Source organism: Xenopus laevis, chromosome 2S (assembly GCF_017654675.1).
Source record: "Xenopus laevis strain J_2021 chromosome 2S, Xenopus_laevis_v10.1, whole genome shotgun sequence".
In the NCBI taxonomy this organism is placed as follows: domain Eukaryota; kingdom Metazoa; phylum Chordata; class Amphibia; order Anura; family Pipidae; genus Xenopus; species Xenopus laevis.
The window spans coordinates 105,644,062-105,716,150 of record NC_054374.1 but is presented as its reverse complement, the minus strand read 5'-3'; the positions used below and the strand labels follow the sequence as shown (position 1 = coordinate 105,716,150).

The following is a 72,089-nucleotide window of genomic DNA, read 5'->3' as shown; positions in this document are numbered from 1 at the left end:
GAATATATATATTTAGTAAATATTGCCCTTTTACATCTCTTGCCTTGAACCCCCAATTTGTGATGGTCTGTGTGCTGCCTCAGGGATCACCTGACCAGAAATACTACAACTCTAACTGTAACAGGGAGAAATGTGGAAGCAAAAGACAGAACTCTGTCTATTAATTGGCTCATGTGACCTAAGAAGTATAGTTTGTTTGGCATGTTTGTGTGCACAGTGAATCATATGATCCCAGTAGGCGGCCCTTATTTTTTAAAATAGCAATTTTCTTTTTATGATTACCTATTGGCACATACTACTAGAAAAGTATATTATTATGAAAATGGTTTATTTACATGAAGCAGGGTTTTACATATGCGCTGTTTTATGCAATATCTTTTTATAGAAACCTACATTGTTTGGGGGTTATAGTTTTCCTTTAAGGTGGCCCTGGAGCTGCAGTTTCCTTCTTTTTAATTGATTGTGAAACTGTGTTAGAATGTCTACCAGAGTAACACGCAAGACCCCAGGAGCACATGCTGCTTGAATGAACTCTAAGGGGTCTCTTTGCACCCCTAGTGATCTAGCAGTAGCATCCAGGGTCATGGTTTAATTATTTATTGTCTATTAAAGTTATTATATTGCTCAATATAATAAGGGAAAACATCATGTATTCAAAGAATGAAAGCATATTTGCCTCTTTTTAATCCCTGATAAGACCTCACCTTGAGTGTTCAGCACATAGGAAGGATATTAATGAGCTGGAAAAAGAGCTGAGACATGCAACTAAATTGGGGAATGGAATACAACTATGATGAAAAACTGTCAAGTTTGCTTTTTCTGGATAAGAGGGACTTGCAAGGGGACATGATCACTCTTTATGAACATGTATTAGGGCAGGGGTGCCCAAAAGGTAGATCGGGATATACAAGACACTGTCTAGTTCTGAGATCTACAACTTGTCTAAATCACCCTTCTGTTTAATTCAGATATTTTTTCTGTTAAGGTTACATAAGGAATATTTAATAATAATAAATGATTATTATAATAATAATGATACAATAATAACATAATAATATAGCAATATAACTTTACCCATAAATCAATATAATATTTAAGCAATAACAAATGCTAACAATGCTATTATGGATGTAGATCATAATGGGACAACATCGCTAAAAGTAGACTCCACATTAGTAAAGTGTGTGTACGCCTGTATTAGGGCATCTTCTTGTCATCAGGACAAGAGGTCAGTTCTTCAGAACGTTGGGAAGTTAAACCAAACTCTCTGCCTTTCTGATTGCAGTTACTATAGCAGCAAGACACACACTTATTTTCACCTACTCAGTACACTTTTTTTGCTAACTCCTAGGCTTTACAGATTTGAAATATCGGTAATAGGTAATAATACTGGAATTCAGGGCTGGAACTATGGCAGAACTATGGGTAGGCAGAAGAGGCATGTGCCTAAAGAGCAACAATATCAGGGTGATAAGCACTTAACTTTTCTGTCGCCTAACCATATTCTGGGCCCTTGTCCCCCCCCCACCCGCTCATTGTTTACCACTCACTTATTTTTACCTGCTCAGTACACATTTATCTTTGCTAACTCCTGGGGATGCACCATATCCACTATTTTGGATTTGGCCCAACCCCCGAATCCTTTGCTAAAGATTCGGCCGAATACCAAACCGAATCCGAACCCTAATTTGCATGAGCAAATTAGGGATGGGAAGGGGAAAACATTTTTTACTTCCTTGTTTTGTGACAAAAAGTCACGTGATTTCCCTCCCCACCAATAATTTGCATATGCAAATTATGATTCAGATCCGAATCCAAATGCTGCTGAAAAAGGCCGAATCCTGGCGGAATCCCAAACCGAATCCTGGATTCGGTGCATCCCTACTAACTCCTAGGTTTAACAGATTTGAAATATCAGTAAAAAATAATGATACTGGTGTTCAGGACTGTAACTAGGGGCAGTGACTGGCCCACCGGGATACCAGGAAAACTCCCGGTGGGCCAAAGTGTCAGTGGGCCCTCATGCTGCTAAACTTTTGGCCTATTTTATGGCCATTCCCTATTATATGAGAACAAAGAGGCTAAATAGATGGAATAATAGATTACAGTATGTAAAGAAAACAAACTAGGAGAATAGAGGTTGATTGAGGAGATGAAGAATATTAGTACTGAGAGTGGGCCCCTGGTCTAAGGCTTTATGGTGGGCCCCTGGTCTAAGGTTTTTGGGTGGGCCCCTGGTGTCCCAGTCCGACATTGACTAGGGGTATGAAGAAGAGGCATGTGCCTAGGGCATAATGGTGCTCTACTGTTGCCTGTCCCTAGTCAGGCCCTTGTCCTCCCCCCACTAGTTTACCTACACCCGCCAGTCATCAACACATGCTTGTTCATACATATGCATGGGGGCACAAGGTAGCCAGCCAGGTTGCCTAGGGCTTGGTTCGGCACTGTTAGTGTTTGGAAAAAATTGAATGATTTTTTTATATGTTCTCTAATGAAAAGGTCACATACAGATAAAGTGAAATACAATATATTTCCCCATTTAATCGACTCAAAATAGAGGTAGCAGGAGCCTACTACAAATTGTAGCATTTTGTGGGCACAAATTACAGCAACAATAATTGCAGTCCAACTGTTTTAACTACCTCTGCTGCAAATGAGGACTTTTAGCAGTGGGTTTAATTTTGTATTTTTAGCCATTTTTCTAAAAATGATGTTTATATTTTAATTACAGTTTAATTTAACAAAGCTCGGGGAACTGAGCTCTGTAGGTGCCAAAGCTGCTTATCAACTCATGTATCATATTTAAACAATTTAGAGTCAGTGACAAACCCTCCCTTACTGAGCTGCCACAAGGAAATGTAAGAATAAAAGGCCACTATACCCCTTCCCCTTTTTGTTTCTGTTTTGCTCTCCTCTTCCCAATAGATTGTTAGCTCCTTGGGGCAGGGACCTCATCCAAACTGTGTATTGAAAGCTCTTAAGCATTGATATATCTGTTGTTACTGTATAACTTAATTACTATACCCCTGTGTGTGCTCACAACTTGTAGAGCACTGAGTACAATTGTGGTGCTATATATATAAATACAGTAAATACATCCATACATACATATAGAAGCAGCTTTGGCCCTAATTGAGCATGTTAACAAAACTTATAATTACAAATAGTTCTCTTTCAATTGCCTTAAGAATTAGGCACATTCATTCTGATATTTTTTAAAAATGCAGCTATAAGAATACTTTTAAATTTATCAGTCAGGGCTCCCCTTTGCTCATAGCAAGGGGATAGATGTGTGAAAATAGTGACACATTACTTCCAAGATGTAGATTATCAAATAAATGTTAATCTAAAACTCTGCTACTCTAGAGAACCCCCTTTTACTTCATCCTAACTGGCATGTGCTCCCCTGCCAGTATACCTGGGGTGAGTGCCACAGTTTGGGAACCACTAAATGACATTTAATTATTGCTTTCTTTTGCCAAAATGTGCCACATGTTCTTCTACTGTAGTTATAATTCTTTATCATGTCTTTATTCATTCATTTCAAATTGCCTAATAGGAAAATAATGGATTATCGCTGAAATAGTAAATACAATTATTTAGCTAGTTGTTGCCTTAAAAAACAGGTATATTAATTTTGAATTTCTTTAATAAAAATATGTGCAGCTACAGTATACGATTTGTCATCCCTAATGCTTGGAAACTGGGGTTTTCCAGATAAGGAATCTTTCCATAATTTGGCTTACCTATACCTTAAGTCATCTAAAAAGCATTTATACATTAAATAAACCCAATAGGATTGTTTTGCCATCAATATGGCTTCATGCAGGGTACTGTTTTATTATTACTCAGAAGGTAATCATTTAGAAAGATATGAATTATTTGCTTATAATGGATTGTATGGGAGGCAGCCTTCCCATAATTCAGAGCTTTTGGGATAACCAGTTTCCGGATGAAGGATTCCATAACAGGATACTTATACAGTACACCCATTTTATGTTTTATAGAAAAAATGGTGTAAAATCTTCTTTCATTATAACCTGGTGGGACTACAAAAAAAACAGTGGGAAAACGTAAATATAGAATATGTAATATTGAGGTTTAATTGTATGTTGAGATTAGAACATAAAAGCAATGCATTTATGTAAATATGCTGTAGGTGGCATTGCAGAGACTATAATTAAAGAATGTAACAAAATGAAGGGTGCGTTTGGCACTCCTTATTCATTTCACGTTGAATGACTGAAGAAAAATATTTTGATAACTGGCAACTCAGTTGTGGCAAAAATCAAATAGGTAATATGTAAGTGGATAGTAGATGTTTATATTCACAAAGAAACCACATCAAATCATTCAGAATAAAATTATTGGAGTACAAATATATAATCTGCAACCTTCATCGTCAATTTGCCTTGAAACTCCTTTTTTTAAAGTATTTTGGTATACAGTGCTGTTTCTTTAGGAATAATGGGGAAAGCCCTTTAAAGGAAAACTATACCCCTCAAACAATGTAGGTCTCTATTAAAATATATTACAGAAAACAGCTCATGTTAAACCCTGCTTTTTGTAATAAACCATTTTCATAATAGTATCCTTTTTAGTAGTATGTGCCATTGGGTAATCATAAATAGAAAATTGCCATTTTAAGAAATAAGGGCTGCCCCCTGAGATCATATGACCACTGATCTTCTGCTGTAACCGACCCACATCCAAGCTTGTGCATATTTATCTCCCCACTAAGTAAAAGATTGATCAGTTTGTTGTAATTGTGTGTATATATAAATCCCCTACATACATATATGCAATTAGTAGTCCTTTTCTTTAATATATAACAAATGTAAAAATGTTAGAGCATTAGCATTTATTAGCAAAGCAAGATGGCAACTAAAGGTAATGATTAGTATGATCGGTCTAGCCAGTCCCTTAACACCTAAAATAAAACTATGACTTTTTTTTTTTATTTTAAACACAGTAAACACATAGGTAAAGTAAGCATAACATTGCAGGTGTGTTTTCCTTCTGCTGGAGAAGGTCGGTTTTTTTCATTGGTGGACAAATAGAGGAAAAATATATCCCCAGCATCTCAGTGCTGAAATATGCTCCATATGCCTGGGCCAACACATAAGAGGGATGATGCCAACAGAGCGGCTGATTCTCAGTCCAGTGTAGGGTTGCTACTTCACCCCTTTAAAACTGAACACATATGGAATACACAGCCTGCATGGCTAATTAGCAATTCATTTAGATGCATGCTGCAGACTGAACTGATTTATGTGCAGCCATGCATTGTGCATCTAAATGAATTGCTAATTAGCCATGCAGGCTGTGTATTCCATATGTGTTCAGTTTTAATGGGGTGAGGTGGCAACCCTAGTCCAGTGTGGCATTAGCCTTATACCATTAATTTTAAGACACGCTTTTAACCCACCATAACAATTCCGTTTTTTAAAACTGCAGGGTGTAATCACAGATACGTAGAAAAGAATACATAAGGCCATCAGGTTTCCGCCTCAAATCTCTAGAAACAGATCCAGGCACAGGCAAACAGGCCAGCTGTCAACTTACCGTCACAGCAGGTTTTTAAATGATTTCTTTCCTAACATCAATCAGGGATAGTTCCAAGACAAATGCGGCCGTGGTACTGTACTTTAAAATTCACTTTGTCGTGTAAAATATTCAGAAGCTATTCTGACCTGCAATTGGTCTGAATTAAAGGGGTGGTTCTAAGCAACTTTTCAATTGGTCTTCATTATTTATTTTCTATGGTTTTTTAATTGTTTGCCTTGTTTTTCTAAATCTTGCCAACTTTTAAATAGGGGGTCACTGACATTATCTAAAAAACAAATGCTCTGTAAGGCTACAAATTTATTGTTATTCCTACTTTGCATTGATTGTCTTTCTATTCATACCCTCCCCTATTCATATTCCAATCTCTTATTCAAATCATTGCATGGTTGCTAGGGTAATTTGGGCCCTAGCTACCAGATTGTCAAAACTGCTGGCAAAAGAGCTGCTGAATAAAAAGCTAAAAAACTCAATTGCAAATTGTCTCTGAATATCACTCTCTACATCATTCTAAAAGTTAACTCAAAGGTGAACAACCCCTTTAATCACATATAAAATGAGTACTGACTGGCTTAGTTGTTTAATATTTACCTCTTCAAACCAGTTTTGCTGTAAGGCTTTTTTTTTTTTTTTTCAAAAAGTTGAAACAGAAAAGAGACACTGACTTTGATCCCTGCAACTTTGTACTGCATACAGAACATTTAAAGGAATATGTTCTAAATTAATTGTAACCTTGGTTTCAATTATTGAAGGTGGTTGGATGTGGGGCTAGAGCCTGGGGATGTAGCAGAAGACCAGTTTTAGCCAAAGACAGGACTATATTCATATTTGAAGTACTCTACCCATACATGCTAGAGAGGCTTATGTAGACTTGTGTGAAACTTTATGCAAAATATTCATAAAAACTATAAGGGATCTGAAGTATAATATGCTCTGCTGGTGATATATATGTGGGCCAAAATAGCATTACAACGTAATTTAATTAAAGGAGTAGACTTTTCCTATATCTTCACAGTGTTCTCAGAGAAAGTTAGCATAACTTATTATTTAAATATTTTTTAAATAATAAATTATTATTATTTTAAAGAATTAAGATACGCATTATTCCAAACAATGAGGGACTAATTGTGTCGAGCTTTCTTTACAAGGTCAGCAACACGAATGACCATGGGAAATGCTTAAGTAGCTTGAATAGTCCTATTCCCGGCTCCTTTAACATTTAACATGCAAGGTCAGCACAAGCAAAACCAGTGAAGCTGCCAGAAAGGAACACTGGCCTCTTTTACTGCTTCACTACAGACTAATGAACTGCATTCACACTTCTCCCCATCAGTTCCATAGTTTGCAGATGTTTGAATACACTGGTTGCACAGACCATGCCTATGCCTTCCCACTTCCTCTTCTTAGGTTGCAAGCATCTCTTTGGAAGGGACCTTTATTTCTGCCACAGAACAGTTATAATGAAATGCTAGGGACCTGTTTGTTTTAATAGGCAGCAATGTGTGTGCTTTTAACAATTGCACAGATTTATAATGATGAATAATTTATTCACTTGCTGTCCATGATTTAAGTCTTAAAAAAGAGCTCTGCATAGAGGGTGTATAAAAGATGCCTAAGTGCAAATTTCTTGCAAAGTTCTTGAATTTGTTTCAGTCTGCAAAACCTGAAATTTGGGTAAAGTTCTTTTTTTAACAGCCTGGTGATCCGCAAAAACAAAGCCAAAGTAACAACAGTGTGACTTAAGAACAAAAAACTTGTTCAATAATAGACCAGCCCAACACCTTGTGGTATGGATGCATTTTGGAGTAGGCTTTATCCCTCTGAGCTGGCACTTCAAATGATGTTGTGGTGCAGATTGTGGTGCAGATTGTGGTGCAGAGTGTGGGTAAAAAAATGGGAGCAAACAGTTTTACAGTCAAATTACAGTTCATACCTCATCTCTTTAAACTGGTACATAGCCTGAAAAACGTATAGGTATTATTGCTGAAAATGGTGTGTCTTCAAAATATTAAGCCATGGGCTGGCTATATATATGGCTTGTCAGACTGGTCTATTTTAACCATCGTTCTCAACCAGCTGGGCATGTATGCTAGGTGATGGGTGGGTTTTTAGGAACTGACAAGCAATCCTATGTGATCACGAAGATGATCTGTTTTGTTTGAATATTTCATCAGCTGATGTACCAGGTTGTACCATGTATGTTTGTGGTATTTTGCACATTGTTAGTCTATTCAGCCCACACTCCAATTGGTGCCACAAAGGCAAACCCTCATGAACACAACGGATCTGCAGGAAAGTTTGGCTAATGCAAGAGTGTTTTTGTCTCATTTCTTGGTTCATTGTTGCTTGCACAAATATGATCTGTATGAAAGTGTCATCAGGCGGAAGCCTTACTGGTGACCTTGTCACAAACATCAGTGTCTGTGGTATGCAAAACAGCATCTAGACAAGCCAAAAAGTAAAATGAAGTAAAAATTTAACTTATTGGCCACGATTATGCTTGGCCGAATTTGACCAGTTTAGTTTTGCCTAAAATTGGGGGTTGTTCCATTATGCTTTGGGGATTGTGTGACAGTCAGTGGCACAGGAAACATTGTACAATGTGTAGAGGGAAGCATGGATTTCAATTAGCAAATTTTGGATACCAATGTGAAACAGTCATGGAAAAAATCAGCAGCACACTGTTAAATTTGCAAAAGTGCTCAAATGCAGAATTTATTTAGCCCATAGCATACAAAAGGCAACGTTTTGAGCCAACAAGGCCCTTTATCAAGCCCTTGTTGGCTCGAAACATTGCCTTTTGTATGCTATGGGCTAAATAAATTCTGCATTTGAGCACTTTTGCAAATTTAACAGTGTGCTGCTGATTTTTTCCATGTATTGATGCGACCCAAGGACAGGATTGGGTCTTCTAGTTCAGCACCTGGCACATCAACAGTGTTTGTTTGGGAGGTGAGCGCTCCATTTTTTGTGACAATGTGAAACAGTCAGTCAAGAAGTTGAAAATAGGATGGCTCCTTCAACAATGATTCAGAACATACATAAAAATCCACCAGTTGCTGCTTGAAATAAAACAAACTGAATGTTTGGAGTTCCAAATTTCCAGCTTTTGAAAAGCTGTGGGTAGAACTTCAACATGTAAGACACTGACCCAAGAAGATCTCGGAATTAGAAGTGATCTGCAAGGAAGAGTGGGCAAAAATCCTTACAAGGGATACCGAGCATTTAAGCTGGGGTAGTACTGAATACTGACGTTTGTGTCCAAACTTTTGCACATGCCAAAATTAATATTTTTCAGTTACAAACTTTACTAGATATGTTATTTTGGCTATTGTGGTAAAAGAAATAATGCTATAAAACACGGCATAAAAACACTATACTAAATATGTTTTTGTCTTCTGTACCAGCCCAAGGCAACCACAGCCGTTAGCAGGGAAGATCTGTGTCTCTGAAGATGCCCCTAGTAGCCCCCCATTGTATTTTCTGCTGATTCACTAAACATGCACTGTGCTGCTTCAGTTACTGAACTTAGGGACCAACTCAAAATATACAGTACGCATAGAATATAAATGTCACAATATAAGGCTGATTAGTGGTTAATACAGATACTGAACATTTAGGGGTATATTTATCAAAGAGTGAAGTTAATAGTGAAGTTCCGCCACTAGAGTGAAATTCCGCCACTTCCCATTCATTTCTATGGGGTTTTTAAAGGCGTATTTATCAAAGGGTGAAATTTCACTTTCACCAATTGATAAATACGCCTTTCAAAATCCCATAGAAATGAATGGAGAGCTGCGGAATTTCACTCTTGTGGCGGAACTTCACTCTTTGATAAATTTACCCCAAAAAGTGGGACCTGTACTTTGTCTTGTTTGTCACAGTTTTCCTTGCACTCCCCGTCAGTATGCTTTCGTATTCAAGTATAATAGATGAAAAACTACTGACAATGTGCGGTAAACAACCTGCAGAACACCTTTATTGTGTGAATCATTGCATGTGGATAACCATGATCCACTCAATAAGGGTGATGTGCAGGTTGATTACTGTGCATTGTCAGCAATTTTTCATCTATTATACTTTAACACAGATACTGTAATTACTACATGGCAGCACAGAAACCAGTGCAACTACCATCAGAATTTAATGCTTAGCCTTGTAATATCAGCTTATATTACAGACCAACCTCATTTTCTGCTTGATAATTTGCGATGACCCCTAAACTTAGCTTCTTCAATTCAGCCCCTCAGAGCCCAACGCAGAGCCCTCACAGACACTTTCCAAGATGGTGACCCCCTGTGACAAGTTTGAAGTCCTGGATCATTGCTGCTATTGACAAGCTGAAACTTTAGGCCGCGGCAATACGTTTTGTATATAAAATATGGCATTTTTAGCCATATTTATTTTTAGGGTTTTCTTCTCTTTTAAACACATTCTCTCCATTTGAGGTAAAAGTTAGGGTGTTTGTGTTTTGCTCTGTTTAACGCTGGTGCTTTAGTGACTATATTGAATGGGTGAGGATGATTCGGCCTAAGATAGCTTGTTTGAGCGCAGATTTTGTTATGTAAGAGGATTTGCAATAACACTGATCCAGATTAACAAAAAGCACTTGCTATGAACTGTATAGGTGTGTCATCATATCCCCACAAACATGTTGTCAAAGATGTCTATTTTTTTAATAATCCGTAACAAGAACCACCACCATAGGACCACCATAGGCTGATTGGTCTACTGTCTCTGCTAATCAGGAATCCAGTGAATCCAACTATCCTCTATTTGCAAGTCTGTGCCCACATGGTCCAACACATATGCCTGCTGATGTGACCAATGGACCTCTGAACTCTCAGATCAGTGGCATTTTGCCTGCATTCACCCAATATTAGATACGTGTGATACACAAGAACCAGGCCAGTTACAGGCTTTAAGCAAAGCAGGATTTGTATATGCAGGTATGGAATCTGTTGTCCAGAAACTAATTATTCAGAAAGCTCCGAATTAGAGGAAGGTCATCTCCAATAGAGTCCATTTTATCAAATAATTCATTTTGTTTTAAATGATTACCCTTTTCTCTGTAATAATAAAACAGTACCTTGCACTTTATCCCAATATATAATTATACAGTATATCAAGATATAATGAATCTTTATTAGAGGCAGGACAGTTTAATTAATTGTAACCCTATTTTGGCTTAAAACAAGCTTAACCGACTAGTAGAGTAGAGCACGGGATACATTAGGCCCTCATGCATGATGAAGGGCCCTTGCTATGTGAAAGAAATGCGTGAGGGTGTTGTTAAACTACACATCAACACTGTCAAAATTTTTAAATAATAGAAAAAGCATACCAGGGATATTTGCAAATAAAATAACACCAGGCTGTATTCAGTATTAAGCACCACAGGGTTGCAATACTCACAGCACATGAGGTAGTTGAAAATAAATACCAGGTACAATCACAGGTGTAGCAGATGGCACTGAAGATATAGCCAGGGGAGTTGAAAGTATTTAACTTACAAGTTGTCAGTACCTCATGCAGTCCCCTACAATAGATGTAGAGCAGGGGGAAAGTATAGCTTGTTTCCTTTGTCAGTACTGCGGTCCCTTCACTACAGGCAAGCAGAGCTTGGGGGAGAGCTACACCATTCTATCCTCCTTGATGAAGCACAGAACTACTCCTGCTAACTAATGCTCTATTACTATAACAGAGGCTACTAGCCACTGCGTATTAGTTAACCTCATTCGTGGGGTCCTTTCTCCACGACGTCTCTAAAGGGGTTGTCCCGTTAGGCCTTGTTTATCCCAGGCTCAATGGACAGCCTCTCCCTTTTCGGTTCCATTTTTGTTTCATAGGTGATGCCTTGCTAGACTAGAAACTTTATAAAATAAATACAGAAAAGTCAGTATCCCTCAGAGCTGTAAACTTTTGTTTTATATATATATAAATGGCACTAATTGTTGTAAACAGTCATAATTTGTATTTAAAATGTCCCCTGTGTCACATAATTCATTGAGACTTTATTGAGATAAAAAAAATAGGTACCCCTGTTGTTATATATCTAAAACCAGCCTGTGTTCTTTACAGTCATGGAGCTCTTCATATTTTACAATGTACTAGTTAAAGGGCAACCCTTTTGAAATAAAAAAATAAAAGTGGTATAAAGGTGATACCTTAATTGGCTAACTAATATAATCATAGCAAGCTTTCAGAACATTTTAGTTCCATTTTCAAGCCGATTACAATGAAGCTGTGGTGTTCTCTGGTATATATACAACATTCAGCTAATGACCAACAAAAAGGAATATCAATCTATGTGTAAAGTGTCAAAGTCATTTACGAGGGGATCTGCAAGAGACAAGCAGATAAGGTACAAGATAATGTGGGTCAAAGAGGCTAAATATAAATTATGGCTGAATTACATATAACCACATAATTAGCCATAAATCCAAGGCCCAGGTTTAGTCCATTCTCCAGAGAATTGAAAGTTTCCATTAATTTGTATTCCCACACTTTTCTTTCATTATCTGTTTTAAAATTGCCCTTAAGAACCAAAATTCTTAAATCCTTTATGGAGTGATGAGGGCTATTGAAATGATTTCCTATTGGTGTTCATCTGTGCGTTAACTTATAGTATGAGTGACATTCTATCCATCTGTGAGAGGGTAGGAGAGAATCCTTAGAAATAATGTTTATTGTGTAATTGATCTTTGTGTCGGCAACCAGAGCCCCAGTCTATAACCTGCCTCTGCAATAAGCTGTCCATTAAAAGTTTGCCCTGGTTCATAGCAATGCTGTGTACCATGATTACTTCTAGCAGTAAAGGTGATTCATATGCTTCTCATTGTAATGGGTGTCTACCAGCCTTGAGTAGCAAGTTTAATGTTGATTCCCATTGCTGAGAATCACAAGCTAGTGAGACATCAGCTATACGAGTGGTAGCAGGGGCGCTGCACCAATTGGTTGAGTTAAGAAACTCACCTCAGGTGGAAGCACCCCACCAGGCCCGGACAGGCAATCTGTGGGTTCTGCCAAATGCTAGAGGGGCTGCTGCAAGTTCCAATAGTCACTATTTTTTTTTTTTTGGGCTGTTTGAGCCTCTGTGTACTTGAAATGCCAGGCCTATTTTGATTCTCAGTCCAGGCCTCACCCCCACTGGTTACCAGGAGTTTGCTACTGATGTGAAAACCAGAAATGTGGATCTTCTAGCTCAGATAGTGCCTCTCTGGGCTAGCATCCCAACCTCCTCCAGCGCCAAAAAGTTGAGGGGGGGGATCTCAGGATCACCAGAGTGGCAGAGCTCTCTGTCAGGTATCACCTAGTATCGCTTGAAGTTCAAAGCATCCTGGCAGCTCCAGTGATTTACCTACTCCACGTAAGTTAAGCACCTAGCACTAGCCACAGCCTACATAAACAGCAGTACAGTAAGCTTGCCCGGGCCATTATAATGGGGTATATATATGGAGCAGTGAATGTTACGGTGGCCATACACAGCCAGATTAAAGCTGCCGATATTGGTCCTTTAGACTGATTCGGCGGCTTATCTGCCCATGTGTGGAGGCTCCCGACGGGTCCAACCGATCATAATCAGGCCAGATATCGATTGGTCAAGTTTGATTTTTTTGTACGATCCTGCGACCCGTCGGAGCCCATTCGTAGTATCGTAATCCGATCGTTCGGCCCCAGGGCGGAACATTCGGATTCATCCGATATCGCCCAGCTGTTAGTGAGCATATCAGGTCAAGATCTGCTCCTTTGTGGACCTTGCCAAACGAGCGGATCTTATAGTGTATCATATGACCACCTTTACTCACAATAACATGTGCGGTGCGCAATTTGCATCTAATTAGTTTCAGGGATTTTACGATCAGCGATAGATCACTCAACCTACAGCTGTGCAATTAGGAGCTCACGACAGCCTCATTTTTCCCTGTAGCACAAATCCCCTGATATTTATCTTATTATGACACGTTCTGCTCAGCACCTTGAGTGACTGGCAGGAACGCTACTGCAATAGAGCGCTTTATACTGCACACACCTGTCTTCCTGCAGCCTCTGTATGAAACAGCGCGCATTCTTATTCCCGCCATAAGCCCCGCCTCCGTTTCACTCTGTACTGCCCACATCTGCCTTTTCGTCGGCTCCCAGGGGCGTGCGCAGAGAGAATGCAGCGGGAGAGGGCGTGGAAGTGAGAGGCAGGATAGCCCGTCTGCTGAGCGACTGTGTTGCTTGTGCCATGGGGATTGTGCGCATTGGACTTATCGCTCGCTTTACCGGCTGGAGGAAGTGCGGGGGACCTTTGGGTTGGCAGCAGTGACAGACAGTTGTGCCGCAGGATAGTTGGCGGAGGGAGGGCACTGACAAGCCACATTGTGCCCTTACCATGTACAGGCTGGCGTGGCTGCTGCTGCTTCCTTGGATTCCTTGGGCATATGCCGAGGACAGCGCGATGGAGGAGATTGCCACAGAGAAAGAGGCAGAGGAGAGCCACCGGCAGGACAGCGTTAGTCTCCTCACCTTCATCCTGTTACTCACCCTCACTATCCTCACCATCTGGCTCTTCAAGCACCGGCGGGCACGATTCCTACATGAGACAGGCCTGGCCATGATCTATGGTGAGTGACAATGACAAGTGGCTCAGACCCATTGTGCCCCTCCTGTGCTGATAAGGCTGGAATGTGTGCCAGTGAGTGTGACATTGCGTTTAGCCAAAGCCGCATGCCCATGTGCCACTGGGGGGTTCCTCATCCCTAAATGTGTAAGTGCTGCTGCGGTTTGTAGTTGTTCAACTGGGGGGATATAGGATGAGAATGATCTCAACTGTGCTCTAATGAACATCACTCCACATCAGCTCTCCCTAATGGCCACTGCTCTCACTGCCAAACTGGGCCTTGGGGAAATAACCCTTGATTTGCAGCTACTTGGTCATTGATCATGGGATGCATATTCTATGCTTATCCAACCTACAGATCTGTGTCGAGGGAGGAGGTTGCTGGGCTATCTGGTTAATCATTCTGCCTGTACAGTTTGCCCTGTGGTTTAATAATACATTGTTAGCTATGTAAGGTTAAGGCTGGACCAAATTAGCATTTTGTTTGGTCACTTTATCCTTGTGAGCTTTATTGGCAAAGCTCTGCACTGTCATTCATTGGAGTTCCACCTCCAAACATCACCCTTCTTCTCACCCAGGCCCGGACTGGCAATCTGTGGCTTTTGGCAAATGCCAGAGGGGTTGCTGTAAAATGCCTTAGATTAGAAAGTGACTATTTAGTGGGCTGTTTGGGCCTCTGTGTACTTTAAATGCCAGGGCCTATTTTGATTCCCAGTCCAGACCTGTTATGCCAGGCAGGTACCCCTTGCATGCTGTCTGATTGGAAAGAACTTGCACTATTTCTATTTTGGTCAATGTACAGATACAGTTTTATTGCAAATAAAGAACCATCAACCGACCATATACTGCAGCTGTGTCTATTGTAGTTGGGATGTACCAAGTGTTATATGTATTTTAATTCAAAGGATTGCTCATTCCACTGTAAGAGGAGGCGTTCGAAGAACATGAGACCACTAAGCGCTGGTGACGTTAAGTATTCATGATAGTGTCTTATTTCAGTCTGCATTTTCCCATAAAAGTGGTTTGCCTTGAACAGCACACTCAGGGTCACAGTACACTCTGGAACCTGATCTGAAGTGCAGTGGTCTAGCCTTGTGCAGATGTAATTAGCTACATATGGTACCAGTAGTATAAATGCATCACTGAACATTTAGTTATATAGTAAGTGTGTTCTGAGAGGCCTGTACGTTCAAGTAAGTGAATGAAAATGGTGTGTTAACAGTAAGCAGGAATATGCACTGTGCCTATTGGGCTGGAAGCCTTTGTTCAAATTGTGCAGATATTCTGATTGGCCTACATGCATCGAAATAGAAAATGTCTCGCCCACTGACCTGCCAAATGTAATCTCGCTCCAAATGTATCCGTTTGTGACGGACTGCATGCGACTGCATTTTTTGCTCCATTCATATCTGACTACAGAGTTCTGCTCAGTGGTTCAACTAGATATTACTGGGCCCCACAGCAAATAATTTTTCAGGCCCCCAAAATGTCTAGAGGTTGACCAGTTTTACCAATAGATCTTGAAATTGCTCATTATTTGGGCCTCATGGGGCCCTTATACCTCCTGCAGTCGCAGGGTCTGCTTCCTCTGTAGTTATGTCCCTGGTTCTGCTGTTCCAGTCAGTTCCAGTTCCATTTCTGATTGACTGCAGAATAAAAGTATAGTTCTGCTGCATTCATTCATTATTGTTCTTGCTGCTGACTTTAAAACTAATCACTGATTGGTTGCTATAGGTAACTGCCCATGGACACATTTATCCATTTGTTGATAAATGAGTCCCATGTGTTTTTGTATGTAAGGGGATGGTTAGTGCCTATCTTTTCTCAGGAGATACTGTGGAGATCTATGGATAGAGCTCCACGGGCGTTTTTAAGTGCGATACCATCCGCTCTATCGCGCTGAGATGAATTGCAGGCGTCACGTTGGATGCGCCGACTCTAAGGTAACTAATAGGAATGACGGACGTTATCGGATCCGAACGCTGCATGTTGCATCTTCATCCGACAACTGTGTTGTGATGGATGCACTCAGCAATGACATTCGTATTACAACTCCAATCGCCCGTGGAGTTTTACCCTAAAAGTCACTTGTGTCAGGAGCTTTAGGTCTATAGCTGACTGGAAAAGACAGGACAGAGTCTGAATGGTGCACATGCAGCAGAGAACTGTGTTATGCAAAATGATAGTTAAATAATTGGTACTTACCCCAATGGCATCATAGTATCATTCTCCTTCACAGGCTTCAAGTGCCTCTTTGCACCATAGTTTCAGTGTAACCCGTAAACATATAACAGGCCTGCTTATTGTTATTGTTTCTTAGCTTTTAGTAGCTATAATCTTTTTATACCAGCCTGTTTATAGTGTGCAGTTTGTTTTTTATGACCTACTTACATTCAACAGCAAATTTTAAAAGAATTGTCCTTTGACTGCTCTAAAAGCTATTTACAGACATAAGCTTGAGAGTGCAGCTTTCAGCAAAAGAAAAATCAAATAAATGAAGGGGCAGATTTATCAAAGTGTAAATTTAGAACCCGCCAAAGAAAAACTCACTCACTTTCTATTCATTCCTATGGAATTTTTAAAAGCATATTTATCAAATGGTGAACGCCATTGATAAATACAATTCTAAAAAATCCCTTAGGAATGAATAGAACATGGGTGAGTTTTTCTGTGGTGAGTTCTAAATTGACACTGTTAACTGACACTGCCCACAAAAGTTTGACTTTTAGTAGACCAAAGTCAGATTAGCCTGTAATTATTAGTCACATGGTAGAGGACTGCTGTGCCACTTCCAGTGGACGGTAGTGTTCTAGTAGAACCCTCATGCAAGCCCCTCTCATTTAAAGTTCCTCTTGCAATCCTCTCCTACTCTATACGGCTTATTTATCAGTCTTCAAATTCAAGTTTTTACAGTGTTTTGGGTTTTTTTTGTTTGATTTTAAAGGACATGTCAACCCAAAAAAACATTTTTTTTGGCGTAATAATAGAGATCACAATTATAAGCAAGTTTCCAATGATAATTTATTAAAAATTGTTAGTGTTTTAAAAGTTATTTGTAAATGTAATTGCTAATGAAAGCATTATTTGCTTAACTCCTGCTTGTTACTTTTTAAACAATGTTGCAAAAGCCAGTCTCCTTCAGCAAGACAGGTCTGTTAATCGGTTGGCTTGTGTTACATTGGTGGCCAGAGAATAGAAAGGGACAGACAGACAAACACTGCTTTCAATAGCAATACAAATACAGGTGTGGGACCTGTTATCCAGAATGCTTGGGACCTGGGGTTTTCCGGCTAACGGATCTTTCTGTAATTTGGATCTTAATACCTTGTCTACTAGAAAATCATGTAAACATTAAATAAACCTAACAGGCTGGTTCTACTTCCAATAAGGATTAATTATATCTTAGTTCAGATCAAGTACAAGGTACTGTTTTATTATTACAGAGAAAAAGGAAATCATTTTTAAAAATTTGGTTTATTGAATTTATTATAATGGAGTCTATGGGAGATGGGCTTTCTGGATAACGGGCTTCTGGATAACTGATTCCATACCTGTACAAATAGCTTAAAAACCATAGAATATGTATATTGCAAGTTGCTTAGAATGATGTTTTCTTTTATTAGGCAAACAAATATTTTTTGGTGTGACGTGTTTTTTAAGTTAAAAAAAGAAACTTGTAAAACTTTGGCTTCTAAAAGTCACGTAGAAGTTTGTCCTATGCAACATTTTATTGGGGTTTTCCTTTAAATTCATGGTTTTCGAGTTTTTCAACATTTTTCCAGTATCTACATCAGTCGTCCGCAAGCAACATGTTGCTCACCAACCCCTTGGATATTGCTCAGGTGCAGCAACCCATAGCAACAAATAAATAAAATGATTGTTTTTAGAAGTTACCATTCCTCTTTAGTCATTTTACATCTAGGTGCCATTTTTTAGACAAAACTTAAAATGCACATACATTTGCAGTAGGGCTCAAGTCACAAGTCTTATATATGCAATATTTTAGCCCAGTTTAACACATGGGTTTTAAGACACCTTCAGCGAGCCAGAAGATAAGCTGGTGTAAGAAAGGAAACAACCAAAGAGTCTTGGATAAGGTGGCGGAGTGTGTGCTTCATTATGCTGCTTTATTTTTAATTATTTCTAGCTGAGACTGTCTGACCTAGATAAGGTACAAATGCTGCACGCATAAGCAACTTTGCAAATGTGGGCTTTTATTCTTTGTACTGCTGTATGATTGCTACATTTGTTTGGTACGATCAAAAACAGTGTTGTTATGTGTTACACAGGTGTGGTTACAGAAATACTCTGTCAAGACTTAGGACAGAGACACACGCTCAGATTTGGGGAGATTAGTCGCCCAGGGACAAATCTCCTCTTCTTCGGCGCGACTAATCTCCCCAAACTGCCCCTCCGCGGGCTAGAATGGAAATCGCCGGCGGGATGGAAATCTGTGCATTTCGTTTTCCGACATTGCCCGAAATTGCCTCACGAGGAAACTTTGGGCGACTTCGGAAAATGAAGCGATCAGAGTGCCATCCCGCCGGTGATTGCGATTCTAGTAGGCGGGAGGCAATTCGGGGAGATTAATTGCCCCGAAGAAGTGGTGATTTATTGCTGGGCGACTAAATCTCCCCGAATCTGAGCGTTTTTCTCTGCCCTTAGTCAATGGCATTATACACATGACACTGCAGAGACTGTCATCATCTACTGTCTACTAACAACCTTGCTTCCTGAAGGCTGCTTAATCCGTCTTTTCTCTGGCCCCCCCACATGATTTGTGACCATATCTCTGACATACTGTGAATATATATGCACTGTAATCAATTATTTTGTTCCAGGATGGAATAGGATCGATGCTTGCAAGGATGCATAAATAATCTAGGATCAATTGATGTGTGCAATTATAGGCCCATATCAGTGCCTATTTAGGTACCAGATTGAATGCAGATAAACTTTTTTATGTGCTGGGAATAGTTGTGGATTTTTTTCATGCATAAACCACCATAAAAGAGAACTAAAGCCTAACCTAAAGAAGTAGGCTAGAAATATTGAACATTATGTTTTGGGCTTCTATACCAGCCCAATGCAACCACGGCCCTTTAGCAGGGAAGATCTGTGTCTCCAAAAATGCCCCAGTAGCTCCCCATCTTCTTTTCTGCTGATTCACTGCACAAGCTCTGTGTGTCTGTCAGTTACTGAGCTTAGGGACCAAAAAATATACTGTATACAGTATAGAAATGTGACCATATACGTCTGGTTAGTACTTTATACAGATAATTACTACATGGCAGCTCAGAAACCAGTGCAATTAGAACCAGAACTTTATAATCGCCTTGTAACATCAGCTTATATTACAGGCCAACCTCATTTTCTGCTTGATAATTTGTGACAACCCCTAAGCTTAGCTTTTCAACAACTGCTCAGAGCACACTGAGCATGTGAGTGTCACAGACACTTTCCAAGATGGTGACCCCCTGTGACAAGTTTGAAGTCCTGGATCATTCTGCTATTGAGAAGCTGGAACTTTAGATTGGTACAATAAGTGCTGTATATAAAACATGGCATTTTTAATAGTATTCATTATTAGGGGTTAGTTTTCCTTTAAGATACTATGGTGATACATGTTTGCTTTTATAAAGGGTTAATTATAAAGTAATGTGCATAATGCAAAAGCATGCACACCAGTCTATGCTTGTGTGCTGTTTTGTGGCATGCATGTAAATAAAGTACATGTATAGGAAGGATCTCATCCGAAATGCTTTGGACCTGGGTTTTTACTGAAAAGTGATCTTTTCTTAATTTTGATCACCATACCTTGTTTCTGCTATAAACCATTTAAACACCAAACCCGATTATTTTGCCTCCAGTATGGATGGATGCAGCTTAGTTAGGCTAAAGCACAATATACTGTTTTATTATTATGTTAAAAAAGGAATTCATTAGAATTATTTTCTTAAAATGGATATGGGAGATGGTGTTCCTGTATTTTGGACTTTTCTGAATACCAGATATCTGGATAAGGGGCTTGCTTGGTGATTTAGAATGAGACATATGTTTATATGTATAGTTATGGGATCCGTTATCCAGAAAGCTTCGAATTACAGAAAGCCATCTCCCATAGACTCAGTTTTAAACAAATAATCCACATTTTAAAAAAAGATTTCCCATTTCTCTGTAATAAGACACAATTGATCCTTATTGGAAGCAAACCCTGCTTATTGGGTTTATTTAATGTTTACATGATTTTCTAGTAGACTTAAGGTATGAAGATCCAAATTACAGAAAGATCCATTATCCTGAAAACCCCAGGTCCTGAGCTTTCCAGATAACAGGTCCCATACCTGTATTCACAAATCAACTGCATACAATTCATATGCTTCTAGGTGCTACACCAGAACTTTGTCTGTCCATGTATAGGTTGCAATATATAGTAAGTAAAATCAATAAAGTGTTTCAAGCCAAATTATAGCCATATTGTTTTTACAGGTTTAAATGTAGTTCACTTTCATCATCATCATCATCATCATCATTTCATCACCATCATCTATTTATATAGTGCCAACAAGTTATGCAGTGCTTTACATTAGTAAAATGGAACAAATGGTGAATAACACACCAGGGTTTACAGAGTACAATAGGAATAGAGGGGCCTAGAGTACAAGAGTTTACAAACTAAAGGTTAGGGTACTATTAAGACATAAGGATTTTAAAAACAAATTTGTGATTTATGATACAGCTATGACTGATTAATTAAGATACATTGAATAAGCTTCCCTAAACAGGTGGGTCTTTAGGGAACGTTTAAAAGTTTGGAAAGAGGGAGGAAGTGTGACCGTGAAATGCATAAGCCCAAGAGAAATCTTGTAGAGGAGAATGGGGTGAAGTTACGAGAGGAGAAGAGAGGCAAAGGTCAGAAGCAGAGCAAAGGTTGCATGAAGGAGTGTATTTTGAGATTAGTGATGAGATATAGGGAGAGGCTTCATTGTTAAAGGGATCCTGTCATTGGAAAACATGTTTTTTTTTTCAAAACGCATCAGTTAATTGTGCTACTCCAGCAGAATTCTGCACTGAAATCCATTTCTCAAAAGAGCAGATTTTTTTTTATATTCAATTTTGAAATCTGACCTGGGGCTAGACATTTTGTCAATTTCACAGCTGCCCCTGGTCATGTGACTTGTGCCTGCACTTTAAAGGACCAGTAACACCAAATTTTTTTTAAAAAAAATTGGTTAGTATACATCGAAAAACAGCCAGGGAGAAGAAATCAACTGCTGCAGTATGGATGGTCGCCGTGTCGCCTTTTCTCAAGAGGACAGGAAGTGGAGTTTCAGTGAGTTATTTTTTAATAAAGGCTTTGCAATTTAAACGTTTAACTTGTGTTTGTGGTTATTTTTCGATGTATATTAACCAATTGTTTTTTAAAAAATTTTTGGTGTTACTGGTCCTTTAAGAGAGAAATGCTTTCTGGCAGGCTGCTGTTTTTCCTTGTCAATGTAACTGAAGGAGTCTCAGTGGGACATGGGTTTTTACTATTGATCTACCAGGCAGCTGGTATCTGCTGGAGCAGCACTATTAACAGATTCATTTTGAAACATTTTTTTTTTCCCATGACAGTATCCCTTTAAGGGCCATTAATGTAAGTGTGAGGAGATTGGGAGGCAGTGAAGGGATCTACATAGGGGAGCAGCTGATGTTGAGCGATAAGATGATGAATGACTGTAGCAGCAGCATTTAGAACAGATTGCAATTGTGAAAGGTGACTTGATCGAATACCTACAAGGAGTAGGTTGCAGTGATCAAGGTGGGATATAAGAGACTGGATGTGTTTTGATTCTGTCTGAACTGAGATACGGTCATACTCGGGAAATGTTCTGCAGCTGAATACAACAAGATTTTGCAAGTGTTTGGATATGTGGTGAAAAAGACAGTGTGCTTCAATGAAATGTTATGTTATTATCTGTGAGAGATCTGAAGGATGGTGAAAGATCTTGGAGAAAATATGAGTTCTGTTTTTAGAAAGATTCAGGAGGAGACAGCAGAAAGGCAGTCTGTAACTTGAGAAAGGACAAAAGGAGAGAGGTCAGGAGAATACAAGTAAAATTGGGTGTCATCAGCAAAAAGGTGATACTGATGTCAAATGACTGTAGTATAGAAGTATTTTAGATCGAGAACAGCAGAGGGCCTAAGACAGAGCTTTGAGGAACTCCAACAGAGAGAGGAAACGTGTTAGAAGTTGAGTTTAGAGAAGGCAACTTTTTAAAGGAATGATCAGAAAGATGAGATTTAAACCACGAAAGAGCAGTGTCACAAATGCCAGCTTCGTATAGAATGTCTAGGAGGAGTGGTTGGCCAACTGTGTCAAAGGCTACAGAGAAATCTATAAGGATGATTATGGAATAGTGATCTTTAGACTTTGCCAGGAGAAGCTCCTTGGTTACTTTGGTGCGTGCAGTTTAATTTGAGTGTGTTTTGTGGTAGCCAGATTGCAGGGGGTTGAGACAGAAGTTGTGAGTGAGATGCTGGACAAAGCATTTGTAAACAAGCCTTTCCAGCAATTTGGATGCAAATGGAAAAAAAGCTAAACTGGACGATAATTGGCGGGAGAGCTGGGATCAAGGGAAGGATTTTTGAGGATATGAGTGATTAGTGCTTGTTTGTATAAAGATGGAAAAGTACCAGTAGAGAGTGAAAGGTTAAATAGGTGGGTAAGTGCAGGTTAGAGTGTATCGGAGATTGGATAAAGGTTAAGAGAGTGTATGGGGTCAAGGGAGACAGTTGTTGGCTTTGAGCAGGCTAGAGGTTTGCTAACCTCATCTAGTGTTGCAGGGGTGGAGTGCAAAGTGGATGTGAGTGGACTGCAAGATAATCTGACATTGTATACTCAGTCTAATGAAATCACATTTTTCTTTAAAAAAATGAGCATGATCTTGGGCAGTTACAGTAATGGGTTGAGGGTGCGGAGGGGGCATAGTCGTGAGTTAAGAGTGGCAAACAGTCGTTGTGGTTTGGAAGACAGAAAGGGGGTTACAGAAGAGAAGTACTGTTCTTTAGCAATGAATAGAGTTAGTTTGTAGCAGGATAGCATGAATTTGAAGTGGATGAAGTCAGGATCAGTTCATTACTTTCTCCACTGAAACAATATCTTCTGTGGTACCCAGAGAGTCGGACCAGTGAGAGAGACCAAATAAAGTTGTTAGTAAGAGGAGTTTAGAGGTGGCACGAGAAGCAGAGTTGTCAATGGGAATTTTTAAGTTGCCTAAAATGAAAGCAGGTGTCTCACTGGAGAGAAAGTATAGAAGCCAAGCAGGAAAGTGATCCAAGAAAGTAGAGTAGAGAGCAGGGGGACGATATATGACTGCGACATGCTGAGAGATAGGAGAAAACAAGCATATGCTGTGGACTACAAAAGAAGTGAAGGAAAGAGAAGTTGGTGTGGTTAAAGTTTGAAACCTACATTTGGGGGAGAGAAGAAATCCAACCACACTGCTGTGACGATCTCCTGATCTAAGGGTGTGAGTAAATGAGAAGCCTCCATAGGAGAGGGCAGCAGGTGAAGCAGAGATGGCCATGTTTCAGTGATAGCCAGAAGGTGAAGAGATCTGGATGTAAAAAGGTTTACTGCTGTGAGTTTATTGCAGATTGATTGTTCATTCCAGAGGAACCAGAAAGGCAGAGAGGGTGATGGCTTTATGTGAATAAGGTTTGCAGGATTAGAAATGCATAAGGTCTTAGAGATTGGAAAATACATTAATCGCCTGTGATGTGGAAATATCCATGCGATAAGAGAGTTGGACCAGGATTTGGGGAAATGTCCCCAGCTGCAAGTAACCGCAGTAAGGAAAATGACACAAGGTGTGACCTAGATTTGAAAGCGCGAGTATTGTATTGTTTGATGGGTTGAGAGGGGTTAAGTGATTTAATGCAATAAAGTGTGCTTAGATTGAGGGAGGGTGATGGAAACAGTAAAGAGGAGATTAGAATTTCAGGATGGTCTGATGGATGTGAAGAGGATATATGGAGAAGAATGGAGGAGAGAGAAAAAAGGCAATCGATTTAAATATAGGTATATGGTTTACCAGGCTTATCTTGTTTACGGCAGTAATGATGAGTGGTGATGTCTGTATGAGATGTATGAGTCCAATGTTAGCAGGTAGTTTCTACTTTTTTTAAATGTTAACAGCACCAGTCATGGATTTCTTTGCTTAAAATGCCTTTATTGAGACATGGGCTCAGACCCCGATACACTTGGCAACGTTTCAGATGGCGGTCTGAAACATTGCCAAGTGTATCGGGGTCTGAGCCCATGTCTCAATAAAGGCATTTTAAGCAAAGAAATCCATGACTGGTGCTGTTAACATTTGAAAATTGTGAGTGAACGGATACATGGTGGAAACCGTTGTACGTGCACCAGACTCTAAGAATTGGGAGGCTACAGGTGCTGACTAAGAAACCTAGCAGGTAGTTTCTAGTCCAACTACTGATCCAACTGCTGTCCAACTCAAACTCTCTGGGGCAGATTTAAGTGTGAATTTAGAACTCACCACAGAAAAACTCACTTTCAATTCTTTCCCATGGGATTTTTATCTTATTTATCAATGGAGTTATCCATTTAATAAATATCCTTTTAAAAATCCCATAGGAATGAATAGAAAGTGAGTTTTTCTGTAGTGAGTACTAAATTCACACTTTGATAAATCTGCCCCTTTGTGTTGTACTTTAAATTGATGGACTTTAAAGTGTTAAATCTACCTGCATGTGCAGGTGGTTTACATTTTATTCTTTATGCTATGATTTTAGCTGAATCGTAGTTACTCTAATGTTTAGATAAAAGCTTTCTCCATTTTAAAATAGGGATTCACAGCATTCGGAATTCGGCCTTTTTCAGCAGGATTCATATTCAGCCAAATTGGAATCCTAAAAATCGGTTCTAATTAGCAGCTACCTATAGCTGCAATGATGGGTGATGCAATGATGTACTCTGTGGGGAATGTCCTTCCTGTAATTTAGTGCGTTCTGGATAATGGGTTTCCAGATGAGGGATCCAATACTTCAAAATTACAGTGGTTTGGGTAAAAGTCTTTGTAAGTAGGCATGCCTCACCTTGAAATTAACTTTTAAAAAAAATATATCTAGTGGTATTTCAAACCTATCTGCATCTGGTCTTTTTTTGTAGGCTTTTGACTTCTTGAAATATGATTGGAAGATTCCCACTCACCATATCTGCTACTAGAATTTTCATGTGTCTTCACCTTTAAATGAGAAATAACCTCCCCCCAATAAGAAAAGCCACTCCCTCCTCCCTGCTTCCCCCCCATAGTTAGTTACCTCTGAAATTGCCCCTAAGAGTTTGCTCACGCACAGCGGAGCTCATGGGCGCCATTTTCCTGATCTCCGGTCTTTGAGTCCTCTTTATTCCCTTCGCCAATTTCTGGCAATTTTGGTGCATGCCCAGTTACTACGAATCGGAATATTGCTCCAACTTCAAATGCGCCAATACTGCGCTCACTTATAGAAGAAGACCGGAGATCCGGAAGGTGGCGTCCATTAGTTCCGCTGAGCTTACTTTGGGGGGGGGGGGGTTCTCCTTTAACGTTGTGTGTTTTATAAGGGTAATGACATTGGCCCGTTTTTTTTTTTTGTTTTTTTTTATTCCTTCTGCTGCGTTGTGTGCCCAGCTATGTCCTGTGAGTGCTTCCTTCCTTGTGGTTTGTAAGGATGTTCCGCTATGAAGTCCTTTGCCATGTCCACCTGTGTCTCGTGCATGTGGGTCCTATTACTTGTTACAACTTGACATACAATCAGCACCAACTTAGCACCAAATATACTTAGTTCATATTTGAAACCATTACAGATTTAACAGCAAAGACAATGTACAATTAGGGCATCTTCCCTGAAGAGTAATTTATATGCGTTTGCAGAGTTATAGGTTTATTTATATAGTGACATAGGATTCACATGACATTGCAAAGATTACAACTGCATAACCGTTTCACATCAATTTCTCGGTTTCATTTAAGTATTTTTGGGGATTATTTTTAATACTGTACTTATCATTTTGTTATGAGTCTGCTGCCTGTTCTGTGCAACAGTGTCTCTGTGTAATATCATCCTTTAATAGCCTCCTCGAGAGCAGGATAATAAATATTTTGCAGATTTATAGCACAATTAAAACATATACTCGTTAAAAGATAAGTCGTTTTATCGCCTGGCTACTTCAAGTTCAAACTGAAAAATATAACATATTCAGTAAGGTTTTTTGCAATCAGAAGTTTAAAGAACGGACACTAATCCGTAATTTGTATGACATATTTTGGGTGTAAAATTTTGGCACATATCCTAAGAAAATGTTAAACTACATCAGCAGTTAAAAAACTTATAAAAAGACAGACAAAAAAAAAACAGATCCCGGGTTACATTTAGACGTTATTATATTATATCATTATGTTATATGAATATATTACAGGTGGTCAGTTATGTCTGTAAATAATGTGCATAAATATACAAAAATATCAGAGTGAGCCTTTCAACGTGAAGTCAGCACAACTTTACACAGCTGTATTTTATTTGTTGTCCTCGCATGGGTACACAGCCCTTGAATTCTAATTCTGGTTGCACATAGCCTCGGCTAAGTTTCGATTTGTTTTATAAATACATATTGAACTGGTTAGTGAATGTCAATTACACACTGGTATTGTTAAAAGTAACATATAGTATTCCTTTTCTTTAGTGATGAGCATTTTGGAGCAAACAAAGTTCATCTGATGTAAACTAAATTTTTTTTTTGTTGTTGTTAAAATTCTACTGTAAAGGCCTAATGGGCTGGATAGGATTCTCAGGTGGTATGTGCTAGAACAATTTCACTAGGTGTCTAGAGTTAAGCTGGCCACAGGCATGCAGATTTTAGCCTTGTATCTGACCGCGCAAACTTCCGACCTGCCACGAAGCAAAGTGATCAAAGCTAATAACTAACATTTCTTGCTGTGGGCAATTGCAATTGTGCACCTTTGTTTGGAAATAGTATGTTTACTTACTTCTGCTCTCACTATAGGGAATTTTATCGGGAACCAAATAACCTGTCTGTATGCTATATGGTGTGGGAGTACCAAAGGTAACCCACACACACGAGGCAAACACACAAACTCTTTCATTTAAATCATACAGTTATGGGCCTATTTATCATACTGTGTAAAACAACCAATCAACAATTTGATTTCAACAGTTAGAAAACAAATATCTGATTGGTTGCTATGACCCTATATGCTCTGTCATTTCTTTCTAGACTTTAATTTGGATTTATATACTCATTTAATAGTAGGATGCCCCAGACAAAAAAGCTCTTGTCCACACCTTTAGTCATTCTCAGGCTTTAAGCCACATTGTATTGCTTCTTCAATTTGCTTGCAGTGACATCAATACTTGATATTCCTACGTCTCCTGTAATTTTTAACTGCAGTTAATTCCTTGTATTGTCTAGGCTAGCCATGTATGTGTCAATAGATTGTAAGCACTCTCACAAACAGGGCCCTATGAACTTATGTTTAATTTTATGCTTGTTCTAGTATTTGTTATTGTGTTATTTTTGTCTGTTTTTTTTTTTTTCATTTTAGCACATTCCTCAGACTGAGCTGAAACCAAGATACTTTACCTGAGTAGCAAAGACCATTTCCCTACCTGCTTTAAGCTGGCAGAGTTATTCAGCCCCCTCCAAGTAATGGATTTTGGAACTCAAGGCCCACTTTACATACACACATTCTTTCGAAAGCAGAGGGACTTCAAGTCTCAGAATATATCACCTTTGCCTCTAGTGTCTCTACAATTCATATGTATAAAACTTTTTCAGCTGCTCTTCTGCCTGGTGGTTTCTCAGTGGTCTACTGATAATTGACAGTGCTTCCTAATGAATACTTAATACTGTAGTAACAACTGTATTGTGAATCATTTAGGAAATGCAAAAAAGTATTAACTCTTCTTAATCCATGTGAATATCTCTTTAGAATGTACTGCATGTCTCGTATAACATGATTCATTCAACAACTCTCTGCTTCTCTGTTTATAAGGTCTGATTGTTGGGGTGATATTAAGATACGCAACACCTTCTACCAGTGGCTACGACAAAGCCATCAGTTGCTCTCAAGAACAAAGAGCCTTTACCACACTACTTGTCAATATCAGCGGCAAGTTCTTTGAATACACATTGAAAGGTGAAATTATCCCTGAGAAGATACATAATGTGGAGCAGAATGATATGTTAAGAAAAGTAAGTACATCTATGTTTTATAGCTTGCCTAGAGTTATAATTCATTAATATCTCATTTACAGTAGATAATTGCTGTTCTGGAGGAAAACATTTCCAGAGCAACTTTATTCTGGAACCTTGGTAAATTAAACTTTAGAAGCAAATCTGTATTATATACATATATCATATTATATACATACATCAGTACATACAGTCATATGAAAAAGTTTGGGAACCCCTCTCAGCTTACATAATACTTTATTCCACTTTCAACAAAAAAGATAACAGTGGTATGTCTTTCATTTCCCAGGAACATCTGAGTACTGGGGTGTTTTCTGAACAAAGATTTTTAGTGAAACAGTATTCAGTTGAATGAAATCAAATGTGAACTGGCTTTGTAAAAATTTGGGTACCCTTGTAATTTTGCTAATTTGAATGCATGTAACTGCTCAATACTGATTACTGGCAACACCAAATTGGTTGTATTAGCTCATTAAGCCTTGAACTTCATAGGCAGGTGTGTCCTATCATGAGAAAAGGTATTTAAGGTGATTCTGTTTGACTCTCCTCTGAGAGTGACAACATGGCATCTTCAAAGCAACTCTCAAAAGATCTGAAAACAAAGATTGTTCAGTATCATGGTTTAGGTGAAGGCTACAAAAAGCTATCTCAGAGGTTTAAACTGTCAGTTTCAACTGTAAGGAATGTAATCAGGAAATGGAAGGCCACAGGCACAGTTGCTGTAAAACCCCGGTCTGGCAGGCCAAGAAAAATACAGGAGCAGCATATGCAGAGGGTTGTGAAAATGGTTACAGACAAACCAAAGATCACCCAAAGACCTGCAAGAACATCTTGCTGCAGATGGTGTATCTGTACATCGTTCTACAATTCAGCCAATTTGCACAAAGAACATCTGTATTGCAGGGTGATGAGAAAGAAACCCTTTCTGCACTCACGTGAGAACAGTCGCTTGTTGTATGGAAAAGCTCAGTTAAACAAGCCACAGTCATTTTGGACCAAAGTGCTTTGGACTGATGAGACAAAATTGAGTTATTTGGTCAGAACAAAAAGCAGTTTGCATGGCGGAAGAAGAACACCGCATTCCAAGAAAAACACCTGCTACCTACTGTCAAATTTGGTGGAGGTTCCATCATGCTGTGGGGCTGTGTGGCTAGTTCAGGGACTGGGGCCTTTGTTAAAGTCGAGGGTCGGATGAATTCAACCCAATATCAACAAATTCTCCAGGGTAATGTTCAAGCATCAGTCACAAAGTTGAAGTTACGCAGGGGTTGGATATTCCAACAAGACAATGACCCTAAACACACTTCAAAATCTACAAAGGCATTTATGCAGAGAGAGAAGTACAATATTCTGGAATGGCCGTCACAGTCCCCCAACTAGAATATCATCGAAAATGTATGGGATGATTTGAAGCAGGCTGTCCATGCTCGGCAGCCATCAAATTTAACTGAACTGGAGAGATTTTGTAAGGACAAATGGTCAAAAATACCGCCATCCAGAATCCAGACACTCATCAAAGGCTATAGGAGGTGTCTAAAGGCTGTTACATTTGCTAAAGGAGGCTCAACTAAGTATTGATGTAATATCTCTGGTGCAGTGCCCACATTTTTGCACCTGTTTTATTTTGTAATGTTGCATATTGCATATTTTCTGTTAATCCAATAAACTTTGTCACTGCTGAAATACTACTGTTTCCATAAGGCATGTTATATATTAAAAGGAAGTTGCTACTTTGAAAGCTCAGCCAATGATAAACAAAACTCCAAAGAATTTTTTCATATGACTGTATAGCCCACATACAGGTATCTATACCTATTTGTATATAATATGTGAGTACACATTCATACACTGATGAAGGCAACCTATTGGTGCTTATGATGTACACATCGCCCGCGGCTCAGTTATCATATCTGTGGGTTATAAGATAAGAAAGCCTTTACCAAAGCCAAATAAAAAAAAAAACAGACAATAGAAATTGTCAGTCACGGCCTGTCATGTCACACCTCTGCTGGCAACCTGTGACTGATAAAATAAGATAAAATAATCTCTACAGAGCTGCAAAGCCTTCCTTATGATTTTAAAATCTTCCTTCCTTTTATTCATATTATCTGAGCATATTTCTCAAGCCTGTCATGCAATTTTCACAGTTCACAATATGTTCTTTATTAATCCACTAGTTTAAATTCTTTCAATCTTTAAGGCTCGTCAGCAGTTGCTGGAGTAGCCACCTCCATATAGTATCATAGATGAAAAGTAGGAACCGGAGAGCCTTCCAATGTAGTCTGAATTTCTTTATTGAAGCTTGAATATAGAAATTCAGACTACATTGGAAGGCTCTCCAGTTCCTACTTTTAGTCTAATTTTCCTAGTTCCACAATTTTCCTGTTCTGTAAATTTAAATAAATAATCCTTGTTAAAATTCTGCTCAAGCTTTTGTCACCCCCTGGTGGCACGAGTACATTAAAGCAGCATCTGTTTGATTAACATGTTGAAATTATTCTTGTTGAAACATGTAATCAAACTAATATTTTATAGGGCTATGCTAGAGCTGGAAACCATTTATAAAACTTTAGTCCTGTGAGGTGCAGCCTATTTTTATTAAAACACAGAAAAGTATATTGTTTAGCTGTTAGGTATCAAAACAAAGGTCGGTAATTATTTTATGTACATATGTGTGAATGTATTTATACGCACTCACAAGTCTTCCATAAGAGTAATGGCACACAGGGTGTTTTGTCACCGATGTGAATTTGCCCTTGATCTTGTCAAAAATTCCCAGTGATCTGTTCGATTGAAGATCTTTGGAATAGCATATTTTTCGTCCCATTTATTAATTTAATGAAAATTTGAATAGCTTAGAAATATCTATATATTTACATTTTATATGATTTTTCATATTAATGAGACCATTCCTTTTAGGCTAACACCAGGCCAGACCGTGTCTTGTCCTCCAGTGCAAAATAAGAAGAGCGCTAATGTGAGCAGAAGGGCAATTTCTTGGCCTGGTTTTGCATTAGCCTTGACATTGACAGGCTGGACATAATTATCATGCATATTTTTTTGCAGGCTGTGAGAAGTGGATCTGTTCCCTTTCTGCAACACGGAGTGCAGATCCGCCCAAAAAAATCCCCCAAAAAACGGTGTTTTCAGGCCAATCTCCACTGTACCTGCACTCATGCGGAAGCTTCACTTTTCAGTGCAGATATACAGAGCTTGGAAGTGAGCAGATCCGCTTCTCACAGTCTGCAGAAATAAATGCATTCAGACGGCAGTGGAGCCAACGCTGTGTGTGCTCTTGGCCTAAATATTTTGCAGATCCCAAGTTGTTCTTATCTGTGACTAAGAACTTCATGTGCTTCTGGCAAGAACAATACTGTACATGGGTGTCAATTGTGCCTTTGTTAATGACACCTCTGACTGTTTCTCTTACAGGTAACCTTTGACCCTGAAGTCTTCTTCAATATTTTATTGCCTCCTATTATATTCCATGCTGGATATAGCTTAAAAAAGGTAAGCCTGGATTCACTTAAAAAAATTCATTTAAAATTAGAAGGGCTTTTCATTTAATACAGTTTTTCAGATATTGCCAAGCAGTACAAATCATACATATTTAAACGCAGACAGGTTTTGAGGTCATTTTCATAATCAAAAGAATTGAAAGCTTTAATGTACCCATTCTCTCCCCATTGTATTGATATATCTAGGCACATGTGGTTAAAGGAGAGATGTGGAGAGGGAACTTGGCATCATTATTCATAATGCCATATATTATGTACCAATTGGTGCGGGTATTGCAATGGGTGAAATTCTAGCTGATCTAGTCCCCAATAATTAATAAGACAATTGAAACATGTAATCAAGGCATCTAGAGCACAGCCCAATAATAGATTAGAGTTTGCTTTCCACCAAAAATGACTCGGACACAAAGACTTCATGTAGAGAGACAGATTGCTGGGATAGTGAAGAGTAACTCAATAATCTCAGAAAGTCATATGAATTTCTTGTTTAATATATTTAGAAATATTCTTATTTCTATGGGATAAAGCTTGTATTAATTTTTGTTTTCATCATAGTTCTCATTTAATTAAATAACACCAATTTCTTATTGTATATAATTTTCCCAATTCCTAACCCTTTAACAGGGCTTCAGTAATCATGGGGTGCCATACTACCATGGGTACCCATGTTATTATTCCACTGACTTCCCATTCCCCTGTGGTGACTGCAAAATAAGTAGAAATACTATTCTCTTGACCATGTTTGCTGTTTAAGCTTTGCTTGTCTTCTTTTGTACTTTTAGCTCTGGCAGACTTTCTATTGGTTGCCTTTTTCCTGTGTAATTTAATGATGTATAGAGCCTTATATTCCCCGTTAAGTCTACTTCAGATAATCACATAAAGATAATAGCTTTTTCGTCTGTTTCCTGGGCCATTATTAATGTAGAAATGTAGGCTGGCCACAGGATGTCACCATCAGCTCTTGTTCATTCTTAACATTACTGACAAGCTGGCTATTTATTGCTATCCTCAAAAAAAATTAATTTGAATACATTTTTTTTTATATCTTTTTTTTAGCTTTGGTAAACGAGTACTACATTTTTACAAAAATGATATTCAATTTTGTGCTTACGCAGTCTGTATGATCCAATGGTACACTCGCATGCTATCATTTTGATTCCAGCTGTTTGACACTTCCCAGTAGTTTGTAGTTCCATAACAACTTAAGTGCCATACCTTACCTATTGCTGAACTGTTACAGACTAATTTTCAACATGATACTTTTTCAGGTTCCTATGATTGTGTAATGCAATGGAAATATTTCATGCAGAGAATTGGCCAAAAAAAATATTACTATTTTATATAAGGAATAGAGAATTTTAGCTGCAGTGAATTCATCCTAAACGCTACTTGTTTTTTTTTACTGTCTGTCTGATCAAAAAGGCCTTCAGTGGTCCCTTTTTAAAATCTGATTTTTGCATTTGTTTTATTGTTTCTATCTCAGAGGCACTTTTTCCGAAACATTGGATCCATTCTTGCTTATGCATTCTTTGGTACTGCAGTCTCCTGCTTCATTATAGGGTGAGTCACGAATGCAACGCCTGCTGCTATGTTTATTTTATAGAAAACAGTTCTACTGCTGCAACAATGGGGAGACATATAAGCTCTTTTTTGTTTGTATAAAGCACAGTGGTACTCTTCCTTTGGATCCTGAGCTTATTTGAATTCATACATCACACGTATACAGGTTTGTTTTTTATTAAAGGCAGGTACCTGAGGCCAGAGATGGGGGTTCAACAGAAGGAGGGATTTAAATGAGCAAAGGTGGGGGTTTAGGCTGCAAGTAGTCCAGAAGAACAGGTGGGAGCGGACGCACACCCATAGCAACCCTTAATCAATGTAGCCCGGCGCTCAGTAATAGAGGCTTCGGCAATCTCCCATATACATAGAGAAACAAATTTACCGGCACATCTATGGCCAGACATTGTCCACAGACATTAACAACACCATCCTTTGGTCAACCTACTATTCAGCATTTCTGGCCAGCATGAAGGACAATAATTTGGTTGCAACATTCCTCATCTTTGGTTATTTTCATTATGATGTCAAACATGGTTGTCACTATTACCATCAAAGGTACCCACACAGGGGAAACCAGTTTTTACCTGACAATGGGTGATTCCCCTTATGTGTATGAGGCAGATCCAATTGAAAGAGGAAACAAATTTATTTTCCGCTTACTTCCTTTTATATCTGCTCTTCCAGATCATCCACTGAATGTACAGATCAGTGCTATTTGGCTATTCACGTTGACAACCAAATCTGGCAACATCTGGCTGCCTGACCTGCTTGGTTGGAAAACACTTCAAGGGCTAGATCACACTGCAGACTATGGTCCAGTTGCAGCTGAAAAGATTTATGTATTGCTTGAGAGTGCTAAAATGATTGATAACCGTAGGGCTCATTTATAAAGACTGGATGAATTTGCACCTGGGCAGTAACCCATGGTAACCAATCAAATATTTGCTTTCATTGTTTATCCTGCAGCTGGCTGAAAAAAGCTAATTCCTGCTTGGTTTCTATGAGTTACTACCCATGTGCAAATTTGCTCAGTGTTTCTAATTGAGCCCTAGTGTTGCATATTATCTTGACTTCTATTGAAGTTGAATGCAAGTTCAATGCCACTGATTGCTTGGAAGAAGAGACTTAATGGCTTTGGTTCTTGGCACTTATATCTGATTTCTGGGTGTACGCGTACCACTGTACCAATCTGTGCACTCGCATCCCAGTAACACTTCAGTCATTCCCTACAACTAGGCCGAATGTAGTCGTGTTAATAAACCCTAAAGGTGATATCCACATTTCTAGCTAAATCTTCAGTGCAACTTTTATTAGTTGTATTTCATGGTTGTACCTCTGTAGTGTAATTAGCCAATATATTTCAGTATTTGGGAATGATGTATAGAAGTCAGCAAGAGAGGTGCGCTATTAACCTTATAAATCCTTAAATACAGGCACCTAAAATGAAAAGAAACTACACATAGAGTAGTACGTTCGGCTCTTTCTAGAAATAACTTTGATGTTAGAACTACTCACAATCGTGATCCTCAAACAAGAGCGTGTAGAGTGTTCTTTTTTTAGCAGGGTATATACGATGTTGAAGCGTGCGATGTTTCTGAAGGAAAGAGACGCTACAGATGGTGAAGAATCGTTAGAGATCCGACTTAGACCCTGCGGGTCCTAAGGACTTACCGGACTGCCATCAGAAGAGAGCGTTGGAAGACTCGCAAAGAGATCGCTCGATGCCGACGTGTTTCCCAGGCGCTGTTTGGACACCGTTCCCTGAGTTCAGGCAGCCTCGCTCACCCGCTGCGCGTTCGCAAACACTGCTGTTTCTCGTTCCACAGTCAGTCAGCTCGCCTCCGGTGCCGTGCAAAGGTTAAATAAGTGATTCGGAAGGGGATTAATTCTATAGCAAACTTTTATTTCATTTAATACAAAGGCCCTGAACTCAGGGAACGGTGTCCAAACAGCGCCTGGGAAACACGTCGGCATCGAGCGATCTCTTTGCGAGTCTTCCAACGCTCTCTTCTGATGGCAGTCCGGTAAGTCCTTAGGACCCGCAGGGTCTAAGTCGGATGTCTAACGATTCTTCACCATCTGTAGCGTCTCTTTCCTTCAGAAACATCGCACGCTTCAACATCGTATATACCCTGCTAAAAAAAGAACACTCTACACGCTCTTGTTTGAGGATCACGATTGTGAGTAGTTCTAACATCAAAGTTATTTCTAGAAAGAGCCGAACGTACTACTCTATGTGTAGTTTCTTTTCATTTTAGGTGCCTGTATTTAAGGATTTATAAGGTTAATAGCGCACCTCTCTTGCTGACTTCTATTACTCACAGTGGAAGTGTGGATCCACTATTTTTTGGTGCTGCTTTCCCCGACCCGACTATTTGTGCAACAGCGCAGCCTTCACTCAATTTTCTTTGGGAATGATGTATGCTTTCTTACTTCCCTTAGGAATCTTATGTATGGGGTAGTAAAATTAATGAAGCTTGTGGGACAATTGAATGACAAGTTTTACTACACTGACTGTCTGTTTTTTGGCGCCATAATCTCTGCTACAGATCCAGGTACCTGTACAATTAATGTTATATTAGTTATGGTATATCAGAGTGAATACTTTAAAAATAACTAACAACATCACTTTAGTAGTTATCTATCTATCTGTCTGTCTATCTATAAAATATTTTGCAATTAATGGTTGCACACATAATATTTCAGGCAAAATGAGTGTCTGGCCTCTAGAGGGTGATAATCTGTCAAACAACATAGTTGTTGACAGTAATCCATTAAACTGCCCTATATCTGTTGAGATCCCAGATGACTGATAACCATTAATATTCCTTTAAAGGACCATATTTCCAGACTGCAAGCCTCCAGTTATATAGCTCTTCTCAACTGCTTTTACTAAGGAAATGTAGGATTCTTTGTTAGATTTGAAATCAAAAGAAAAGGTTTGTTTGTGCAAAAGCCAAAGTTTGAGTCAATTAATTTTCCATAAAATATTTTGGATTTATCTATGAATGCGTTTCCTATAACAACACTCTAGTTTACATTTACATATAAGTTATTATATTTACATCAGGCACCAAAGAATAGCACTCATTTGAAGATGTTAAAGGAGCATTTGCATAGAAATAATATTGTAAAATTATATTTTAGAGTTTTAAAAATAATAAATTTGTATTTTTACATTGTGACTATTCTTGCTTCTTGCAAACCTCATGGTTTATCTCTGTAACTGATAAAAGGCGGGAAGTGGTTCCTATTTCTCTATAGCTCATGCAATAAAGACAAGATGATGATCAGTAGAATGCAAACTGCCAGAAATTCGTAGATTAACTCTGTAGTGGCAAAATAATAATATTTTATTATGCTTCTTTTACAGTAACTGTCCTTGCCATATTTAATGATCTGAGGGCAGATGTAGATCTCTATGCTCTTCTGTTTGGTGAAAGTGTCCTTAATGATGCTGTAGCCATCGTACTGTCTTCGTAAGTACCAACCAAGATACATATCTATTTTTAATCCAAAACTAAAGTTTTTTTTGTTAAAATTTCATTAAATAAAGCCTCTCCCTGAGTACCCAATAAAACCTCTTCCTTTTATGTGTCCCCCAGGACCAGAAATCCCTTAGAATCAAAACTGAGACAAAAAAACTTAAATCAACTGCTTTTCTGAATTATCGAAAGGGATTTAGATTTTAATTGTAACATGTATTATGAATTTTAAAATGTAGCATTCATTTTAATGTTAAATTTAAATTGAATATTGATTTTAATTCTGTAAAAATAATAAGACATTTTTAATCTTAATCAGAAGTTTTCAAACAGCAGTTTCTGCATTCCCCTGATTAAAGAACCAGTAACATTAGCATATGAGTGTACCCTACAGGCATTTTCACATAATGTTCGCAAGGTAGAAACCGTTGGCTCTCAAACTTGCTTGAGAAAATTTGAATAGAGTTCACTGCTACATGTGCTTCAGGCATGCACTTTACAGCTCATTTCCATAGATTAATGTGGAAGCAGAGAAAGATAGAAAACTGCATTTTGACTGCCACTTTGTTCCACCTGAAATTGGGGGCAATCAAAACACTTGATGGATAGGGAAAAATTTCAAGCACACTAAGGGGTACAAGAGTGCTCTTGTGTGAAGCACTTCTGCCCAGGGAAATGGTTGCGCTGTGCCCCATCTGTCGGTGTCCACCTAGGCCCGGATTTACATAGCCGGCACCCCCAGGCCCACTGCCGTTTGCCCCGCCAACATGGGAAATTAAAAAAATTATTGTATCTCCAGCGCATCACCAGTGTTTTTGAACCAATGTGGGTGTGGTTGGGCAGCATTCCGCCCCCCTAAAATCCTGCCGGCCTTTCCACAAATCCGGGCCTGTGCCCACCAGTCTTGTCTATCCCCTCTGCCATAAGATATGCAGCGATGAAGCCAGTCACAAGTCTCTGAGCTCCAAAAGAGAACACAGAGACCTGCAGCAATTTAGGAACAGAGGAAGGCAGTGTGCAAAAGGCAAAACAATGGCCGTCGTCATCCTTTTTTACACTTTGCTCACTACCCTCACATAAGTAAATGACCCCTCCGGTCTGACATTTAATTTAGCATGCATTTTTGTAAATTCTTCTATTTCTTGAATACAAGTTATTTGTATTTGTCATTCTCTGTAGGTTTTCTGCTAGAGCTTTACCATCACTAGTTAAATGAGAATTTTGATTTGATAAAATGACTGGTATTTCGGTTTCTGTTAATATGATATGAATGATCATTTAGCACTCATGATTTCATGTGATCCATTATCTAGCTGAAAGTAAATTGCTTGGCTCTGGCCATGAAGATTTATATCATGTTACCATCTAATCAGTTTAGTGCTGTGTATGTTGGCTGTTAATTGTGATTAGAAAAAATGTTTTTTTGCATTACTATAAAGCCAGTCTGGGAAGCAGCCATTGCTTCTTTATATCTGTCTCACTGTTCCTTTTATTGTTTCCCTGGTAGACATGTAACCGAATAGCCTTGTATGCTTCTCTTTAGGTCAATAGTTGCTTACCAGCCCACTGAGGAAAACATGCACACGTTTGATGCTTCTGCGTTTTTCAAGTCTGTTGGAGTATTTGTTGGGATATTTAGTGGCTCTTTTGCTATGGGAGTTTGCACTGGTGTTTCAACAGCTCTCATATCCTTTCTGGTTAAGTGTGTTGTTTTTTTTTTTTTTAATTACAATTATACATTTCATAGATTGCAGCAAGTTCTGCTACAATTTCACACAAATTCAGGGTTGGCAGGTATATTTTCAAAACCAGCCAAAGTCAGCTACAAAACCAGCCCAAAACTAGCTAAGAGGCACTTCAAAAGTAGCCCAAATAAAACAATATGTGCAGTGAAAAAAAAAGTCTAAAAAATAATTGAATATATATGAAAATATGCCTTTTTCAAATTTTTCCATGAAGCAAAATGTAACAGATTCGCAGTCACAAAGGGGGGGGGGGCAGGAGGTAGGCACGAGGTATAGGTGCACCATAAGGTCCTTATACATATACAATTTCAATAAATATTGGTAAAACAGGTCAACCTCTAGCCATTTTGGGTGCCAGCTGATTTTTTGCCCCAAAATTGACTAGAATTGAAGAACGTCACTGTGAGTGCTTAAAGTGGACCTGTCACCCAGACACAAAAAGCGGTATACTAAAAGTCCTATTCAAATTAAACATCAAATTTCTATTTTTTATTAAAGCATTCATAGCTGTAAGCTCATTTAAAAATCTCAGCTGTCAATCAAATATTGTCTGCCCCTCCTCTAAGCCAGAAACGTAACTAGAGGTGGACAGGCCCTGGCGCAGGATGCACAGCCGGGCCCCCCTCCGGACGCCCGGAACTGGCCGGGAATAAGCGGGGCGCGTACTGCCGGGGGGCCCTGATGGGGTGCGGGCCCTGGCCCGCTCGCACCCCCTGATACCCCGGTAGTTCCGCCACTGCTCTATGCCTTAGGAATAGAAGTGGGGCAGACAATTACTTTCACTTTCCATTCAGCACTTCCTAGATGTCACTGCTCTCCCCACATTCCCCCCGTTCTCCTCACCGTTCAATTGTGATGCCAGGGCATGGGGATGGACATCAGGTTCCCCATTCTGGTGCACAAACTAGATTCTGTGATGATGCAAGGCTTGCCTTAATAACCACAAAATGGCTCCTGCCTGCTTGCTATAATTATGAATTCCCAGACTGAAGGAAACAAGATTCAAATCATTTATATAGTGTGATACAATAGGATTTTGAATAATTTGTTTGTGTGATGGGTCCCCTTTAAGAGTGACTTGGGTACAGAGCCCAAAATCTGTTAACTCCCGACTTCTACACTAGTTAGTCCCATTGCATGCTGGGTATTGTAGTCTTACATTAAACTTGCCAGTTGTCAGATTGTTAAACAAAACTACCCAAAATGTATTTGGAGACACAGGCTAGGTACATTAGGGCAAGAAAACTTTGGCTGATTTCCAAAGCCAAACCAGCCAAAGGCTCAAATGTAGCCCAAATCCGTACCTTTGCTAGTTTGTACTTTCAAAACCCACCTGGGCTTTAAATTAGCAGCCCAATTTGGCTGGAAAACAGCCAACCTGGCAACCCTGCACAAATTCCACCATATCTGTCTACTTTGTCGAACCTCATCAAATATCTTTGTCTGTAATAACCCAGACATTGTAACCAAATGTAACCATAAACATTAATTGTCTGTAATATTGGCTATCATTGTTTTTGACCCTTATCCAGGATCATAACAAAATTGCATGATTATGTACTACCTTATTATTATGGTCGATGGAAATACACGCAGTGATATGCATATTTATGTATTTTCACACCATAAAATTGCTAAAACAGACTTTTCCGTTTGAGTTTTCTTAACTGACTGGTAACGTGACCAAATTTACAAAACTCCATTGCTTCCCCTTACTGGAGACGGCTCTCTTCTTCCTGCTCTCTTGGAGTACCTTCCTCTTGGCAGAGGCTTGTGGCTTTACAGGTAAGACAATAGCCGTAACATCAATGGCACTAAACACAATTTGTACTTATTTTTATTGTTTTGTTTTTTTTTGTTAAAAGAATAAATTATTACCCCAACATTAACCAACTTTTTATGTGAGATTTGAAACTTTAAATTTTGAGATTCAACATTTGGTCAGGGTCATTCATCCAAAATGATTACTGAAGTGGTGGTTTTTAAGTTGGGGGACCTCTAGGCATTGATTAAGGCTCCCCCTCCCACATTGCCCAGTTTGGGTACCACTTCCCTTACTTATTGGCATGTACCAGCTACTATTCAAAAGTCTTTTTAGGGGATCTAAACCATAAAATGAATTGTTGTAAACTTACTAAGGGTGTTCTTTGAGCACGTTTGCATTTTACATTGGTTTTCTGTTTCTAGTATTTTCTGAGATATTTGCTAATACCAGACTTTCAGCTTAGCCGAGTGGAAATAACAGGAGGGTTAATTAAATTCTAAAACTGGCTATATATATCAGAAACCACTAAATATTGAAAAATAAATGTAAATTGCAACCAATCTGAATATGTATACATACATTCTTTTTTGCAGGTTAGGTGCCCTTTTATCCCTTTATAACCATAAATGCTTTCTCACATTACATTTCTGCTGCTCCTAACTGTTCATATAACTTTGCCATAAGGTTACATACATACTTTTTTTTTCTCTAATTTATACCTGCTACTTGAAGCCTGGCCTGATGGCCAGCTGGGGTAAAATATATAGGGTCTTATTGCTGTTCTAGATTTGGGATGCTACATAATAAGTCTGCATCTTTTATCTTCTATTAAATATATGAAATTGCACCCCTTCTTATGAGTTAAATGGGACCCTGAACAATTTGTGGACTAGAAAGAGGGACTTGAACGCCAAAAGAAAAGAACTGCAGTAAGCACTTCTATAGATGCAATAATATACATCTGCATCGCAGGAAGGGCGCTATGTAATGCTGATTGTAGCAAAGCATGATTCACTAACTGTGGGTATATTTGCACTAGTTTTGTAACCCATGGCAACTAGTTAGATTTTAACGTTTGCTGTTCCTCCTGCAGCTTGCTGAACAAGTTAATCACTGACTGAACAAATCTGCCCCTTTCCCCTGGGCAATTAGTAAATGAGTCTGAATTGAAATGACATGGTCTATATGTATAGGTTTTCCATAATTAGTTGGACCATATCTTAAAGGAGAAGGAAAGTCATTTTATAGTTGGGGTGCCAAAAGTTAGGCACCCCCAATTGATTGTATTTTCTTACCTGACACGAGGGGCGGTGCTCCTATCTGCAGAAAACTGCACAGGCCGGGTGTTCATCCAGCAAGTACCACGTTGCAATCATCTTCCTGCTTATTTGAGCTTGTCGCTGCACGTGCACAGTAGAGCGAAAACCTGAACTTTAACGAAAAAGCCGGCATCTGCCCTGGGAAATTTAAATAGCGAAGAAGCAGGAAGAGGATTGCTCTGTGGGGCTCAGTGAAAGAACCCAGGGCCGGTGCAGTTTTCTGCTGATAGGAGCACAGGCCGAAGCGTCGGGTAAGTAAATACAATCACTTGGGGGTGCCTAACTTTTGGCACCCCCAAAATTAAAATGACTTTACTTTTCTTTTAAGGCTAATACAATTATGTAATCATTAAAAAAAAAAAAAGTGAAAGATTATTTTGCAACCAATATGGATTTTACGTGGCTTAGGTACCATCGAGATAAAGGTGCTGTTTTATTAATAACTAGTAAGAATTGTTTACTTTAATAGGACTGTAGGGAAATATGCATTTATGTATTTTGAAGCTTTCTGGTTTTCCACATAATAGATCCCATATCTGTACTGTATATGTAAAATATGTGTTAGTTAGTCTTAGAAAATGATCTGTGTAATCTTAGTTGCTAACATAGCAAGTTGGTTCATTTATCATTGCTCGTGCCAAGTATATCATGGTGTGGAATGTTCATCTCCATGACAATCAATGCATACTTATCATCTGTTAATAGGTGTCGTGGCTGTTCTTTTCTGTGGCATCACACAAGCTCATTACTCTTATAATAATTTATCTTCAGAGTCAAGAAACAGAACCAAACAGGTAAGTCTAAGCTATTATATTGTGTTTTATCCTCCTTCCTTGGTAGTCTCCCTGCTCACAGAAACCAGGCATTTGTCTAGAATGAAATAGGAATTTAGGAAAGGAAAGTTTATTAAATAATAACATGTGGTTAGTTTAAAATTCTTGTAAGCACTACAAAGCTAACAAAGTAATGTGCTTGCCCCTCAAAATTTAACAGCAGCAACCTTCCTGGTGTTGTTGAACTACAACTCCAAGAACCTCCCAAGGGCAGTTACAATCCAGCAACATATGAAAAGCTGTACATTGGACATCCGCACCCTTGAGTTATAATATTCTTGTGTTTCAGTGCTATTATACAGTGCTTTTGGTGCCCCAGTACAGAGAGTTTTACAAATGCTAAAATAAAACATATGTTGCGCTTCATCTTCCTGCTACTAATAATATACCTGTATTTTTAAAATGTACAACCTCGTCCAGAGTGTAAGAAATGAGCTGCACACAGTACTCTGTACTTGTGAGTAAGGGATTCTTCCTGCTCCAATACAGCTCCACTCTGTATGATCTCTGTGTGGCAGCTGAATTCCATTCATAAAGGGTATCTAGCAGTTCTATGGTAATTTAAGTTAACTGTTATTGAACCCACTCAAGTTGCACTTCTTTATACATTACTTTAACTCTACAAATATTTTATTTGTAATATAGTGCCAACATATTCCACAGTCCAGATGAGTTAACAACATCCATCAGTCCCTGTTTTTTTTCTCATTCTGAGGTGCCTATTCATTTTATCAGGAAACCGTTAACCTGCCTGTATATTTTTGCTGTGTGGGAGAACACTGGAGTACACAGAAGACACCTGTGCAAGATGGGTTTCACTGTAATGGGGATCTAAAGTAATTTTTTAAAATAGTATAGGTCTCTATCACTGAATTAAGGACTTTGTAATGTATGTTTGTTTAAAAAATGTTATGCCAGCTTTGAGGCGCATGTGATCGTACTGCAGCTTTCTCTTCTGTCCCCTTCAATACCCCTTGAAGTCCAGCAACTTCTTGCCATCTTGCTTGCTGGTGCTTGGAGCTGCCCATCTGATGTTTTACCTGTGAGATGCAAGTGTGGTGTAACCCACTCAGATAAACATAGTCTTTCAGCAATTGCTGCCTTAGAGCACCTCTGAATTGGACAGCTGGACTTCAAGCGATATCCCGAGCACAAATGATATGAAACATACATTACTAGTACTAAAAATACATTTAGGCCTAGGAACCTATACTTCCACTTCAGAAAAAAAAACAAAAAAAAAACTTTAAATCTCCTTCAAGGTCACCAAACCTTGTCTTGTTTCAGTGCAGTGCTCACTTCCCTTGTGAGTCATTTTCCTCCTACTGTATATTTTCGGCTCTAAGGTACTTTCCGGTAAACCTTTCTATTCTACTGCTCACACCTGTCAGTTCGTATCAGCTCATGCAGCTATACAAATGTCAGTGATCCGCTTCATTGTTTTAGGCCATTTCTGCATTCCAAGTACAGTTTGTTTTTTGGACAGGCAAATCTAGGCCCTACACAACCTTACAATAAGCTATCACCAAATTCACCGCACCAAAATGTATTTATCGTGGTTCATATTAGCTGTCGGCTGCACAGTTATATACAGAAGGCTTCTCACCATTTTAGATTGCAAAGCAGGGGTCTTTCTTTAACCGTTTTCTCTGGGGCCCTAGTTAAGCTTTAAAGATTGTAAGATTTGTTTAGAAGTACAACCTGACAAATGGAAACCATTTTGTGAATGTGTCTCTTACCTTCTCTCTTTCTCTTACCTCCCTGCAGCTGTTTGAAGTCCTGCACTTTCTGGCCGAGAACTTTATCTTTTCATACATGGGCTTGGCACTTTTCACCTTCCAGAAGCATGTGTTTAGCCCGATTTTTATTGTTGGGGCTTTTGTATCCTTTTCTTGTTTGCTCAAATGTGTAATTAACATTTCCCATTACTGCCAGGTGCCCTGTGAAGTGATTGAGTTCTTTTTTCTACTTGCAAATCAGAGAATAGTATATTGAAATAGCTTGTAGTGCAAATAATTAGATGACTAGGCAAATGGCTTACTGCTTAAAGTTTATTGGGGAATGAAATAAAAGGAACAATGTGCATTGCACATTTTTTTTGTAACAATTAAGACCGACTGAATAGCGATCTAATCCTCTACAACTCTTGCAAACTGCTCCACTAACTCAAGTTTATTCTCCTGGGTATAGGTGTAGATATGAAGAATAGTTTCAGGGAAATACTATCTCTTGTGTGAAATATAACCTCTACTGAGTGCTAGGCATAAAAGCAAGTATCTTATGTTATGACTGTCCCTTTTCAGTTAAACGCTACAATATTATTGCATGTCTGACTCTATCCTTCATAGAAGTGCTCCACACTGAATCCATTTGAATGATATGAGATACAAGAGAGATCAGAGCTCCCTTCTGCTGGGTTGTCTGTGGTGTTGCATGTGCACAGGATAAACATGTTCAAATAGCCCAATACTATAACCCAAGACTATTTTTTTCCATTCCTGTATGTAGAACTTATATAAATGTGTTTATTGATTTTAACACAAAGTGAATTATTGGTACTGTATAAGAGATTCACTCTTAAAGTACAGTGAGTTAGGAACCTTCGGTTAGCCCCAGCTCCTTCAAGACTGATTCCTTGACAAATGCCTTCACTAAGATTGCTATTTTTGTTGGGAGAGCTGCACATGTTTATCCTCTCTCGTTTTTACTGAATTTGGGAAGAAGGCACAAAATTGGGTGGAACTTTCAGCACATGTTGATGTTCTCAGGTAGGTTGGCCCATGGTATACATTTCATGAAATCTAGTTTCTTTTTTTAGTTCATGTACAGTGTAAGGCTGTCTTCATTTTAGATTCAAAAGGATGTTTAAATGGAGTCGACGTGCCCATTTACAGGCAGATATCTGTGCCAATTCAACAGCCTTTTGGAAACAACACAACAGACATCTGATCAGGTCTCGTTACATTTAGGCTAATGGCTCACAGGGTCATTTGAAGCATTGTAAATTACCCTGAAAACTGTTGGATCAGGATCAAAACGAACGCAATCTCAAGCAGCTATCATCCTAATATATGGACATCTGTGTTTTTAAAGTGATACTGACACTAGAAAACAAAAATCAAGTTGCCTATAGGTCATGTTGATAGTTTTTCACTGATAGATCTGCTTTTGTAATTGTTACTTGAAATTCCTAAACTTGATTGTTTTGCCAACCAGCCTGTCTCTTCTCAACCTATCAGTTAGTTTTTAATGCTAACGGACACCTGCTGCCCAAATGTGGCAGCCCCCTCATAGAGGAACATGGAGGATCAGATGGGTAATGTAAAAGTATTGGGCAAATACTTTTATTGCGAACATGCAAAGACAATGTTGTGATAGATATAAAAAACGTTTAATTGATGGTGTCATCATTTCTTTAAGGTAATAGTTTATAAGCATGTGCCATAAACCCATAGATTGCTTATTAAACACATTCTTAAGCAATTCTGACATATGCACAGCTTTCTTTTCTTTACTTAAAATACGAAACCCCATTTGTGCCATTAGCTTTTAGTTTCTCAGTACCAGCTGGAACCACTTTATTAATATGCAGAAATGAAACCTTAGAAGCAGCTATCACTTGACAGTACATATCTGAGATGCTCTTTCACAAACATAAGACTGGATTCTACATGTTACTCTTTAGTAGAGATACATTTCATTTATTAGATAGGTATGCTCAGGCAAGTCCTTCTATCTTTTATAGTAAAACTCTCAATAGGCCATTATCCTCTGTGAACATAGGATGTCCATTTACATGTATGACCCTACTAACTGAATGAGATATTGAAATCTATAGTTGGCCTTACAGTCACAGCAGATGTTTCATGGAAGTCAGATCATACAAGCATATTTATGTGTGTTTCCTTTAATATGGGTTAAAAATATAACGCACACCAATAAAGGATAAAATACTGGACTTCGTAGCAAATCACAATACTATGAGCGTGTGCCTGCATGGTTTTATGCGTACTAGATCTTGCCAGACTAACTTAGTTTATTTTTATGAGAAGCTGAGCAGGGACCTCAATTCTGGGATGGCAGTGGATGTGATTTACTTAGACTTTGCTAAAACATTTGATACAGTGTCACACAGAAGCTTACTGGTTAAATTAAGGAATGTTGGTCTGGAACATAACATTTGTACCTGGATAGAGAACTGGCTAAAAGATAGACTACAAAGAGTGGTGGTAAATGGAACATTTTCTGATTGGACCAGTGTTGTTAGTTGAGTACCACAGAGGTCTGTACTAGGTCTTTCAACTTGTTTATTAATGACCTGGAGGTGGGCATTGAAAGTACTGTTTCTATTTTTGCAGATGATACTAAATTGTGCATAACTATAAGTTCCATGCAGGATGCTGCCCGTTGCAGAGTGATTTCACTAAGTTTGAAAACCGGGCAGCAAACTGGAAAATGAGGTTAAATGTTGATAAATGCAAGGTTATGGTGCACTTTGGCTAAAATTCTATATATGAAAGTTATAAACTAAATGGCAGTGTGTTGGGCGTTTCCCTAACTGAGAAGGATCGGGTTTTTTGTAGATAAGTTGTCTAATTCAGGGTAGTGTCATTCTGTGGCCACTAAACAAATAAAGTTCTGTCTTGCATAAAAAAGGGTATTAACTCAAGGGATGAAAACATAATTATGCCTCTTTATAGGTCCCTGGTGAGGCCTCATCTGGAGTATGCAGTGCAGTTTTGGACTCCAGTCCTTAAGAGGGATATAAATGAGCTGGAGAGAGTACAGAGACGTGAAACTAAACTGGTTTGAGGGACAGAAGACTTAAATTATGAGGGTAGACTGTCAAGGTTGGGGTTGTTTTCTCTGGGGGAAAAAGGCACTTGCGTGGGGACATGATTACACTTTACAAGTAAATTAGAGGACATTATAGACAAATAGCAGGGGACCTTTTTACCCATAAAGTGGATCACTGTACCAGAGGCCACCCCTTCAGACTAGAAGAAAAGAACTTTCATTTTAAGCAATGTAGGGGGTTCTTCACAGTCAGGACAGTGAGGTTGTGGAATGCACTTCCGGGTGATGATGTGATGGTGGATTCTGTTAATGCCTTTAAGAGGTGCTTGGATGATTTCTTGGATAGACATAATTTCAAAGGCAATTGTGATACTAAACTCTATAGTTAGTATATATATGGGTATATATAATTTATGTGAAGTTATGGAGGGATGCTGGGTTTTCATTTGGAGGGGTTGAACTTGATGGACTTTGTCTTTTTTCAACCCGATTTAACTATGTAATTAGTATGTAACCACTCCATGCATTACAATTTCACAGAGCGTTTTCACATAGCCATGCTAGTTAGAACAGATTTTCATGTTGCTGAGTTTGTCCTACAATGCTAATGGTAATACATAATAGGTTGTACAGCTCGGGCTGCATTTGTGGAAATATTTCACAAAAGTGAGCCAGTGTCACGATCGCCGCCCGGAGCAGGACCAGGAGCTCCGGGCGGCGCAACTACCTCTTCCGACGCCGCTCCCAAAATGGCGGCGCCCATGGCCGCCACGTGGGTAGCGGCGCCGGCGCAGAGACGCCTGCGCGCAAGTGCGCAGGCGCGAAGACATCACAACGGCGCGACGGACGCACGCGCAGCGCGTCGGTCGCAGACGTGCTGACGCCGACGCAAGGGCGCCAAAAATCCCCTTTAAAAGGACACCTGAGGCGCCAAGATGGCGCCCGAAAATAGGATCTTGTTCCTGAGTAGATTCCTGGGTTCCCTGTTGCTATTCCTGTTATCCCTGTGGATATTCTTGTTTGATCTCTTGTTGTCGACCCCCTGCCTGGACTTTGGACTCTGTTTGTATTCTGCCTGCCTTTTGACCTGTTGCCTGAACTCTATTACCCCTTCTGCTTATTCCCTGGATACCACGATCCTGATCCCTCCTGAGGGGCTTCCTCCTAGATCCAGACAACCTCCCCAGAGGGAACTCCCAGTTCCCTGACAGCCAGAAACTGGAATTAAAATTGGGAAAAATGTTTTTCTCACTTGCAAATCATCAAAGAACCGAAATACACAGCATTGACAAAATTAGTGTGTGGCTTTGTGGATATGATGTACTTTGCCAAACAATTGAGCTAGTCTTTCTTCAATCTTTCTTTACTCCCTTTTTGAGTAACTCCTTTATGTAGGTGCCCACATTATTTTCTTTGACTTGTTTGCACTCATTACAACTGAAAATATATTCTATGAAGAATGTGCCATGGCAAATAACTGACTTTATAACAAAGTATTTGTTTTTTCAAAGGTCTTCGAGGTGCTATGGCATTTGCTCTGTCCATCCGAGATACAGCTACATACTCTCATCAAATGATGTTTTCCACGACCCTTCTCATTGTCTTCTTCACAGTGTGGTTTATTGGTGGGGGCACCACCCCAATGTTGTCCTGGCTGAATATCAGGTAAGTAATTGACATGAATAAAAGTGAAAAATAATGTTTTTACGGTTATTACATTCATTTATAATACCCCAACCTATTCTGCAGTGCTGTACATAATAATTGCAACAGATATATTACATAATGATTGCCCTGCCTGTAAGGGCTTACAATATATAGGGTTCAGGGATAAGTAAGACACAAGGTATTAAAATATGTAGCTGTGGAAAAAGTATATGTTGGAGAATTGTTGGCAGTGTTATGGCTGGTAGTGAGGAGTTAATGGGTCAGCAGAATATAATGTGTGGAAATTGAAATGTGTTAGGAAGTGATGATTTGTATAAAGCAATTGTTAAAGGGTATGTAAACACTACATTCTCCTACCTTGTGTATAAGGTGGACACACCTCCCCCACCAAACCTCATCACTTTTACTGCATATAATCCCACTCTTCTCCATCTTTCACCCAGTGGCCATTTTCCCTATCATCAGTGACATTTACATCTGCAAACAGTACTTGTCCACTATAAAGTTCATGCAATCAAGAATGCAGCCTTACACAGACAGAACTTACGTAGTCACGGAGCACCAGCAAGTTTAAAACCTCTGTTTATTAAAGATTATTAAAAAGTAACAATAGAGCGTAATGAGCCCAATAGCTCCATAGCTTTGACGCGTTTCGTGGACAAACCACTTCCTCAAAAAGCTAAATTGTATCGACCTCTGGTAACATTTAAAACCACAAAAACCACACCCCTTCTAAAAACATTAACCCTATCATGGGTGAACCACATGATGGAATATCAAAACAAAGGAAGTGTGCCACTATCATATATAATGAATATATAGTGAAATAATTATACAAATGATACAATTAAATGGATGTTACATATTCCATGTCGTAAATTGCATATATTTGGCAAACAAAGTATCGAAAATTTTGAAAACAGTCTAATGAAGTCTAAAATAGATTGAATTCATTAAATATATAATTGAATGAATAAGCGGGACAAGACTCAAAACACTAGATAATTCAAAAAGCAAAAGTCAAAAATCAAAAAATCAAAACGGACATGCATTCATGAATAACACGTATAATATATATATAATTTAAATGAATAACCGATAATAATTAATAAGAATATATAATTCAAATAAGGCCAGTAATTCAATAGAAGCAAGTTAATTCCCAATCCTGATTAAGTCCTCCATAAGTGTTTATTGTCTTGAACTCGAAAATCCAATAAGCCTCCAACCTTAAAATGTTACCAGAGGTCGATACAATTTAGCTTTTTGAGGAAGTGGTTTGTCCACGAAACGCGTCAAAGCTATGGAGCTATTGGGCTCATTACGCTCTATTGTTACTTTTTAATAATCTTTAATAAACAGAGGTTTTAAACTTGCTGGTGCTCCGTGACTACGACAATTTGCAGATTGACATACGCTTCGGGAGCGTTTCTCACGTAGTAGCACAGCGGCTGCACATCGTCGGGCCGGTGAGTGCTCCCTGCTCTTCTCCTCCTTCGTATATTACAGACAGAACTTACTTTGATAAAAAAAAGTCCTGCTTGGTTTGATCACTGCAATGGTTGAACTTAGAAATAGGAGCAGCCAGCTAGAGCAGAGTTTCTATGGGAACCAGCAAAGCTGTCTCTTCATTGACTGCTAAACTGGATATCATGTTTAGTTGAGAGAATTGAGCATGCTCGGTAGCCAAACAGCTGAAGTAAATTTCCAAGAGAGGGGGCCGAGTGGGTGAGAGAAAGAGAAGAAATCCTAACTTACTAAGTGGGTGCCTCAGCCTTACTATTAACCTTTTAACAATCGGCATGACAGGTATTTAAATATTCCAAAGAGGCTGTTCACTGGTTAAATCTTTTGTGGGGGTATACATGTGCCTTAAAGGAAAACTATACCCCCCAAACAATGTAGGTCTCTATTAAAAGATACTGAGTAAAACAGCTCATGTGTAAAACCCTGCTTCATGTAAATAAACCATTATCATAATAATATACTTTTTTAGTAGTATGTACCATTGGGTAATCTTAAATAGAAAATTGCCATTTTAAAAAATAAGTGCCGCCCCCTGAGATCGTAAGATTCACTGTGCACACATACAAACCACATGTAAGGTCACATGAGCCAATTAACAAACAGAGTTCTGCCTTTTGCTTCCTCACTTCTTCCTGTTACAGTTAGTGTTGTAGTATTTCTGGTCAGGTGATCTCTGAGGCAGCACAGATAGAGTCACGAAATGGTGGTTCAAGGCAAGAGATGTAAAAGGGCAATATTTATGTAAATATATATTCCAGTTTGGTAAGATTCTTTAATATGTCATTCAATTTGAATTTGATATAAACTATCTGTTGCTTAAGTATTCATTTTGGGGGTATAGTTTTCCTTTAAATGTTATTCAGTAAGTGTGTAAGCATCACAGAAGTGGTGAATTTTAAGAGAACATCTAAAACTCTGCTGGGTAGGGATGTTTCTGATGCTGGGGGGGGGATACTCTGATAAAGTCGTGTAGAAATGCATATTAAGTGGTTACTAGGGAGGTGGGGAAGGTTTTAAATGGAGTAGGGATGCACCAAATCCACTACTTTTTGCATAGGTGGGAAGGGGAAAACATTTTTTACTTCCTTGTTTTGTGACAAAAAGTCACATGATTTCCCTCCCTGACACTAATTAGCATGCCGAATCTGAATCCTGCTGAAAAAGGCAGAATCCTGGCTGAATCTTCAACCGAATCCTGGATTCAGTACATCCCTAAAATGGAGCAAATTGGTTGATTTTTAAGATTGCACAGCTATATTAAATGTGTGTGTTGAAACTACATTTGTTTGATCTAAAAATACTCTTTGTATAAGACTTGAACTGTTGTATTCTCAAAGTCCAATAGTTTTTAAAATCTTGTACCATCTTGTTTTCTCTGGTACAGTATTAGCAAAACAAAATCAAATATGCAACAAAAATTAGTTTAGAGTGCAACTCTGATCTGCGGTAAAGCAAATGCAGCATAGTGCAACTAGTGGCTAACTACCAGAGAGGCTGAACATGTGACTGCACCAGGGCCCAACAGGGATATTGCAGCAATTTAAACCATGTTTAGGTTTTGGGGAGGGCCCAAGTTACTGGGTGCACTTCTGTGAAATAGCTTTACACACTAGTTCCCACAGTCCCAAATGAAGTCATGTAACTTAATGCTGCACTTCATATAGTGAGAGACTAAATCACACAGAACTCTTCACTGTGAATAATGGTCCTGCAGTGGATCTGGAGCCCACAAGAGACTTGCCACCAAATATTACAACTCATAGCCTGCCTTAGCTGATTGAGTTGCTCCATTGCAACAGTTCCTTCTTAAATATTGGTGTTATTATGTATCTGCTTTTTAGGCCTGTCTGTAACACAGTGGCTCATAACTTTTATCATGTCGGAATACCATTATAAACCCCAATTTGCTTCTACGTAGCTGTGGTTTTGCAGTCACATGATGGCATAACAGACTAAGCTACTGCAGACAAACAGACTAAGCTACAATACTTTTTGTATACTAAATTGTATGAACATGATGTAAATGTGTACAGTTACTGTTGAGTTAGTATCATTATCTCAGTATCATCACCAACTCAGTATCACTATAACTGTATCATTATCATTGTGTCTTAAAAATGTAAGTAAAAAAGTTTGATTTGATTTTGTTTTAATTGGTTTTGTTTTCTTTTGTTGTAGAGCAGTAATGACATTACCATTTAGCTATAATGCTGCTTCTAAAGTGCTAATTATTTGCTCATTTAATAGAATATGAAAAAGCATTTTGCATTAATATTTTAAAAGGACCTCTACATCTGTTGAGTGCTAATTGAGACTGAACAAGAAGAAATGTAACAAATGACTTCCCTTTAACCACAATGAGCTGCACATATTACATGTCTCATAATAAAGGAACAAAATCATGGATCCTTGTTGCAATACTACACATTATAGTCTGTGGGAAATAATGTGGTAATTCCCACGATTGTACCATTTCCCTGTGTTAAATAGTACTATGTTCCACATCCCCTGGTATGTAACACAGTATGACATACATAGGTGTATCAAGCAAAGAACTAGTGATTAGTATCATTTCATGCAATCATTAGTGGCTTTGGAATTACAAGTGTTGCTCATTAGGATGCATTGGTAACATGACTATTTGTAAAAGCTAGATGTGGGAAATGTCTGCAGACATATTTTTATATAAATTGTGTTATCAAGGGCTATGCAGTATGATGCAAGGGTATTTAAAGGAATTGTTCAGTGTAAAAATAAAAACTGGGTAAATAGATAGGCTGTGCAAAATAAAAAAACTTTCTAATATAGTTAATTAGCCAAAAATGTAAAATATAAAGGCCGGAGTGACTGGATGTGTAACATAATAGCCAGAACACTACTTCCTGTTTTTCAGCTCTATAACTCTGAGTTAGTCAGCGACTTGAAGGGGAGCCACATGGTACATTTCGGTTCAGTGAGTTTGCCATTGATCCTCAGCATTCAGCTCAGATTCAAAAGCAACAGATATGACCCATGTGCCCCCCCTTAAATTCTCTGATTGGTTACTGCCTGGTAACCAGTCAGTGGAAACCAAGAAAGCTGAAAAGCAGGAAGTTGGGCTATGTTCTGTTATGTTAGACATCCACTCACTCCAGCCTTTATATTTAAAATTTTTGTCTAACTATATTAGAAACATTTTTTTATTTTGCACATCCTATCTTATCTATTTACACAGTTGTTATTTTCACGCTGAACTATTCCTTTAAGTGATTAGCAGGCTGGTCAGCCATTTTCTATATTTCATTTGAAATTAAAAATGTGTACTCGATAAATTGGTGTAACTTTATTTGATTTCTCCAGCACTGCTCTCATTTATGCCAAATCTTGTAATCTTGTAAATTCCTCTTCTTTTTATAAGGAGAATAATGTTACATTAAAACAGCACACTAATGGGCATTCACTGTCTGATAAATAAACTTCTAAAAATCCCATAGGAATGACTAGGATGCGAGTGAGTTTTATTGCGTGAGTTCAAACTTCACACTTTGATAAATCTACCACTAAATGGTGTAATGCTAATGTTTCTGAATATTAGTTATAAGTCATAATGCTACTACCCCTTGAGAGTTTATGGTGATATTTATGCCTCATTTCATCTTCTTACTCTTCATGTAATTGTTGTGTTTTTGCCAGTGTGTAGTTAAATGAAGCAACGGTAGCCTTTTTACTGAATGTGTAAGCTCCCATACATCTTCCTTTCATTTCATTCTTGTGTGTCTCAGAGTTGGTGACCATGTGCCATAGCTGGAAGATGTGACCATTAGTTGTGGGCAGTATTTCAGGTGAAACAGCATACAGCAGCCTTGTATATTAACTCTGAGCTTGCTGCCTGATGTACTTTAACCCTAAGTTGCAGACAGTTGGCTTGTACTGCACTGCCCAGTATACACTGCATCTCTTCTACAAACAAAGTCTATGCTCCAGCAGTGTTTATCCTTGGATCTAACACAGGGATCCCCAACCTTTTGAACCCGTGAGCAACATTCAGAATTAAAAGGAGTTGGGGAGCAACACTAGCATGAAAAATTTTCCTGGAGTGCCAAACAAGAGCTGTAATTGGCTATTTAGTAGCCCCTATGTGGATTGTCAACCTACATTGAGGCTCTGTTTGACAGTACACCTGGTTTTTATGCAACCAAAACTTCTCCCAAGCCAGAAATTCAAAAATAAGCTCCTGCTTTGAGGCCACTAGGAGCAACATCCAAGGGGTTGGGGAGCAACATGTTGCTCACGAGCTACTGGTTGGGGATCACTGATCTAACACAATGACCACTGTTCTTTTTCCTGATTTGCAATGAATTGAATTACATTCCAGCCTTAGGCTCGACCCTGGAGTCCATTAAAGGAAAACTATACCCCCAAAATGAACACTTAAGCAACAGATAGTTCATATCATATTAAGTGGCATATTAAAGAATCTTACCAAACTGGAATATATATTTAAGTAAATATTGACCTTTTACATCTCTTGCCTTGAGCCACCATTTCGTGATGGTCTGTGTGCTGTCTCAGGGATCACCTGACCAGAAATACTACAACTCTAACTGTAACGGGAAGAAGTGTAGAAGCAAAAGACACAACTCTCTCTGTTAATTGGCTCATGCAACCTAACATGTATGGTTTGTTGGTATGTTTGTGAGTACAGTGAATCCTACGATCCCAGGGGGCGGCCCTTATTTTTTAAAATGGCAATTTTCTATTTATGATTACCCAATGGCACATACTACTAGAAAAGTATATTATTATGAAAATGGTTTATTTACATGAAGCAGTGTTTTACATATGAGCTGTTTTATGCAATTTCTTTTTATAGAGACCTACATTGTTTGGGGGGTATAGTTTTCCTTTAATATTGACAGATAGTAGATGCATCAGGCTTTCTTCTCCAGTGTGCTCATTCAAGGTGAATAAAACTAATGTACATGGGCAGAGAAAAAGTTCCAACTTGGTCAGGAAAGCATATTGGCTCATTTATAAGGTCTGCTGATTGACCTGCCTGACCAATGTTCCCTTTAAGGTATCCAATAGAACTAAGTCAAAGGCAACTGGACATTTTTGAAAACATTTCACCACTCATCAGTTCAACTGAAGTGGTAGGGCATTCCCTGTCATAGGGGTTTAAATGCCGGGGAATGTGCTACTACTTCAATTGAACTGAAGAAGCCACTTGGATGAGTGGTGATATTTTTTCAAAGGAGAAAGCCCGGGCCTAGGGCAGCAGGATTTTAGGGGGCGGCATGAAGCCCAACTGCACCCGCATTGGTTTGGAAGCTCTGGAGCTGATCATGAGATACAATCGTTTTTTAAAATTTCCAATGAGCCAATCCCCAGTGCTCCAGACCTGATGATGAAAATTTGTGCATGTGCACAAATAAAGGGGAGGGGAAAGAGGTGACAAACGGCAGAAGCCTAGGGGCGCCCACTATGTAAATCCGGCCCTGATGACCTGGATTAATAAGAAACTACATAGACATTTCCCTCTAATTTTGTGATAATACAACATTTTGTATTCTGAGCAAGCAGTTTTTAAAAACTGCACACACAAGTTTAAAACGTTTAAAACACACAAGATTTTTTATTTTGCGCACATAGCCAATAAGGAATACGAGGGAACATTGTGCCCAACCAATATCTTCCTGAAAATCTGGCAGATATCTAGTGGACAGGTTTAATTAATCAGAACAGGGAACGTGTCGGCTCGTTTATGCAGTCCTCTCCACAACAGCCTGCATTAGTTCAATTGTAATCCAACCGTTTGACCACAAGGTGGGCATATTGGTAGGAACCTCTCATTTGGCGACTTCAACTTTACGTACCCTGCTGAGCATGCTGTTATCTGATGGTTTTTCCCCCATGGGCCTTTCTCATAACAGCTAGGCCCATCCTTCCCAATCTCCTTGGAGCTTAGGCTGCTTGACTACCTAAAGTATAACGAAAATGAAAATTTAATATAAGCTTCATCATACTGAAATAAGTACTTTCTAAGTACAATCAATTAAAAGGTCTGCATCATTTCTGAAATAATCATGGTTTATCTTCACTATCCCTCTCACAACATCTGTTTATAATCATTCTCTCCATGCAGCAGTTGGGTGTCAGATATTCATTGACAATTAGATCCAATATATCTTATAGCGGGCTTCATTTCAGATGTATTAGAGCTCACTCAAAGAACTGATTCCAGTACAAACAAAATCTAATAAAATAACTGCCTTGTGATGTGTGGTGATTTTAAGCTTATTTGTTTTCCTAGTCCTAGCACTGCTCATCCCAAACATAGAGGTAAAATTAAAGTGAAAATTAAGCTGAACTTGGCCTGAAGTTCATTGGTACTTGTTGATTTATGTATGTTATTTTAGCAGTCATGGAAGCAGACTGGGCCATGTTCCTTAATAGACCACTAATGACAAAAATATATGAAAAGAGTTTTACATGGATTAAAATATAATGCACTGGTGCCCTGCACTATGGAGTGAAAGCCTTTCTGATGATCTGAAGAACATTTTTTAGATTCAAATGCAAGAAAAAAAAATATATTACTAATTTTGTTTTACTTATTATTTGCTTATGATGATAGTTCTCTTGGCTTCACTAGTGTTAGTGTTAAGTGAAATGTGCAAGGGAGAGCTGTAGGCTACTAAATAATGGTTTGTCAATGGGTATGTTAGGCCATATAATTTTTTTTTTTTTTTTTGTATGAGTACAAGGTTTTCTTTTAGCATTAGTTTCTCCAACCAACAGTGCTTCAAAACTGCCAGAATAGAGCAAAGAGCTGCTGATAGTGCTGAGTTGTTCAAGCTTTGGCTGGTATCCCATGATATGCCCTTCACATTACATAAACTTCTGATGGCGGAACAATGGGCACTCTGTGGCTAGATCAAGGATTGATTGTATTTCTAATGTTCCAGCAAGCGGTTTCAGATGAAGACAGACTGTAATGCACCCTATGTTCTTCAGCTAACTTTTGTGACTAATGGGAAATTTCCATTAGTGTAATGTCTGTAGAAAAAATGCAGTTTCAGGCTTGTGGTATTATATTTTTGCAAAATATAAATTAATATTAGAAATAATTACAAGCATTTTCCTGACTTTCCTGATCATACTGCCATATGGTGAAATGCCATTTATCACTCCAGAAAACTACTGCTCCAGTAGTAAATCAGAAAATCTACTGATCCATGGTCCAATGGCAGTGACATTTACACTACACTATCTGATGTATTGCATTACACATGGTGAGATGTGTGAATGCTCACTCATGGAAACTCATGTTTAAGTGAAATTGACACTAAAAAAATAATTTTACTACAAATGTATGTTGCTAGAGATGTCATGTCTGTGCGCTGTGTGATTTGCCAGATATTGGTGTGGCTTAAATTGCCAGACAGAACAGGTGTTAGTTTAGGCATACCTCCCAACTGCCCCGTTTTTCGCGGAACAGTCCTGATTTTGACACTCAGTCCCAGGGTTGTTACTGAAATGTCCTGACTTTTTCTTTGATCTCTTGTACTGAAAAGCCAGACAAAGTTTCTAACTTATTTGGCTTTTGGCAGAAAGCCCAGAATAGATACTTAGATACTTTTGTTACAATTTAAGATAAGCAAAGAAACTATTGTAACAATTTAAGATAAACAGATCCCTTGCGGAAACTGTAATTTGCACCTAAAAGGGAAATTCACCTTCATTAGCAAAACTGTAATTCACAAATAAGAGAGAAAGCAAAAGTACCGCACTTGGTCAATCTAACTCAGCCGTCACTTGTATAAACTATTCCAATAACCTGGTGATTATAAAATTATTATACTCAAGTGCAATCCCACTGATTGTCTTATAACAATCACTGGGAATATAAATTCTAAAGTGCAGTGCTATAAATTGATTTATTACCACTAGATCAAGTATGTATTGAATTAAGAGTTAATTAAGATTAAAGTGCAGTGCAATGGAGTTCATTCAGTTAAATAGATTAAAAAGATTAAAACCATTTAGTGATTTTGCCCACATTGGAATCAACTATAAACTGCAAAGCTTCCCTTAATGGGGATTTATATCCTTTCTGATATGGTAATGTTATTTAATGAATGAATAATATGCCCACATCCAAATAAGCTTAAAAAATTAATTCTAAAAGTTTAAAGTGCTTAGTAGTGCTGGATCAATAAATAAATTACAACTCAGGTAAATTGATCTTAAATTAATTAAAGTGACCGCAATTAATAGGATAAATACTAAAAAACACAATTCTCAAGTTCATAAGTTAAAGGAGGAAATTGGGAAAAAAAAAATGTGAGGTGGAGTTGTCCCAAATCTACTACCTAAATTATTTCTTTCCCTGGGACACCACAAAGGCAAAGAAGGCAGAGCAACAGATTGACCAAGCGCGGTTCTTTCACTTTCTCTCTTATGTGTGAATCATTAAAGGGATACGGTCATGGGGAAAAAATTTTTCAAAATGAATCAGTTAATAGTGCTGCCCCAGTAGAATTCTGCACTGAAATCCATTTCTCAAAAGAGCAAACAGATTTTTTTATATTCAATTTTGAAATCTGACATGGGGCTAGACATTTTGTCAATTTCCCAGCTGCCCCTGGTCATGTGACTTGTGCCTTTAGGAGAGAAATGCTTTTTGGCAGGCTGTGTGTTGTTCCTTCTCAATGTAACTGAATGTGTCTCAGTGGGACATGGGTTTTTACTATTGAGTGTTGTTCTTAGATCTACCAGGCAGCTGTTATCTTGTGTTAGGGAGCTGCTATCTGGTTACCTTCACATTGTTCTTTTGTTTGGCTGCTGGGAGGAAAAAGGGAGGGGGTGATATCACTCCAAATTGCAGTACAGCAGTAAAGAGTGATTGAAGTTTATCAGAGCACAAGTCACATGACTTGGGGCAGCTGGGAAATTGACAATATGTCTAGCCCCATGTCAGATTTCAAAATTTTATATAAAAAAAAATCTGTTTGCTCTTTTGAGAAATGGATTTCAGTGCAGAATTCTGCTGGAGCAGCACTATTAACTGATTCATTTTGAAAAAAAATGTTTTTTCCCCATGACAGTATCCCTTTAAGTACTGACCTAGGTCAGACCTCTGCTTCAATCTAAGGATAAAAACATTACAAACTAGTAAAGGGATCATTGGTGTGTTTGATTCAAACACATAAAAACTACAGAAATGTGTTTAAACTTTCAGAACCTGCCAAATTGTGTAAAATTGACATGGTAATTAGGGGATGTGGTCACAAAAATGGGCATGGTCAAAAAATTCACCGTGCTCTGTGCGGCAAATCTTTATGTCCCGCTTTCTATTTCCAAAATGTTGGGAGGTATGGTTTAGGTGTGTCTTTATCAAATTCTTTGCATTTCTCCCATTTACATTGTCTTGCAAAGATGTTCAGACCCTTGACAAGTTTTGCAAAGGCATTGTTAAATAAAAACAAAATAAAATATGCTATATGCAATTGAATACATCCCACATACCTTAATACTTTCTAAAGCTGCCTTTGCATTAGTAAGTTTTCATTCCTGCAACCAATATTTTTCACTTTAAGTTCGGTAAACGGGCATTCTAATGTTTTTTCCAGGCAGCAAATGGGTTGTTTGCTTTCACTGCTATTTACTAAACCAGCAGTGCTCACTGTGACATCAAAACTCAAAAATATTGTATGCATTTCTATTACATCATTATTATGTTCTTTGGCAATTTTTTTTGTTTTTTGGTCTTCATTGATGTCTTTCTGGTTCACAACCAGGATAGTGATTTCTTAAAATCCAGACTTAAAATTGATTGCTTTGAAATAAAAAAAAAAATACTTAGTATAGGATTAGTTATTTAATAAAATGAGAATTGGTCAGAGGTCTGAACACCTTGACGTGTACATAAATGTATAAAAATCTTTACACATCCTGTACTGTTCATTTTGTGTCACTTTCCTGTGTTAGGTTTTTTTTGTTTTTACATATAGAGTAATCCTGTATTCGGGCAAAAAAATGTATATTATGGCAGTTCTGTGGTTTGAGCCTTTTCTGTACATGTTACCCACACACAGGATAATTTTAAACATAGGGGCAGATTTATCAAGGGTCGAATTTCGAGGTTTAAAAAACCCTAGAAGTAAAATCCTTTGAATATCGAATTCGAAAGATTTTAGCGCAAAACTTTTTATCGAATGATCGAATAAAAATCGTTCGGTCGAACGATAAGATCGTTTGAATCGAACAATTTGAACGATTTTAAGCGATTGATTGAAGGATTTTTTTATTCGACCTAAGAAAACTTGGAAAAGTGCTGGGGAAGGTCCCCATAGGCTAACATTGTACCTCGGTAGGTTTAAAGTGGTGAAGTATGAAGTCAAAGTATTTTTTAAAGAGACAGTACTTCGATTATCAAATAGTGGAACGATTTTTTCATCGAATCGTTCAAATCATTTGACCAATTCGATGGTCGAAGTACCCAAAAAAATACTTTGAAATTAAATTTTTTTTACATTCGAACTCTTCACTCGAGCTTAGTAAATCTGCCCCTTAATGTTGATTGTATTATTTCAGCAACACCAATGAGTCTCTGACCTGCGAATCCTTGCTAAATCCAGAATACCTGTTTAGAATAATATTCTAATTTCTATTCCCCCCTCCTCCCATTTCTATGTAATAGAGTTGGAGTTGACCCAGATCAAGATCCAGCACCAACAAATGACAGTTTTCAAGTACTTCATACAGTAAGTTACAACTTCTGTTCCAGAAATCTGCTTCTTTGCTAAAAAATATATATTTACTATATGGTGTAGTTATTTGTAGTTGTTTTGTACAGGCTTTATATCCCTGGCATTATTTGAAATGAACATTTGATTTTTGCAGTAAATGTTTTTAGAACCACAGCCCTGTACATGCATTGCTCTTGCTGCTGTGACATTGTTTATTGCAAGCCCTCCTGACAGGAGTAGCATGCTACCAGTTTCCCAAGCTGGCCCAGATCAATTTTAGTCTCCACAATTCTTGCTTCTGGTCTAATGGTTCCAACACCTGCTATTGGCCATGCATTTCATATTCTACAAGCTGTAGATGTTAGTGTGGTGCTGCAAATTTAACTTACACTTTACAACGGAAATGTTAATTTTGCCCAAGGTCAATCCAAATACAATAATTGACTTTTTCATGTGAGGATAAAATGTGATTGAATCTGCCTAATGACCACGATAGAATCTTAAAAGAACCTTTAGCATTATTTGGCTTCTATGATGTCTCTGGTTTTGTTTCTCTTTTTGATATTTTTATTTATTTTATATATATATTGAGAAAACAAATAAATTGTTTTTTATTTTTGTGTTTTTTTTCTTCTTTAGGATGGCCCTGGCTTAAATGGCGGCAGTCGTACAAAGCAGGAGAGTGCCTGGGTGTTTAGGTTGTGGTATAGCTTTGATCATAAGTATCCTTTTTATAGTGAATGAAACAAATGATATGAGTTTTTTATTTAACTTTTAGATGCATCTGCAATGTGCAATTGAACTAGCATTGAGTGGCCATAACAAAAGTACAGACCAATCATTAAACCCCATAAACTTATAGCACCTTTCAATCACCCAGTTAGGGTTGCCACCTGTCCGGATTTCACCCGGATAATCAGGTTTTTGGAAGGGCTGTCCAGATTTCCAAATTAGGAAATCCGGACAGGACATTGAAGTGAATGAAATGGCGATCAGCCAATCACTGATTTCCATCTCCTCAGTCCTGCCCCTGACATCACCCGCCCTGCCTCCCCACGTCACCAGGCAGCCCCCCAATGTCACCGGACCGCTCCCAGACATCACCGGCCCGCCCCCCAACGTCCCCAACCTACCCCCTGCCCGTTTTTTGCTTGCAGCAATCAAATGACAGATGGCTACAGACAAACTCTAAAATGTTCAAACACAATAATGTTACATAACACAGCCATTCTAATAATATTTTAAGTTTGAAATATTTTATTTGGTTTTCACAATAAACCATAAAAATCAATATGATAACAAATAGTATGCAGAATAAGAAGATTAATACAATGACATATTATACAGAATGTATAATTTACAATGAAGTAATATGTAAAATAAAATAGAAACTAACAAGAACTAACTATCACTAACTAAGCCAGTGTCTAATAATATTAATGGAAAAAATATTTGTACGTTGTACATGGCAAAATATATGCATGTATAATGAGAGGCAACTGTTTTCATAGAATGTAAAATAATGTGGAACAGTAGCCCACTAACTGCCTGAGGGGCCCTGGGCTATTGAGTGCCCTACTGGGATTTCTGATTGATGCTTTTTAACACATATGGGCAAACCCTTCTTGATGTTTGATCTCTGGCCTTCAACAGATTTTGTTAGGGGGCTGTGTAACTCCGTTGCTTATACAACTTTGATACAATGTAAACCAAAAAATACTTAAATACCTGTGTGTCCCTTACTGTGTAAATGTTCTGTTTAAGATGTTCTTCTTTCTGCTAATCTCTCACTCACAATCTGAGCTTTTGTCAAAAGTGATGGCCTCTGTTTATCTTGCCATTATGCATGTGTAAGCACAGATTCCTGTATCTGCGACCTTCCTGACCAAAAAAAAAAGTTTTTCCATATATTACAAAATTAGCCTGACTGTGGTAGTGACCCTTTAAAATATATTGGTGTTGTGAGTTTCCCAACTAGACTGCATTTTCAGGAGAGAGTCACAAAAAAAAGTAAATCAGAAAGCAGTTAAAATAAAGGGCAATTCCTTTAGGTATAGACAAAATGATGTTATGGGACCTGTTAATGCTATTCTGGTATTGTAACTGAGGCTGGACAATACCTCACTTGGTTGCACCAGCAGATAAATCGATTGCACAGTGATTATGACTGCTTCCCACACACACATTGACCCCCCCCCCTCTCTCTCTTCAGCTTTTACAAGAAGTTTCAAAGCTCCTTGGGCAAAATGCAGCTCTTGTTGCTATGGTTGTTGAATTCCTTGCAGATGATGTAGTGAGTCGAAAGACACTGAGCAGAATCAGCTGATTAGGCTGCCTTTCTAGTCAATGTGAAATATGTATTCAAACTTCAAACTTAAAACCTAGGGCCAGAAAATAACTTCATTCATACTTTAAATAAGCACATACGGAGAGTGAATGAGTGTGTGAGTCAATTGGCTACAAAGGTATGTTGGAATCCTATGTCTGTGCAAGACAAGCTCTGAACAGGATCCTGGGAGGGTTTAAATGAGGAATGGCTTACTTCCCAACACCCTACCATATACAGCTAGAGGAACTATTATAATGCTTAGGTCCTAGCATTTTACAGATAAGGATCATATTGTTTAAACATGAAATAAACCTACCGGTTTTGCCACCAAAATGGATTTATGCAGCTTAGTTACCATCAAGTAAAAGGTTCTGTTTTATTATTACAGAGACAAAGGAAATAATTTTAAATAATTTACTCTATGGGAGGTGGCCTCCTTGCAATTTGGAGCCTTCTGGATAACGACTTTCCAGATAAGGGATCTCATAACTATGCAAAAGATTAGCTGTTTTATCAGATTTTTTGTCATTTCTGCTTTGACTAGGATTATCTCTTGGCCTGAATTTTACTGTCCCATCATTAATCATTATATTTGATGTTGGTTTTATTGAGAAGAAAGACGGGTTACATATTATGTCATCTTTTTTTAAGTTATGAATTTCATATATTTTTAGAATGTTAGTTTCTCACTGTGGTGTTATGGGGTAGAATTGGTTGATAATTAAAACAAAAAAAGCACAATCTCTTCTGTGTAATAAACATACTTATTTGCTTTTGCTGCACAGTGTACATGAAACGTTTAAACCGTTTAATGAATGCAGAATTTTCCTTAAATAATACTAGTTATCTGAAACCAATGCTGACCCACAGTGGTCCTCCATTATCGACAACTCTTCCCAGCTGGTGCGGGCTCATTGCCAGGTGTTTCACGAGCCCACAGGTCTATGATGTAAGTAATTCATAAGCTACAGACATGGAACTGCTTTGTGGTATCTAGAAAGGAAAATCAAATGTGTAATGATTTAGGGATATATGTATATATGGCATTTATATCCCTGCAGTTGTATTGCAGAACTCCGCATTAGAAAGACAGAGGTGGGTCAGATGAATACCAAAAGTGTACTAGTAATTATTGCTCTAAAGGGTCTCTAAATGTTTTTTATTATTTGGAAATAATTTAATATTTAATAATAATTTAAAGGTATAGTTATGTATCTTAATAGCCATATCACAGAACTTGTCATTTGTTGTATCATTTGGTCTGCCACAAAGTAAAAGATTTGAATAATCATACTCCATTGTCTAAATTACCCATTAATTATGTCCACAACAAAAGTTGCACATGGTGTAAATAAAAAGAAAGAGGAGAAGCCTAATTATAGAACTTCACTAGGAAATATTTTCTTAGGTATTCTCCATAGACGGCATAAGAAAACAATATCCCCAAGCTGCAGCTAGAGGTGCAACATTCATATAATTACCCAGTATATTATAAGGGAAAGTTCACCCGGAGCCCCCCCCCCCCAAAGTAAAGTTAAAATACATTTAATAAGAAATTAATCCGTATAGTGGAGAATTACTTAAACAGGGGGTCTCACTACTGGGAATATATTAGGTAAAACACACTTTATTTATTCAAAATTTAAAATACACATACATATTAAAAAACTGGACATAGCAGCAATGTGTTAGGTGTAGCATCAATCCACATTTAATTGAGTACCCGGGCTCATGTATATATAATACACATATTTTGTTATAGTTTATTTTTTGTAGGTTATTTTCATGCTTTATATATATTGTCCTTTTTCATGATGAAGACTGAGGGCCAGTGTAAATTTGAAAACGGGCCGCAATTGGCCCCCTGGCCTGACTTTGGACATGCTTGGTTTAAGTGGTATATACAGTACTGATTGTGGGGTCAGAATAAATAATTCAGTGAATAGTAAGGGACAGACAGTATTTGACTGAAAGGATTAGGTGAAATGATTAAAGCAGGCTGTTTATAGATCAATAGAAATGTGTGTAATCCAGGAGACAAATAATATTTATAAAGCATGAAATATGTATGTAGGCAGGGATAAAGATGCTATAAAAACTACATTAAAAGCTCAGATACTGAAATGTATGATATTTATGTTGTATAGCAATACAGTTGATCCTTTATTGTCATTGACAGAATGTCGAGCAGTTGAGAGAGGACGATGCAGAATTTATTCTAAATGATGGCGACCTTACATTAACTTATGGAGACACCACCATAACAGCTAATGGCTCCTCTGGTTCTCACACAGCAACCACAAGCCTTGACGGCAAAAGAGAAAAAATGAGCTCCGACGAAGCTCTGGAACATGAACTAACTGGGGGAGACTATGAGATCACCAACCGAGGCACTCGGCTAGTGTTTCCACTTGAAGAAAATGCATGACCTGTGAAAGCAGCGATCATTAGGAAAGCCAGCGCAAGCCAGAATATGGTGCCAGGGAATCTCCGGCCCCGTGCAGTGAAGAGCTGGGTGCAGTTCAAACATTAAAACATAATCCTTGTGGTACTGAGAGTGATGCATTATCAGGCAGCAATCACTTCTCTTTTTTGATGAGGCAATTGCAAGTTTTATGGTTTAGATGTGATATTAATTTACGCAGATTTGCAGAATCCTTCCTTTTTCCTGTTCCTCTGACCCCTAAAAGAAGAACCTGAAACAGAAACTACTGGTTTATAATTCTGGAACTGTCTAGTGAACACCCTGTGTGTGAGGTCAGTCTGACTGCTTTGCTATTCCCACATATGCAGCCTTTTTACTTTGGAGCAAGGATCATTCTCTGTTTGAAAGTGCCTGTCATTCTATACCAAAAGGCAATCCTTAATGTTTGGGAGAAGTGTTAAATGCATTTTTTACCTTACATGTTACAAGTACATGTTAATACTAATGCATGAAATCAATATTTTATCCAAAAAAAACTTTCCATTTTGTCAAGATAAGGAAAATTATGGTTTTGCCATGAGCGTGGCCATAACAAGTGCAAGTTACTAGCTGGCATTTCACCTTTGTCTGGAAACATGTCCATTTGAATTCCACTTTAGAGCACGTCCAACATTTACTGATCTATAAAAAAGGAACAGTTCTGTTTCTGAATATATTCAACTTCTAATTTGCATTGCAATTTTTTAAATGGGAAATATCACCTCTTACAGAACTGTCAATTTCTTTACAAATTCAGATGTTCTACAGCTCTTCTAGCTGATTAAAGCAAATAGTCTGCCATTTCCAGGGCCAGATTCACATTGCGGGCACCCCTAGTCCCGCTGAAGTTTGTCGCCCCGCCCCCTCCCTTTTATTAGTGCAAATTGTCATAATCAGGAATGGAGCAATGGGGATTGGTGCATCCGAAATTGAAAAAACGGTTTTATCTTCTGCACATCCCCAGTGTTTCTGAACCAATGTGGTTGCGGTTGGGCAGTCCGTCCCCTAAAATCCTGCTGCCCTAGGCCCGGGCCTTAGTGGCCTTTCCACAAATCCAGGCCTGGCCATTTCTGGTATATGTTTCATTCAACTAGAGAGTAGTGGCATAAGAACTATGCTAATTTAGAACATTGAACTATAGAACATTGATTGAGACCCATTTCTATGAAGCATGCTTCAGAAAAGTCCAACTTGTATTTAGCTGGAAGACCTCTCCATACAAAATATCAGACTGTTCCTTTAATATTTACAGTTGCTTCTTGCTGGCAACAAGTATCTTCTAACAGAGAACAAGTATGTTCTTTTATGCAGTTCTTCTGTCTGAGAGCAAGATGGGGGAACAGTTGTTGTTAAAATTAAAATGTCTCTGTAAACGAGCAGCTTTTGCATTTGAACAAATAATGTATAGGAAACAATAGCACAATTACTAGAACCTATTTGTGCAACAGTTCTCTTAAACACAATGTCCTCTTGAGCATTTATATAATAGTTCCTTTTAGCTCTCTGGAGAATGTCCATGACTCAGGACCCCCTGGGGCTTATATCAATATGCAAGGCTTTCAGCACCTACTCACAAGACCCAATATATTTTTTTCAGTGTTTCTGCTTAAAGTTGTAGAATGGGTTTCTCAGTTTAACTTTCCACATATGAATTCTTCTGGAAATAATTCAGTAGAGCTGGTAATCCCTTTGTGCCCAGTGACAAGTGCATTTTGGGTTAATTTATTTACATTAAGTTTTCTGTCATGATTGTCAGGACATTGTGATTGGTTCATGTGATAGTCCCGTACATGCTTTCCAGGACAGCAGTATTGTGCATGAATGTTGATTTATGCAGCAGTCCCAAAATGCTATGTTCTCTATATAATTTGGATAATGACTATTTCAAGAAACACATTCCTTCAAAATGGTTAAAGCAATGTTTGCTATTTAAATATGACAACTAAAATGTTTTGTGTCTAAAATGACATGTTGTCTTATCTCTACAGATGTATCATATCTCATGTGAAAAAGAAAGCACCCTTTTTTTTTTTGGTTTTACATATTGTGATATAACTATCTTGTACGAGTTCTGAAATTAGATAAATCAAATGTCATATGACAACACACAACAGATATTTGTTTGCCATTATTTATTGAATGAGAAAAACTTCTGATACCTGGCTGAAAATTTTCCAGATAATAGTTGGGCAGGATTGAACATATGGCAGGTTGATGTGGTCCGTGCTCCCAATGTAGGGCCACATGATTGTGTGTCCCAGTGTGTCGGTAGTCAAATCAGATAAAGGTGCACTCTCCAAACTAGAGGATGTTATGCGCATGGCCAGCTTTACATTAAATCTGAGTAACTGTGGCCTACTCCTCTTTACAACACTGCTTAATTTCATTTATGTTTGAGCATATTCTTTTCTTTCTTATGCAGCAAAGCAATAGGGTTGAAGTTTGAACATGACTTGACCATTCCTAAATGTTGAATCTTTGTTTTTGTTTTTTTGGCAGCTGAAAGCAGCCAGACAGTATTTTGACAAAGTAGGACATTCATCAGCATTGAGAAATGTGTCAATTCCTTAAAACTTTCCCTCGTGGTCAGGAAATTGTCTATTGATGGGCAATACAATTAAACTGCCCATCCCCAATTCAGTCCCTGATAAATCTGACCAAATCGTTTGGGGTAATATAGTCAGTGATATTGGGATGCTTTCCCCCAGTTTAAAATGAAAAACCAACTATAGGCAGGTAAGATGATGTTTACTGCCGCAGTTCTAAATGAGACCACCTTAGTGGCCAACATGGGCAGTGTGTTCCCACTTTGGTACTGAGCATCAGTTTAAATGACTGAAGGATAATTTGGAGCAGGACTCCCTGTTACACAAAACAATAAGAATTAAATGGTTTATATGTGATATTAAAATGAAATATGGGGGGGGGGGTATGTTTTTAAGTAAGGCATTAACTACTGCTCTACAGTAGTCAGCACTCCAGGAGCTGCTAGCTAGTAAAAATGTTTTATGGATGTATAAAACCCACCCAGGAAAGTAAGTACCACTTCTATCACCCATGCTGGAAAGGCCCATAGAAACCTTCCTAATGAAAAGCGCTATTCAGGATGAAATGATCTTAAGCCATAGGTGAGACATTTATGTGTTTTTGATACTTTATGGCATCTCTAAATTCCAGATGTTAAACTTTGACATTCACTGCAATATAATTTCAAGTAACCAACTGCCATCATAAATCATGAAGCAATATTACATAGCATGTCAGAACAGTTGGGAAAAGAGACTGCCTTTCTTATCAGTGAGATAACTGGACAACTGGCTTAATTGATTTAAGAATTATTCATTTGGACTTATTGCAGTTTCCTGATTGTTTTCTTCTATACCGTAGCTATCAAAATAAATGTTGTACTGCTTAGAAGAAGTACCACTGTTCTTACTACTAGACCGTGTGATACTGTCTAATTCTCCTTCTCAACATAGATTGCCACAGGATGGCTATATGGGTCATATCAATTCAGCTTGATAAAGATGGTGGCAGTGTAATAATGGTGACATTTAATCAGACCTATACAGGTTTCAGATCTGGCTAAGGGGTCTTTCCATAATTTGGATCACCATACCTTTAGTCTGTTAAACAAAATAACTTAAACATTATGACTGTGAATATCTTCATTCATCCAGGTGGTCATGGTATATCTAGTATAAGTAATTCTAGCGCAAGTGGACTTGCTGAGCAATCATTGAAGACGTTTCACTACTCATCCGAGCAGCTTCTTCAGTTCAACTGACTGGTGTGTGAAGTCGTCGGCATTTCCATTCATTTTGGAGAGAAACTATGTACACTTTAATGTCCGATGTATAAGCAAATTCACCACCTTACTGTCAAGAAGCAGCAGTTTGAAAAGGACCTATTTATCTCATACCAGGGATCATGGATCAGTTTCAATACATCAAAATACTTGAAGAGGTCATGTTGTCTTATGCTGAAGAGGAAAATACCCTTGAAATTGGTGTTTCAACAAGACCACAACCCCAATGCATTTGCGTGTATGGAAATAAAGCTATTAAAAGGATTTTGAGCTTTATTCACTTTTTTTTCTTCTTAAACCCACTGCTATTATTCTGAACATAACTGTATATAGGTAGACTTATCATTCATAGGCTACATTTTTAAACATTTTACTCCGGTGGAGGTATAGATGACTAATAAAATCTCCAGAGCTGCAATATCTACAGTGCAATTAAGGGAAGACTCTTCTTAGAGCATCTGAAATCTGACAGTATCTCGCAGCATGAGTATATTGGTTGCCAGGGGGAAAATGTTAATTTCAAATTCTGTCCTGCGTGGAACGCAACCCATATACTGTATTTACCCACCTGGATTTGCTACTCAACCCAGACCTTAACTGCCTTATCCACAACCCGCAGACCACCATTAAACAGGAAGTGCTGTTGCTGCAAACTGGAAGTGACATCAGAAGTGGGTGGAGGCAACCCTTTGTAAAATTTTAAAAGAAGTAAACTGTTGACTATATAACAAATTATAAGAAATATAGATGAGACCTGCAGACCCGCATCTATTCCCGCACCTGAAAATCCTACCCTCATCCCGCGAGGTACCCACTTATTTTGGGGTAACCAGCAGGTTCCTGACCGACTGCAGGACTCTAGCTCAAATAAATTCTATAAATAACTGAAGAAATATTTATTTTAGACTTATTAATCCTTTTAACGTTTTGGTTATAGGATCTATATCACTTGTACTAAAGGACTTTCTGATCTTGTCTCTTTGATCTTTGAAGAAACAACTAGTATAGTAGATTTTTTTATAATAGTGACAGTTCCCTTTTTAATAAAAGTTTTAATTACCTGTTATTACTGGTCATTTAAATCAATATAACTTCCATTAATCGCTGCTTATTTACTATGCTAAGTAAATTGTAATGTGTCCTTGGAATGTATTTTATTCCATTGTTGGCATCTGCAGGAATGACTGGTCTGGAAATTGCTAGAGGCAAACTGAGTGGAATGGAGAACATTCTTAGAGCAGTGCATTGTTCAAATTTTCTAGTCATGCGGACATTACAGATTAACAGATTTATTACTTTTATGTAAATGGGGAAGTGGCAACTCATTCAATATATCCTAGGCCATAGCTTTATCAAATACCTTTGTTGTTATTATCTCTGCACATTGGCCTAATGAAAATATAAAGAACTGTGAATCTATTTATTTTACTTTTTTATTTTCTCTTGATATTAAGACGAGATTCCTGATGCAGCCAGTTTTAAACTGGCAGACTGATCCAAACCTCTCACTTTCTAGATTGTCTAACATTCCATAAAGTTATCTTAGATAACTTTATGGTATGTGAGATACCATACCAGTATTAATTATTCCCCTGTAGTAAGAACAGTTTTGCAGGAAAATATGACAGTCCCCTTTTAATTGCTTCTAACCCTGAATAAACTTGGCACTGGAGTGGTCAATATTGTTCATTCCTTCAAGTATCCTTCATATGCCATGCCAAATTGCTGTACTCTCAAAAATTCCAGATGTGAAACTTGAACAATTAAAGCTCCAAAACAAAAGAGTTTGCGTATATAGGAAATTAAACAAAGAGCAGATTACACAAATGCTCCTTTATCCAGGCACCTGTGGTTTTGGAAAAAATGGCAGAGCAAAAGAATTCACAGACAATCATGCTAATGGTGTTCTTAGCTTAGTGACAGGCCAAAACTACAAGGCCTATTTACTAAAATTCGACCAAACTCTCAACCCCAAATGCCCTTAATTTACCAATAATTATTGTTGAAACATTCCGTGCAAGAAAAAGTTGTGACAAAATTGTGTGACACTTCAAATCGTGCCACTTTTTCAATTTGACACTCGAAACTTATGATTTTTTAGAGTTGTC

The 72,089-nt window shown here is 38.3% G+C and overlaps 1 protein-coding gene across 1 annotated transcript; it reads left to right on the top strand.

The window, feature by feature from the left end:
* Positions 1–13,642: 13,642 nt before the first annotated feature.
* Positions 13,643–68,284, top strand: LOC108709730 (sodium/hydrogen exchanger 7). Its single transcript, XM_018249816.2, has 16 exons — positions 13,643–14,174; positions 28,231–28,430; positions 31,863–31,940; positions 33,432–33,508; positions 35,951–36,063; positions 36,882–36,987; positions 38,537–38,678; positions 40,418–40,523; positions 42,528–42,616; positions 44,423–44,536; positions 45,312–45,423; positions 48,964–49,117; positions 61,332–61,395; positions 62,020–62,102; positions 64,553–64,658; positions 65,889–68,284. The coding sequence occupies exons 1-16, from the start codon at positions 13,943–13,945 to the stop codon at positions 66,135–66,137; spliced, it is 2,025 nt and encodes a 674-aa protein (XP_018105305.1). The 5' UTR covers positions 13,643–13,942; the 3' UTR covers positions 66,138–68,284.
* Positions 68,285–72,089: the final 3,805 nt, after the last annotated feature.

Coding starts and splice junctions, on each gene's coding strand:
- LOC108709730 (XM_018249816.2), top strand. CDS start 13,943: ATGTACAGGCTGGCGTGGCTGCTGCTGCTTCCTTGGATTCCTTGGGCA. Junction 36,064..36,881: donor AATCTCTGCTACAGATCCAG/GTACCTGTACAA, acceptor CTTCTTTTACAG/TAACTGTCCTTGCCATATTT. Junction 45,424..48,963: donor GCACATGTTGATGTTCTCAG/GTAGGTTGGCCC, acceptor GTTTTTTCAAAG/GTCTTCGAGGTGCTATGGCA.